The 69,885-nt window shown below is 36.3% G+C and overlaps 6 protein-coding genes and 2 pseudogenes across 29 annotated transcripts in view; 5 read left to right on the forward strand and 3 right to left on the reverse strand.

Moving 5' to 3' along the window:
• Nucleotides 1-9,348: 9,348 nt before the first annotated feature.
• Nucleotides 9,349-11,775, reverse strand: LOC148691621 (uncharacterized; annotated as a pseudogene).
• A 277-nt stretch (nucleotides 11,776-12,052) lies between these two features.
• Nucleotides 12,053-16,343, reverse strand: LOC148691622 (uncharacterized). Its single transcript, XM_088683363.1, has 6 exons — nucleotides 16,317-16,343; nucleotides 15,977-16,118; nucleotides 15,252-15,478; nucleotides 14,529-14,786; nucleotides 14,229-14,396; nucleotides 12,053-12,073 (listed from the first exon to the last, which is right to left on the reverse strand). Exons 1-6 carry the CDS (start codon nucleotides 16,341-16,343, stop codon nucleotides 12,053-12,055), a joined length of 843 nt encoding a protein of 280 aa, XP_088539489.1.
• A 361-nt stretch (nucleotides 16,344-16,704) lies between these two features.
• LOC148691623 (uncharacterized) lies at nucleotides 16,705-17,705 on the forward strand (annotated as a pseudogene).
• Nucleotides 17,706-25,427: 7,722 nt separating this feature from the next.
• LOC148691624 (uncharacterized) lies at nucleotides 25,428-32,418 on the forward strand. Of its 6 annotated transcripts, none has more exons than XR_015954872.1 (16): nucleotides 25,437-25,620; nucleotides 26,367-26,468; nucleotides 26,630-26,701; nucleotides 27,409-27,562; nucleotides 27,932-27,981; nucleotides 28,282-28,383; nucleotides 28,696-28,784; nucleotides 28,885-28,973; nucleotides 29,124-29,257; nucleotides 29,423-29,472; nucleotides 29,634-29,690; nucleotides 29,842-29,893; nucleotides 30,030-30,069; nucleotides 30,157-30,231; nucleotides 30,385-30,816; nucleotides 31,161-32,418. XR_015954872.1 is itself a non-coding variant. In XM_088682827.1 (16 exons), exons 13-16 carry the CDS (start codon nucleotides 30,066-30,068, stop codon nucleotides 30,761-30,763), a joined length of 297 nt encoding a protein of 98 aa, XP_088538953.1. In that variant the 5' UTR covers nucleotides 25,437-25,620; nucleotides 26,367-26,468; nucleotides 26,630-26,701; nucleotides 27,409-27,562; nucleotides 27,932-27,981; nucleotides 28,282-28,383; nucleotides 28,696-28,784; nucleotides 28,885-28,973; nucleotides 29,104-29,257; nucleotides 29,423-29,472; nucleotides 29,634-29,690; nucleotides 29,842-29,893; nucleotides 30,030-30,065; the 3' UTR covers nucleotides 30,764-30,788. The 6 variants fall into 6 exon arrangements, 4 of the variants coding, with proteins under 4 accessions (XP_088538951.1, XP_088538950.1, XP_088538953.1 ...); XM_088682827.1 differs by lacking the exon at nucleotides 31,161-32,418 and having other exon boundaries at nucleotides 29,104-29,257; nucleotides 30,385-30,517; nucleotides 30,679-30,788; XM_088682826.1 differs by lacking the exon at nucleotides 31,161-32,418 and having other exon boundaries at nucleotides 30,385-30,517; nucleotides 30,679-30,788.
• Nucleotides 32,419-40,338: 7,920 nt separating this feature from the next.
• Nucleotides 40,339-45,265, forward strand: LOC137720196 (uncharacterized). 17 transcript variants are annotated; one of them, XM_088682811.1, is made up of 14 exons: nucleotides 40,339-40,362; nucleotides 40,864-40,965; nucleotides 41,127-41,198; nucleotides 41,906-42,059; nucleotides 42,794-42,887; nucleotides 43,205-43,294; nucleotides 43,412-43,527; nucleotides 43,701-43,834; nucleotides 44,000-44,049; nucleotides 44,211-44,267; nucleotides 44,436-44,487; nucleotides 44,624-44,663; nucleotides 44,751-44,825; nucleotides 45,014-45,265. In XM_088682811.1, the coding sequence occupies exons 1-7, from the start codon at nucleotides 40,354-40,356 to the stop codon at nucleotides 43,491-43,493; spliced, it is 603 nt and encodes a 200-aa protein (XP_088538937.1). In that variant the 5' UTR covers nucleotides 40,339-40,353; the 3' UTR covers nucleotides 43,494-43,527; nucleotides 43,701-43,834; nucleotides 44,000-44,049; nucleotides 44,211-44,267; nucleotides 44,436-44,487; nucleotides 44,624-44,663; nucleotides 44,751-44,825; nucleotides 45,014-45,265. The 17 variants fall into 17 exon arrangements, with proteins under 17 accessions (XP_088538937.1, XP_088538941.1, XP_088538944.1 ...); XM_088682815.1 differs by lacking the exon at nucleotides 40,339-40,362 and adding an exon at nucleotides 40,426-40,452 and having other exon boundaries at nucleotides 42,768-42,892; XM_088682818.1 differs by lacking the exon at nucleotides 40,339-40,362 and adding an exon at nucleotides 40,426-40,452 and having other exon boundaries at nucleotides 42,768-42,887.
• A 1,285-nt stretch (nucleotides 45,266-46,550) lies between these two features.
• LOC148691625 (receptor-like protein EIX1) lies at nucleotides 46,551-50,740 on the reverse strand. 2 transcript variants are annotated; one of them, XM_088682802.1, is made up of 2 exons: nucleotides 49,955-50,739; nucleotides 46,551-49,831 (listed from the first exon to the last, which is right to left on the reverse strand). In XM_088682802.1, the coding sequence occupies exon 2, from the start codon at nucleotides 49,729-49,731 to the stop codon at nucleotides 46,825-46,827; it is 2,907 nt and encodes a 968-aa protein (XP_088538928.1). In that variant the 5' UTR covers nucleotides 49,732-49,831; nucleotides 49,955-50,739; the 3' UTR covers nucleotides 46,551-46,824. The 2 variants fall into 2 exon arrangements, with proteins under 2 accessions (XP_088538928.1, XP_088538926.1); XM_088682800.1 differs by having other exon boundaries at nucleotides 46,551-50,740.
• A 13,408-nt stretch (nucleotides 50,741-64,148) lies between these two features.
• On the forward strand, nucleotides 64,149-65,235 carry LOC148691626 (uncharacterized). The gene is made up of 6 exons (XM_088682346.1): nucleotides 64,149-64,331; nucleotides 64,405-64,491; nucleotides 64,599-64,638; nucleotides 64,730-64,783; nucleotides 64,864-64,920; nucleotides 65,006-65,235. Exons 1-6 carry the CDS (start codon nucleotides 64,189-64,191, stop codon nucleotides 65,063-65,065), a joined length of 441 nt encoding a protein of 146 aa, XP_088538472.1. The 5' UTR covers nucleotides 64,149-64,188; the 3' UTR covers nucleotides 65,066-65,235.
• A 1,375-nt stretch (nucleotides 65,236-66,610) lies between these two features.
• LOC148691627 (uncharacterized) overlaps nucleotides 66,611-69,885 on the forward strand; it is a 5,165-nt gene continuing 1,890 nt past the window's right edge. The window contains exons 1-7 of one of the 2 annotated variants that reach the window (XM_088682822.1): nucleotides 66,611-66,800; nucleotides 67,493-67,594; nucleotides 67,753-67,824; nucleotides 68,530-68,682; nucleotides 69,064-69,254; nucleotides 69,572-69,661; nucleotides 69,779-69,832. In XM_088682822.1, coding sequence (XP_088538948.1) covers nucleotides 69,226-69,254; nucleotides 69,572-69,661; nucleotides 69,779-69,832 — 173 coding nt within the window. In that variant the 5' untranslated portion in view covers nucleotides 66,611-66,800; nucleotides 67,493-67,594; nucleotides 67,753-67,824; nucleotides 68,530-68,682; nucleotides 69,064-69,225. Of the gene's footprint in view, nucleotides 66,801-67,492; nucleotides 67,595-67,752; nucleotides 67,825-68,529; nucleotides 68,683-69,063; nucleotides 69,260-69,571; nucleotides 69,662-69,778; nucleotides 69,833-69,885 lie in introns of both variants that reach the window. The other variant, XM_088682823.1, reaches the window with a different exon arrangement.

The raw sequence follows: 69,885 nt of genomic DNA on the forward strand, positions 1-69,885 counted from the left end.
TTAGTTAAGTTATTCCCACCATGCTTAGTTCGTGTAGGGGTTCAAGAATAACCTCACGATGATACGATGTTGGCTATCCTCGTTGCCTACACTTACCTCATCATATGTTTATGGACTCCTCCTGAGTGTAAGCATGCACTTTGTACTCCCCCATGATAGGGTGAAGCCGGTGTACAAGTCACAAACGATTGGAGCCCACCACGGTGGAAGGCCACGAAGAGATATTCAAAGCATCTCTCGCTTATCAACTTAATAATGGTTTGTTGAGGGTTTTAGGTCTCATCACATAAATATTCATTTTAATCTAATTAAAACAATTTTGGTCCTATTACAACTATTGGTCCATTTGATTGATTTAGTTGTATATAATACTCCCACTAAGCTTTTAAAACGGTTTTTAAAGCAAGAGTATATGATACTACTAACATAAGGTTTGCATTCATTGATGGACTATATAGTTGCCTTAGGGCCTTAGGATGACTATGAACCTTTGATTCGATTCAACACGAGCCTAGTGTTGAATCTCGGTTTAGGGATGGTGATTGATTTTAGTTACGCGTTTAATCACATTAAGGCGTGTTGTCTTATTGGGCGTTGGACCCAACTACTCCAATTTCATGCATATCGAATAAAACAAGAAAGGAGTACTTCAAAGTAAATAAGAGCTTATGCTCTTTTACAACAATTGATCAAATCAAATTACTTTAAAGTAAAGAAGAGCTTATGCTCTTTTACAACAATTGATCATATCAAATTACAACCAAAATTTAATCTACACATTCCCATGGTTCAAACAAATTTGAAACGGCCTTTCACTTAGCTCAATTATAGTAGGCTTAGGTTCATAATCACCCTTTCTTTAATTAATTAACGCTTTAACTAATTAAACTTGAATGCAACATTTTCATTTGGTTTTTGTATCCATAGAATTGATTTAAATGGAGCTAAATGAAATGAAAAACCAATTCTCATTTAAAGAGACAAAACAATTTTGTTCTCTACCTAATTTGGGCCAAAATGCTATGACCTCAACTTTTGGGCCATTTTGCAAAACTTAAACTTTTGGGGTCACTTTGTAAAAAACACAAAAGTCCACTACTTCATGTAATTACAACTAGAACCCAAAAAATTTCCACAAAAGCTAAAACTTCATTAAAGGAGCAAAACAATTTGTCCTTTTAGTGATTTTGGACCTTTACGTAAAAACGTAAACTTTTGGGTCAAAGTACAAATACACAAAAGTATCAAAACTTTATGTAATTGCATGAAAGCCCCACAAAGACCCTAATTGAGTAGGGTGGCCGGCCATTTGAAACAAAGTATTAAAAAAATTTCAAAGTTTTGTAAGTGGGGTGTGTGAAATGGAATAAATCATTACACACCAACCCACTAAAATTTCTTTAATTTTTCAAAATAAATATCTAATATATTTAAACATAAGAAATATTTCAAAACAAAAACTTTATGAAATAAATCAAAACTTTGAATCAAAACACCAAACCTTTTGTTCTTGGCAAGAACATATCAAGAACAATGAAGAACATTCATGAAAACCCATAAGAGCTCCATGAACATTCTTCATCCAAAAACATACCAAAACCACTCAAACTTAAGGGAAATAACATACAACCATACTAGGGTACATAGGGGTTCCAAAAGTCACTTTAAAACACTTTTAACAAGTCAAACAAGAACCCAAAAAGCCACCCTTTGGATTTGGCCGAATTTCCCCAAAAACATGGCACCAAATTTTAGCTCCAAAATTCATGCTCATATGAACTACATCTACAACATTTGAGATGGCAAATTTTCTAACAAAATTTACATTCAAAGAAGCAAGAATAAAGCTTGTAACAATTACAACATTCAAATCACAAACTATGAACTACAAAACCCAAAAGGATTCACCAACTAGTAGACTTAGGCTCTTGATACCACTTGAAGGAAGATTTGTGAAAAACATGTTCATTTAAGCAACATCAATAGCATGCAATTAACAATTAAAGGCGGAATCATGCTTGTATGCACTTAAAACAAAACATTTACCCATGAAATTCAAAGCCTAGTAGATAGGTGAACCAAGACTCAACTCAAAACAAAGTGAGTTGAGAAATCAATACCTTTGTAGATTCCTCTTTGCATAAGCAAAGGCTAATCACCCAAAGAGAGGGCCTTCATTCCTTGCATCTTAGATCCATGGATTTGGATGGATGAAAAGGTTTCTCCAAGTTCCCAATATTGAGAACCTCTAAGTCTCCACACCAAGGTAAGATTGAAGAAGAAATGAGTGACCTTGAGGAAGTAAGATTGCTAGATGTTTTCCTCAAGGATGGCCGAAATTTTTAGAGAGAAAAGAGAGCTTGTGTTCTCATCCTTTCCCCAAAATTTACCCTTAATGAATTTCGGCTATTAAGTCATACTTATTCCTTAATTCATTTGAGTGGCAAACTTGTAAATAAGTCCAAAACCACTCTTTCTCTAAAATGGCCGGCCTTAGGGATTTATTGGGCTATTTGGGCCTTTGTGAATCATTATTCATTAAGTTGTCATACAACTTAAGTCAATGGACTTGACGTTCGAAGCCCATTGGGCCTTAAGGTCCAAAACTATCCCGAGGTCTTTTAACGAACTTATTCGTTTGATTAATAATCATATTAATTAATCCTTGCCATAAATAATTAAACCATTTAATTATTCTTACTCATCTCCGTTGAATCTTCAATCTCTACCTTACACGGTGTACGATCCATTAGGTTCCTTTTAGCGAGGCAGTGGGCGATTCAAACTCTTTCAAATCGATTGTGAATTGAAACTTACTTTCAATTCTCCCGTTAGTGATAATACACTTTTAGGGCTTCCACAAACCATGGTTGACGCCTAGCAGCATGTCATGGTTACCCAAGCTAATCAGAAGAGGTGGAGAACCTATTCAGTCTTAGGATTACAAATGCAATACGGTCTTTCTCTAATACAATACACTCGACCACATTGTTTGGTTTGATAGTTTATTCATGTCTACTATCCAATGTGAGTCTTGTGCTTATATGATTACCTTGAACGTGATTTGGAACACATTCCTAAATCTCATTCATACTTTGGCCAAAGATTCAAAATCATATCATAGAGTATTCTCCCTCAAACAGTTTGAAGGTTAGAGATCCCTTGTTGCGCATTCACTTGCCTCCATGGCTAAGTGGCTTAACCTCAACGATGCCATGGACACCCTCATGATGGAGTGACTTTGACATAATCAAAGATTAATGACCTAACCACAAGACAACTGTGATGCCTCAGGTCAAAAGACTAATTTGCATTATCCCAACCATGAGTTCTCATGTGACATGAATATGAGAACTCTTCGTTGATCGTGTTCAGTGAACTCATTCTCTATTGAGCACCTACGTACTTGTCTTGATGTCACACACACCAATGACTCGAGACTAGTCACTCTCCCTGAGAGAAGACATAGCACGTACTGATCTTAACGGACTGTCAATGCCCAATTGACAATCCTATGATCAGGAACGTTTAGGATGTGTCAACGAAAGAATGGTCTCATGAATCTAACTTCTTTAGATCGCATTCTTCCAATCACATATTCCTTGGACTTATCGTTTAAGCATATAACATTTATATGAGACGGCTCAAACAATAATGTTTGCCCTTAATATTAAACTAGATTAGTTTAACATGTGAAATGTCCATAAAGTATCATCATATGATTGGTTTTAGGGCACATTTCCAACAACCTCCACTACTTGTGAATATAAGTTCATAACTATTACGTGAAACTCACTTATATTCTAGCGTCAAATTCATGCATGAAAATTAAGTGTGCACTCTCAATAAACATACATAAATAGGTTATCAATCAAATAGTTAAACAAATTGAATTCACAACTTATGAAACGTAATTAGAAGTAATCAAATCATATTGCAAGCGTAAACATATATTTCGAATCCCCCCTAGCCAAGGGGGGTTTAGTTCCTCATACATACAAGACAAAGAGAATTGAAATTAAACATTGCAATCGAGGAAAAGCAACACCTAAAAATTCCAACAACTCAAACTTGAATTGTATGAACGTTTAGGCACTCTTCTCCTCCTCTTCGTTGTGGCACAAGGTCTAAGGATATGTTGATTGTTGGATAGTGTTTTAGAGGGATGGGAAGTGATGGAAATGGAAGTGAAGATGCAGGAAATGGAAGTGGGACTCACGGCTAGGGAAGAATGGATGTGTTTGTGGTGTGTTGTGTATGAAAATGAGATGTGAATTGAATGATGCAAATAAATGAAGTGTGTGTGGTTTATATAGGGAGAGAATAGGTGAGAATGTGGCTGCAATGCATGTGAAAAACAGCTAGGAAAGTATGGAATGCATGTGAAATGTAAAGGGAAAAGCTGGAAATTCTAGGAACCCACGGCACAAAGGGATTTGGCTGCTGGAATGGGTTGTTTTGCACGGCTCAATGTTGGAGAATGAATGTGTGGCTGCATGGTTGAATGATTAAAGTGCATGTGGGGTGTAATGCATGTGGTTTGTTTGATTTCTTGGTGAGAGGATGCACGGCACAAGGGATAGAAAAGGGGTGAATGGTGTGTGTAATTGCATGTGAAAGCTGGAAATGCATAAGTGAGCTGGAAAGCAAAGGGATGCACGGCATGGATGTGTTTTGGGTGCATGTGTGTGTATGTGTGGCTTAATGTTGAAGTGAATGAATATGTGGCTGCATGTGGGTTGGAAATGATGAAGGAAATGCATGAGTGACAACTAGATATGTTGATGAATGCATGTGTTTGGTGGGAACAAAGGGGGAAACAAGGCACAAGGGTGCTTGAGTGAATGATTGAATGTGCATGTGGATTAATGAATGAATGGTGGTGTAATGATGAAGTGTGATGGCTGAAAATGGCAAGGGAAGGCACGGCACAATGTTGTTTTGGTTCTTGAAATGCATGTGAGTGCAATATGAAAAGAATGACTAATTAATGTATGTAGGGTGCAGCTAGGTTGGAAAGGTGTGGATTGTGGCTGCAATTTAGGGAAAGGAAATAGGTTTAATGCATAAATAAAAGGGCAAAGTGGCTACAATGATGAAGACAAGCTGGAATTGATGTGGAAGGCACGGCAAAGGATGGTTTCTTGATGGTTTTGGGTTTGTGATGCATTGTTTGATTGGGCTAGAGGTTTTGCATGGCTCAAAGGTTTGTTTGATTGGGCTAGGCCCTTTGTTTTATGTCCCAAAGAGCATACAAGGCCTTCAAATTCGTCCATCCTCTTGGCTCCATGGATAAGCTATCCAATCCATGCCCAAAAATGCTCCAAATAGCCTCAAAATGCACTTTCTTGCTCCCTAAGCCCTTAGAACCTGAAAACACACAAAAGAAGCATAAAGGACTAAAATAACTAGAGAAACATAACGTAAATGCACGAGAACAAGCCATTTAAGTCGCATGAATATGCTCCTATCAAACTCCCCCACACTTAGCTTTTGCTAGTCCTCGAGCAAAACAGAAAAACAAAACAAAACCTAAACCTTCCAACAATGGTCTCAGGGATTTCCAATGCACATGACAAGTTAAAAATCATTATTCCCACAGAATTTACCATCTTTACACTTAAGTACATTCTTAATCATAGTCACCACATACTATTTCACAATTAAGCATTTAAAACCATGTTTTGAATGTAGTAACATGCCTTAGAGAATTTGCTCAATTCCTCACAAGATATGCACTCGATTTTCACTCAGATTTTCTAACTACACACCCTAATCTAGTCATATGTGAGAAGATTGATGTAAACATGAAAACGAACACTCACATATATGTATCACAAAGAACGCAATTTCTGGAGTTAATAAGCATGTTTAGATATGATCTCATGAATGGAATGCTACTACTTAGACGCGAGAACCAGTGACACCATATGCTCATACCAAGTTCAAACTCCACAATTGAAATGCACAACACTCAAGATAGAAGTCAAGGGTTGTAATGGGGCTTGGGGCGTGTGGATAACAAAGAAGGGATATGGAAAACAAAGGTTCATAAAGAAATAGTGAGCAAAGCACTTGAATCAACTTAGAATTCACTTTTGAATGAAAACTCAACTTTTGAACAAAAAGGGAGACTTTAGACAATTTAGGGCCAGAATTGGTGTTTTGAACCCTTTCTTCAATCACTCATTCTTTCATTTTTTTCAAGCTCTTTTTTCTTTCTTTCTTTCTTTTCTTTTCTGTTTTTCTTTTCTTTTGAATCTCAAAACATACTTAAGAACAAGCATTCCTTCCCCCACACTCATTTTCTTGCATAATGTAACTCAAAAGGAATTCATTTAAGTCATGCTCACTATCTTTTAAGAATAAGGGTGTGGATTGTCCTAAACTAGGCTAGGTGAGGATAATGTGGGTTAACAAGGAATAAAGGCTTAACAAGGCTCAACGGGGTTAACTTAAACATATAATGAAGTAGGATACACGGCAATTTGGCTTTGGTGGTGGTCACTACACAACTTCTTCTTGAATATGTGTTATGCAAATCAATAACATGCTTTGAATGAAATGGGCATGAGTTCTAGCATTTGGAACTATATGATGAAACGCCTTCTAAGTAGTAACCAAGCAAAGAATAATGAGATCATGCAACGACTTTAGAAACAATAATGCACAGATTTTAACTCTCCAAATAACGTTTAGGCTCAAGTCTCACAAGGTTGTAGCGTTTGTTTGAGTTCCTTCCTTCAGGCATGTTACAAAAACTAATCTTTCTTTTATGATTGCATGTGAAGTCATACATTATAACCATAACCAAGCATGTACCCAGAGTAAATCAAACTTTTCTCCATGTTTATAACTCTTTTTAACAGTCATGCAATTACAAACCAAATCCTCATCATTGTGTTGGAAGGTACCTACGACACAAAAACGACTCAAAACACTCTTTTTAGGCTTTTCAAAACATGTTTTTTTTCAAATTTTTATGTGATTTTCGGAGTTATAAAACAAAACACACTAAAACATTTTAAACACACTTAAAAACAGCAAGAAACAACATTTGAAGTTATGGTGGATAAAACCCTCCGAATTTGCATCAAAACACTTTAGTTACCCCCCCCCCCCACACTTCAATCAAACATTGTCATTAATGTTTTAAGCTTAAAACACACCAAACAAAAGTAAAAGCATAAAAAGCAACTAAACATACTCAACATGGCAGAATGTATCTAACAAAGAGAAGAGTTTAGGGATGCAAATCTGGTTATGGAGTGTAAATTCCATCTTCTCCTTGGTGATTGCAGTGAGGCTTGATCTTGAGTTTTTCCACAGGCTACTCTTGAACTGAGCTGGAGATTCTTTTGGTTTCCTCCGATCGTTGATTTTCCTTTGTGCTATTCTTGAACTGGGCAGCAGGATTCTTTTGGTCTCCCCCGAAGGTCTGAGCTTACTCATTTATCTGTTTCTTTGTTTAATCTCTCCAATTCGTATTGAAGAGGGTTAGAGGATAGCTCAGCATATGCTTGTCTCCTCATGCTTCAATGTATCATTTTCCTTTGCCTTACTTGCTCCCATTTGCAGAAGTGGTCCCTTCTCTGGAAGTGTATCAACCGTTGAAGATGACTACTCGAGAGCAACGCTAGGTAAGCAACCAGGGAATAGAGTCCAGGTAGACTCCAAGTGCCGGCTGATTGCTTCTTTCACTTTGCCATGCAAGTAATATCAAGGACAAAGGAAAAGACAAGGAAAGAGCATGATATGAGATACCTTTGCTTTCGCCCTAGATGATATGAGATACCTTTGCTTTCAAAGAGGCAGCGAATGAATCAGCACATATATTTGTTGCGCTTGTCTCCACATGCTTCGATCCACCGTTTCATCTTGCCTCATCCGTACTCCAGGCATCTGGTATCTTCTTTGGGGGATACATCAATGGTAGAATAGGTGCTCTCAAGGGAAGAAGAAGACTGAGCATGTTTGAGAGGGTTGGTTGCAGCTTACATTTTCGGCCGAGAAGGAAAGTTATGCGTTTGTGGGTGTATGCCTTGCCATGAATGTTGATGTATATAGGAATTGTAATGGCAAGTGGCAGTGCGGATGCGGCAATGTCCTCCACGCGTCTTCAGCTTTGTCAGAGAGCTTTTGACAAAATGGCACGCGTTTTCTGAAAAGCCGGGAGCTTTTGACAAAGTTGTACACACTTTCTGAAAAGCCGGGAGCTTTCGGCTTTGTCACCCACGTTTGTCGGCAAAAGTGTGCAGCTGCTTTCTCGCCTTTCACGCGTCTTCTGAAAAGTCGGGAGCTTTTGACAAAGTGGCACACGCTTTCTGAAAAGCCGGGAGCTTTCGTCTGAAGAGCTGACGATCTTTACGCCGGAAAATCCGTCTTTGAAGAGTGGTGTCTCTTCATTTCTGAATCGGTGAACGCCTCTCCTTTAATAGAGGTGATCGATCACCTCTAGCATGCACACTTTGAAGATTGCCCAGAAATCGTCTCCGGCCCGTCGAGATTTTACTCCATCCAACCTTCTCTTTTAACTTCTTGAAAAATTGCCAGCTCATCTAACCCATCAAACATTTGCTTAGATTTGAGTCTAAGCAGTGATCCGGTCGCGCCTTGTCAGGGTAAGGTATGGTGCCCGTCTTTCTTATCTTCTCATGGTCCTCTTACAGGTGAAGACTCTATGATGACGGATGCAACAACAGCTACGATAGTAGCTCGGAACCTCCTCACTCCCAAAGATAGTCAGCTGCTTTCAGGACGGTCCGATGAGTTGGCCGTTCAAGAGTCCTTAGCTCTCAGCGTTCAGTGCGCTGGCTCTGTGTCCAACATGGGCCAATGCCTTCTTGCTCGCTCCCGTCAGGTTGAATCAATGATGGCGGAGGTGGAGAGTCTTAAGTAAGAGATCAAACAGCTTAAGTACGAGAATCAAAGTTTGCACGTGCTTGCCAACAATTATTCGACAGGTATGAAGAGGAAGCTTGATGAGCTTGATGACCGTCAAAGGCTTGCGGCTTTCTTCCAGAGGCACCTCTTTCCTGCATCATCTAACGTTCCACCAAGGCTTGGGGCCTTGAATGATCTATCTTCGGTGCCTCCCGCTCCTATGCCTCTTGCTCCAATGCCTCCTGCTCCGATGCCTCCCGCTCCGATGCCTCCCGCTCCGAGAGTGCTGCCACGTAGTGGGGCTTCACGTACACAACCTTTGTGAAGGCTCCATCTTTCTGCCATTTTTTTTTTATTGCTTGTAATCTCTCGGAAAACAATGAACAATCTTTATTCACTGTATTGGGTTGCCTCCCAAGTAGCGCTTTCTTTTACGTCTTGCAGCCGGACGAAACCTTCTTAGGCTCAATTGGAACCCATGGCATGGAATAGATCAGGTACCTGCACCAAAGAATCAAGAATATCAATAGAGAAACATGAATGATTATCATTAGGAAATTTCGTAGTTTCAGAAATATTGAAATCAATCACTTCCCCATCGAATTCCATCGTTAAAGTGCCTTTAAACACATCTATCTTTGTTCGGGCCGTCTTCATGAATGGCCTCCCAAGAAGAATCGGCAAGGGTGGAGCATGGGTGGTTTCCTCCATTTCAAGGACATAGAAATCCGCCGGGAAGATAAAATTATTCACCTGTACTAAGACATCTTCCAATACGCCCTTTGGATAGGCATTAGATCTATCGACCAACTGAATAATCACACCATCATTTTTCAATTCACCAAGGTTCATTGAAGCATAAATAGAGTATGGCATGACGTTAATTGAAGCACCTAGATCTAACATGAATTGTTCAAACTTAGTATTACCAATAACACACGGAATTGTAAAACTACCCGGATCTTTGCATTTAGGGGGTAATTTCCTTTGTAACACAGCAGAGACATTTTCACTTACCTGAACCACCTCTTTGTTCGAGATCCTTTTCCTTGTTGTACAAAGTTCTTTTAAAAACTTAGCATACCTCGGAACTTGCTTAATCGCATCAAGGAGCGGGATATTGACTTGAACTTTCCAAAAGGTCTCTAGAATGTCCTTCTCGGCTTCTTCCTTCTTTGATTGCCTAAACCTGCCAGGAAAGGGCACGTTTAGTGGAATAGAACTAGAAAAAGTCGAATTGGGACTTACCTTGGTGGTTTGGGATGGTTTAAGAGGTCTAGATGAATTTGGCAAGGTTTGGTCATCCTTGGTCGTGGGCTTTGCTCCCTGTGCTTCTTCTTGCAACAACTTGTCCTCCTCATCTTGACTTGATTTTGGTGGTTGTGAGGTGGTTCCAACTTCCTTGCCACTTCTTAAGGTGATTGCATTGGCGGTTTCAAAGCCACCCTTTGGATTGACAATTGTTGAGCTTGGAAGCTTGCCTTGATCTCGGAATTGTCCCACAAACTCCGCAATCTGCCCTATTTGCTTCTCTAATTGGTCCACCCTTTGGTCTTGGTTTTGCATCGCCTTGTTTTGATTTTCTTGTCCCTGAGACAGACTAGTAAGTAACTTAAGAACTGTAGCATTATCTAAAGACGTACCTTGATGGTTTTGGCTGGATTGTGGTTGGTTTTGGTCTTGGTTGTGGGTTCTGGTGTAAAACCCCGGGGGTTGTTGTCTAAAGCCTCCTTGTTGTTGAGGTTGTTGAGGCTCCCTCCACTTGAAGTTTGGATGGTCTCTCCAACCCGGATTGTATGTGTTGGAATATGGATCATTCCTTGGTTGATTGTGGCTTGGAAATCCAATGGCATTTGCACTCTCCCATCCCCCATTCTCAATCAATTGTGGGCACGTGTCTGTAGGGTGTCCTTGCATGGAACATACGCTCCAAGAAGCTACGGTTTTGACTTTTGGACCTTCCACCACCTGAGAAAGCAACGTAGTAAGGTTAGCCATTTGATTTTGAAGTTCGGTTATGGCACTTACCTCATTGACTTGGTGTTGCCGTGGGGGGTCTCTTTGTCCAACACCTTCGTATTGTTGTGCATTATGTGCTCGGTTGGCAATTAGAACTTTTGCAGCCCACGGAGTTTTATCCACCAACGCACCTCCCGCCGAGGCATCAAGCATTTGGCGTTCCATTGGAAGGAGTCATTCGTAGAAGTATTGAATGAGCAGCTCCTCCTTCATTTGATGCTATGGACAAGAAGCAACAAGTGATTTAAAACATTCATAATAAGACGGAAACGATTCACCTTGATTTTGTTGGATACCACTAATCCGTTTCCTCAAGAGAATGATTCTTGAAGTTGGGAAAAACTTCTCCAAGAAAGCTCTTTTCATACTATCCCAAGATGTAACCGTTCCGGGTGCTAATTCGAAAAGTCAATCCTTCGCTTTTTCCAAAAGTGAGAATGGAAAAGCCTTCATCATCAGAATGTTCCCGTCGACATTTATGGGTGTCATGCTCGAACAAACAACCTCGAACTCCTTGAGATGCTTGTTGGGATCTTCCATGGAAAGTCCATGGTATTTCGGAATGTGGTGCAACAAGCTTGACTTCAACTCGAATTCATCGGTCTTGCCTTGGGCAGCCACGGGGTATTGAATGCATAATGGTGCGGCATTGGCCAATCCCGAAGCGAAAAACTCCTTGATTGTTCGGTTGTCTGCTGCCATGTCTTCTTCACCCACTGTTGTCTTGGGTTCTTCTTCAGATTCAGAAACGGACTCGGAGCTTTCACTTGATTCGCTAGGTTCTGAGTTCTTTCTCTTTTGTCTCAATTCTCGCTCGAAATCGGCGTTAAAGCTCAAGATATGTTCAAGAATCGGATGAGAACTCCGAGTCATAAACTAGTACCTAAAACAAGAAACAAAACAAGAATAAGAATCTGGAATAAAATAAAAACAAAAGAAAATAAAACAATCCAAGAGATTAGCAAAGTTGCTAATCCCTGGCAACGGCGCCAAAATTTGATGCGTGATTTATACGCACACAAATTAAACCCTATTTTCGTCAATTGTAGTAAGTATGTAAGTAGGGATCGTTCTGGACCGGGGATTAGGAGGGATTGTTAACCACTTGGATTTGACTTCAAAAACGTAAAAACAAGTTTAAAACACTATACTAAACTCGAAGAATGCAGAACTAAAAGTAAGAAAGATTAAGACTAAAACTTAAACAAAATATGGGGGGGGGGATTTAGGTTTGGACGAGATTAAACTAAAATGGATAGATTGCAAAGAAAACAAATTGTAAATACGAAATTGACGGAAATGAATGGATGGGAAGCTAGCTAAGGGGTTCATCTCCACACATGTTATACTTGCATGCAAAACGATTTCTAATTGCTTTTCAATAAACCATGAATTCTCAACACCCCGGGTTAATTAGGTCCGCTTAAATTAACTGTCAAGTTTTCCTTAAGTTAATGAATTGGATGATTGCATACGACAATCCAAAGCATTCCTCACAAGTTCCCTATATGAATTGCATAATAGAGATACAAGCAAGAATCATTAAGCAACATGAAAACTATAAGTGTTGACGAGGCATTCGTTACTATGATTGCATGAAACTTATGCCAAGAATATGTTTAACGCGATTGTTTATAAGCAACCTCCACTATTTGTGAATATAAGTTCATAACTATTACGTGAAACTCACTTATATTCTAGCGTCAAATTCATGCATGAAAATTAAGCGTGCACTCTCAATAAACATACATAAATAGGTTATCAATCAAATAGTTAAACAAATTGAATTCACAACTGATGAAACGTAATTAGAAGTAATCAAATCATATTGCAAGCGTAAACATATATTTCGAATCCCCCCTAGCCAAGGGGGGTTTAGTTCCTCATACGTACAAGACAAAGAGAATTGAAATTAAACATTGCAATCGAGGAAAAGCAACACCTAAAAATTCCAACAACTCAAATTTGAATTGTATGAACGTTTAGGCACTCTTCTCCTCCTCTTCGTTGTGGCACAAGGTCTAAGGATATGTTGATTGTTGGATAGTATTTTAGAGGGATGGGAAGTGATGGAAATGGAAGTGAAGATGCAGGAAATGGAAGTGGGACTCACGGCTAGGGAAGAATGGATGTGTTTGTGGTGTGTTGTGTATGAAAATGAGATGTGAATTGAATGATGCAAATGAATGAAGTGTGTGTGGTTTATATAGGGAGAGAATGGTGAGAATGTGGCTGCAATGCATGTGAAAAACAGCTAGGAAAGTATGGAATGCATGTGAAATGTAAAGGGAAAAGCTGGAAATGCTAGGAACCCACGGCACAAAGGGATTTGGTTGCTGGAATGGGTTGTTTTGCACGGCTCAATGTTGGAGAATGAATGTGTGGCTGCATGGTTGAATGATTAAAGTGCATGTGGGGTGTAATGCATGTGGCTTGTTTGATTTCTTGGTGAGAGGATGCACGGCACAAGGGATAGAAAAGGGGTGAATGGTGTGTGTAATTGCATGTGAAAGCTGGAAATGCATAAGTGAGCTGGAAAGCAAAGGGATGCACGGCATGGATGTGTTTTGGGTGCATGTGTGTGTATGTGTGGCTTAATGTTGAAGTGAATGAATATGTGGCTGCATGTGGGTTGGAAATGATGAAGGAAATGCATGAGTGACAACTAGATATGTTGATGAATGCATGTGTTTGGTGGGAACAAAGGGGGAAACAAGGCACAAGGGTGCTTGAGTGAATGATTGAATGTGCATGTGGATTAATGAATGAATGGTGGTGTAATGATGAAGTGTGCTGGCTGAAAATGGCAAGGGAAGGCACGGCACAATGTTGTTTTGGTTCTTGAAATGCATGTGAGTGCAATATGAAAAGAATGACTAATTAATGTATGTAGGGTGCAGCTAGGTTGGAAAGGTGTGGATTGTGGCTGCAATTTAGGGAAAGGAAATAGGTTTAATGCATAAATAAAAGGGCAAAGTGGCTGCAATGATGAAGACAAGCTGGAATTGATGTGGAAGGCACGGCAAAGGATGGTTTCTTGATGGTTTTGGGTTTGTGATGCATTGTTTGATTGGGCTAGAGGTTTTGCATGGCTCAAAGGTTTGTTTGATTGGGCTAGGCCCTTTGTTTTATGTCCCAAAGAGCATACAAGGCCTTCAAATTCGTCCATCCTCTTGGCTCCATGGATAAGCTATCCAATCCATGCCCAAAAATGCTCCAAATAGCCTCAAAATGCACTTTCTTGCTCCCTAAGCCCTTAGAACCTGAAAACACACAAAAGAAGCATAAAGGACTAAAATAACTAGAGAAACATAACGTAAATGCACGAGAACAAGCCATTTAAGTCGCATGAATATGCTCCTATCAAAGAGGCTAGGCCGAGTCAAGAAAAGTGATTTCGCTGCAATAGCTGATAACGGAACTGGATCAGGCGCACCTGATGACTGCCCAAAACTCACCATGTATCCCCGAAGTTTTAAGACTTCCAGTGATCCCTGAAAACAATACCTCCCGATAAGAATTCATAGTCGAAAACATTACTTATCTATTAGATGATGTCAATGTTGGAGTTGAGTAGTTTGGATAAATCATGACACGCTTATGAATATAAGACAAGTATAACTTACCTCAAACGTATCCTTCCCTACAGAATCGTAGACAACTTCAACCCCATTGTTGGATGTTATTTCTTTCACACGAGTGACAAAGTCCTCTTCCTTATATATTATGACGTGGTGGCATCCATCCTCCTTGGCCTGAGCTGCCTTTTCTTTAGTTGATACAGTCCCAATGACAGTCGCACCAAGGGCATTAGCCCACTGGCATAAAAGGGATCCAACTCCACCAGCTGCTGCATGAACAAGGACTGTGTGTCCAGGTTCGACCTGTATAACAAAGGTCGAGTCAGATCTAATAACAAAAGCAACAAAGGTTTCAATTTTTCAAAACATTCATGCCATTAGGAAAAACGATGGCCATCATTAGGCATGCAATTGTAGAATGAAGATATGTTGAGATTAACAAAGCACTTCACTTTTCACACTTAGCTGTGATGCTTTTCTTATTTCCGCAGACTGTACATCATAACGGAAACAAGAAGCGTACCACAAATGAAAAAGTGAAAGAGAAGGAATGGCAGTTTTCCTTGTATCAGATATTTAAAGGTACACTCAATTTCATTTACTGATTTACATTTGCTGGCACTGACCAGTATTATTAGTAACAAATATTCACCTTGACAGGAACAGTGTGTGTATGAAACAAAGAGCTCCACAAAAACATTCTGCAATTCCACATTTATTTTCAAGAGAGATTAAAAAAAGCAGATGCGGGTACATGTGTAAAACTACCTTGAAACAGCGGCGTAGTAGAAACTGAGCTGTTGTACCCTTAAGCATGAGGGAGGCTGCAACTTTAGGATCAATGGAAGGAGGAACAGGCACAGCTCTGTTTGCAGGAAGGATCTGCTCTTCTGCATATGAGCCCATTTGCTGACCAGCATAGGCTACAAGATCTCCAACTTGCCTGCCGGTTAGACCTGGTCCCACAGCTGTCACGATTCCACAAGCCTCGACACCTGAAATCAGTTTTGGTTTATACATAAATAGGGTAACTAGTAACTACATCCAGTGCCCGATAAAGTTTGAGATGTATATATACACAATAAAAATATCGGTGGGAACTGTTATCTGATTTCATGCTCTGCATTCTTGTTTTTAAGTTCATCCCAATCATTCCCAACCATTTGTCGAAATTTATACTCACCGGAGAGGTTACCCAAAATTTTTAATAAAATTTGGATACAAGATAATCTTGGTTGAAATGCATCTCCATAATCTCAAAAATGAATTTTATTCAACTATTGGCGGTAACTGTTATCTGATTTCATGCTCTGCACTCTTGTTTTAATTCATCCAAATCATTCCTCGAAATTTATACTCACAGGAGAGGTTTACAGTTTACACAAAAACTGTCAAGAAACCCAAAATTTTTAATAGAACGTTGAAATGTATCTCCATAATCTCAAAAAATGAATTTTTATTCAATAAGTGAACTTGTTGAAATGAAGCAAAACCTGGGGTGTAGGGAAGCGTAGCAGCCTTATAAAGGCCCTTGCGGTAGTACACATCAATGAAATTAATCCCAATGGCCTCATTCTTGACACGAATCTCGCCATCCTTTGGCTCCCCTACTTCCACATCTTCCCATTTCAACACCTAACATGATCACATTGCAAAAGTAAGAAAAACGATTGGGAATTATTGGCATAAACTAATAACCAAAGCAAAACTTTAACGAAATGGATATCGAATGATCAGCATCAAAGGAGTATAAATCGTTTTCAGGTCCAATTGCCGGCTTATGTGAACGATTATATAAGAAAAGCACTTGATATGGCACTATAAACTCTCTACCAGACAATATAAATTGAAGCTTATCATCTATCAACAAGCATGCTCACTTCCAAATAAATTATCATAGCACAGATTAGAAGCAATTCTCAAATTCAACGAGTCAAAATGACAAACAATAAAAACAACTCAGAGGCTTCTTAATTAAATTGGGCTGATTCTGTTTTTCTCATACAAATCAAAGCACAACCCAGAATTCCAATTCGTAAACAATATATGTAGAGAGAGAGAGAGAGAGAGAGAGAGAGAGAGAGAGAGAGAGACCTCAGGGCCACCATGCTACTATCAGAGCTTAGGGTATACACAAAAATAATTTACGCTTTGCTACCATGCTGGTGCAATGGCAAGATCTTGCACAGTTTAAGTGTTATCTTATCAAATCATTATGTCCATGGGATATTTACGAAGGCTGGAATCACTGCACTTGTGCAATAATCACCTGTACGGAGAATTGCCACATTCCCTGCAGAACTGTACCTGGTTGTCAGTTGTTGACCTTAGTGAAAATGGGTTTTCCGGAAGCATACCAATATGGATAGGGAAAAGCCTTTCATGGTTGCATGTTCTTAACCTTCGTTCAAATAAGTTTGAAGAAGATATTCCTAATGAAGTTTGTTATTTGAAAAGTCTCCAGATATTGGACCTTGCACATAACAAACTCTCAGGAATGATACCGAGATGCTTCCACAATTTGAGCGCCTTGGCTATTTTATCAGAATCATTTGGTAACGAAAGGGATAGAAATGGAATATACCAAGATTCTGGGATTCGTAAAAGGCATGGACCTTTCATGCAACTTTATGTATGGAGAGATCCCTGAAGAACTTACTGCCCTCCTCGCATTGCAGTCACTCAATTTATCGAATAATCGCTTCACCGGAAGAATTCCTTCAAAGATTGGTAATATGGCACAGTTAGAATCTCTCGATTTTTCCATGAACCAACTTGATGGTGAAATTCCTCCAAGCATGACGAATTTGACATTTCTGAGTCACTTAAACTTGGCCTACAACAATTTGACGGCCAAGTTTAAGTGACTCAGAATTGTCAACAAGAATTGCAGCACGAATGGGGTGATACCGCCAGGAACAGTTGAGCAAGACGGAGGAGGTGGATACCGTTTACTAGAAGATGGGTGGTTCTACGTGAGCTTAGGAGTTGGATTCTTCACGGGGTTTTGGATTGTGCTTGGTTCTTTGCTGGTAAACATGCCATGGAGCGTCCTTCTTTCACAGTTGCTGAATAGGATAGTGCTTAAAATGTATCATGTAATTGTTGAATATGTTTAGCTTTGTTTTGTACTTTGCGTAAGTTTGTTGGCATTTTCCTTGTTGTGACCAGTATGGTTGTGTTGTATGATTTTGTCAAATTTCGTCCTCTTGTTTCATTGTATTTTTCTTTCAGGTTTGGCTTTAGAGGGGTTAGGTTTCATGTCCCCCCTCCCTTATATCATTTTTGTTTTCGTTTCTAGAGGGGTAAGGTTCATATCCCCCCTTCTTACTCAATATTGTTTTTCTCCTTTTCTTGGCATTACGAGAGGTAAGGCTTATGTTCTCCCCTGACCAAGCGTAACTTATTTTTTTCGTTATCAATAAAATATCGCTCGTATCGTCGAGGTTTTCTTAAAAAAAAATAGAAAAAAATATCCCATATAAAATTAAAAGACTTGTTTTCTGAACAAGTAACTCTTAATTTAGCAAAAGTAAATTGAATAACAAGAGAAATGTGTGAAAATGGTTTAGGGATAATTAATTATTAGCAAACTCACATTATTCATATTGTTTCGTGGTTGTATTTTTAATTATTTTTAATTTACAATTTTATTCTTTTGTTCTCTCTCTTCTCTCTCCCCTTCTTCGTAGTACTTCTCTCTCTCTCTCTCTCTCTCTCTCTCTCTCTCTCTCTCTTCTTCGTACTAATTCACGTGACACTTCTCGCTCTTTTACGAGAAAATCCAATTGCTATGCAGCTTTGAAATGCTCATGAAGCAACCAAAATGGTGACGACGGAGTTAGCATGTTCCTATGTTATTTAGAGGCACTCTTTGTCACAAAGCATTCGTATTGATGCCAATATACGAAAAGTTTACAAACTTGAAACATGATACATTATGAAGCAACTTTGTTCCTAGAATAAATAAAATCGACTTGACATGTATCGATCTATAGTTGCTTGACATCCTAAGCATAATGGTTAAGAACAGGGGTCTGTTTAAATCTTTGAAAAGAACTTAATAAGGGCATATATTGCATGTACAAAAGACCCGGAAACAAAGTTTTACGCCATGAAAGAAGAAAAAAGAAATGCCAGAAGTATAGGGACGATACATCGTCTCTGCGTGTGGATGAATGCATCGTGTGTGCTACAACAACAGTGAAGGAAGAATAGAAAGTTCCGCAGAATCCAACTCCAGTACTCTACATGAGTCTCCAGCATTAGTGAAACCTCATCTCATTTAGTTTGCTGCCCCTAATGCTGTGGTTGAGCCTACATGTTTTACATAGGCTAACAAATATCCTGAATGGCAACAGGCAATGGCAGAAGAGTTTAATGCTCTTTTGCATACTGGCACATGGTCCTTGGTTCCATTTCTTCTATCCATGAATGTTCTTCCAAATAAATGGTATATCGGATCAAACGGCATTTTGATGGTTCCATACAGCGATATAATCCTCGACTAGTCGTAAATGGCTTTCACTAGAAAGAAGGTATAGATTACAACAAGTCGTTCAGACCGGTTGTCACTCATGCAACAATCAGACTCATTTTCTCCATTGCACTTCACTACAATTGGCCTTTCCGACAACTTGATGTTCATAATGCTTTCTTACATGGTTCTTTGGCAGAAGAAGTTTATACGTGACAACCTTCAGGTTTTGTGGATCCTCAGTTTCCATCACATGTTTGTAGACTGCAAAAATCATTATATGGTTTGAAACAAGCACCTCGTGCTTGGTTTCAATATTTCTCCCAACATCTTGAAGAACTTGGGTTTCAGGCCTCAGTAGCAGATTCTTCGCTGTTCACTTTCTTTAATGGATCCACAGTTATCTACTTGTTGATATATGTCGACTACATCCTAGTTACGAGCAATAATCAATCACATATATCTCGGTTCATTCAACAGCTTGGTCAAAAGTTTTCTATAGAGGATCTAGGTCCTTTGCATTATTTTTTGGGATGGAAATTACACGGACATCCACTGCCATGTATCTGTCTCAATCCAAGTACATCATGGACCTTCTAAAGAAGACCAAAATGTTTGATGAAAATCCTCTCACCACTCCCGCTGCAACTGGTTGTAAGTTGAGTATATATGACGAAGAACCTTTGTCAGATGGCACTAATTTTTGAAGTATAGTCGGTGCTCTCCAATATCTTCTTTTCACGAGACCTGATATTGTTTTCGCTGTCAATCAGGTCTGCCAATATATGCATTCCTATCTCAAAGTCACAGTTTGGATAACTCAAGGACTCTTCACCAGATAGAGAACCAACGCATTCTTTTCTCTTCTTAGACTCTATCAGTTTATATTTGTAATTTGAATTCATTTGTAATCCGTTATACGTTTATACTGTAACAGACTTTCCTTGTAATCTCTATATAATGAAGTCAAAACAGCACTCATCATCAATTGAGTTAAGCTTATGCAATCAGTCTTCACAAACCCAGCTTAAATTCTTTCAATAGAGTATTGGAATCTTAATTAAGCGAATTATTAGAAATGGCGCGTTGAATTCACTTGTAAGGGAACCGGATCTAGCTCGCCTGATGACTACCCAAAACTCAACATGTGCCCACGAGTCTTCAACATTGCCAGCGATCCTTGAAAACGATATCTATTGGTAAGAATTCGTAGTCCAAAATAAATGTTATGTATAAGATAATGTCGAATGCCCTTAACCAACTGAGTTAGAAGTCATTTGCATCGATTTTGGAGTTGGTCAAGCATATATATGCAACAACATTTGAGTAAATCATGACACACTTATGGAGATTATAAGAAAAGTAAAACTTATACCTCAAACGTATCCTTCCCTACGCCATCATAGACAACATCAACGCCATTGTCGAAAGTTATTTCTTTCACACGAGCGACAAAGTCCTCTTCCTTATAGATTATGACATGGCGGCATCCATCCTCCTTGGTTTGAGCTGGCTTCTCTTGAGTTGATATGGTTCCTGTGACAGTGGCACCAATGGCATTAGTTCACAGGCATAAATGGGATCCAACTCCATCGGTAGCGTGAACAAGGACCATCTGTCCAGGTTCGACCTGTATAATTAACAACACTCGAGTCATATCTAATAACTTCAAGTAACAATTGCTTTTGAAAAGGGATGGCCAGTACGCGTGTTACAAATGCAATTGTAGAATGTAGCAATGTTATGATAATACGACTATTGACCCTTTAATTATAATTTGCTGTTAAGAATAATTTTAAAATTGTTCTTGCCACATTCATTTTCAAGGAAGATTAAAACGAGCAAATGCAGCTGCACAAGTATAAAACTACCTTGGAACAACGGTGTAGTAGACACTAGACACTGAGCTATGTCGGTCAAATTGCGTATATTTCAACTATGATCATGATCATGAAGTATAGGTTAGCGCAAATAGTTTGTATACTGTGATTTAGGTGTGTTTGATGACGATGAAAGTCAGAGCTTTTCACAGCCTTGCACTCTAGATCCGAAGATGCTTTTGTACAAGACCACGCAACCAACCTTGTTATGTATTTTCTTCTCATTTACTTGTCCATTTTTATTTTTTTTGGGAGTTTGAATGTTGGGATTTTCTATTTTCCCTTTTGATTCTATTTTTAAAAAATTTGACCTTTCTCTGCCACTTCGATGAAAAGTGAAAGGCTTTTGAAAATGTTGGGATTTTCTGTTCATTGAGTATGCTGCCGATTTTGCTTCTGCTTGGTTTGTATACTTTCATTTTGATATACGCATGTTGCCTATGAGGGTATTCGAGAGATTTTTCAGTGTGATTGTCACACGGAGTGGTACACCACGTGTCATTATATAAATGATAGAATATATGTGTTAAAAAGTCAATAACTTAAAATATAAAATTTCTCACCACTTACATAAAAACACGTGATGTACCACTTGTGTTCCCGTTGCAACTAAAAATTTGTCGAGGGTATTCCTCCTCTTCTCGACTCTTTAGCTTCACGGGTGGCACTCTTCGTCTTTCTACTTCTCCAGTTTTCTTTCTCAGAAAACTAATACAACACTTCTCTCGAGTTCGAATCCCAAAACCAAAATTCATCCAATATATATATCCCAAGACGCAAAAGGACCAATTGGCGATTAAATAAAATACTTTCGAATAAGATGATAGACTAATTGAATAAATTTTCAATGTGATTGTTACACGAAGTGGTATAATACGTGTTTTTATATAAATGATGGGATATGTGTATTAAAAAGTTAATAACTTAAAAAATAAAAAATTTCACCACTTACATAAAAACACGTGGTGTACCATCCGTATTCCCATCACAACTAAAAATTTCACCATGAACTCAACCACTTGCACAACCTCGGCCAGTCCACCAATGACTCTAATTTACTCAGAGTTTTAATTGGCTAACGACTTAATTAATTAATTTATTAAAGGGTAATTAAAGAAAATCTAGTTGTGAACTCCTTGTAGTTTGTATTGACCAGTATTGACGGATAAGAAGGGTAGTATGGTCAAAAAGGTGGCGCTGAAGTGAGGCAGTTAGCATATTTGGAAGTTAGTTAGAACTAGAAAAATTGCCTGCGCTTCGCTACGGGTTTTGGAACTATTATCCACAACAGGCATGAATAATTTGCATGGAAAGGTGCACTACAAAGTATTAGTTAGCTCATGCAATACATACAAATTTTCAAGCTATTATCCACAACAGGCATGAATAAAGTGCACAAAAAAATATTAGTCAGCTCATGCATAACATACAAATTTTCAAGCTTTGAATTGCCTTGTTCGCGAGTCAGTATTCTGTTCCGTTTACAACCATTGAACTTATTATGTGAATCCAAAGTGGAAAAGCCAGGAAGACATTCACAAACCCAAATCAAACTCACCAAATCTGACATTAAAGAATAAATTATATAAAGTGACATATTGAAAGAAACTCAAAAGAGATTAGAAAGAAAAAGAGATTGCACCGGAGGAAGTGGGAAAGCGAGGAGAGACGCAGGTGTGTAGACGTCAATGGAGAAAGCCACTGCCAAGAAACCCAAGCTTAAAGAAGCCCTCTTTGATGCGACGGAGCAACATGCTAGGCAATACAGAAAACAAATGGAACAAAACTTTAACCAAACAAAAGGAATAAGCAATTATTAAAATATTAGATACATTAGATGAAACAATTTAATAAAACTTCAGGAATTATTTGTTAAGACACATGAAATTCCCTATTTAAGATTCTAGATAGAATGGAAAAAACGTAATTGAACTAACGATTAAGAATTGAAGTTACTTTTGTTAACATAATAACATTTATTTGCAGGGGATTGATATCGTTTATATTTTATTGCATCAATGTATATAGGGCTTGTCACTTTATAATGAGTTACACTACAGTCTCCTTCGATTTTACATGTATATATTTTGGTGAGGGATACAAATGAGGATAACTTGGTACGAAAACACAATACGACATCTTTTAACATAAAAAATTAAAAGCGAAAACAAAAATGGCAAAGATAAAAATCAAAATCCAATTAAATAATTGAAGAAAACAATAGAAATATCCATCAAGAATTAAAAAAAAAATAAATTAAAAAAGGGGAATTATACCAAATCCTTGGACGAAGGCACAAATATAGCCCCGAAATCCTAGAAGAAGTAGATGACTCCTTTTACCCCAAAAGCTCAGAAGTGAAGAAAGAAGACGACGACCCAGTTATTCGTTGGTAGTGATTTGCATCTGACCCATTTAGAAGACGATATGTGCGTCTCAATTGCTTCCCACCAATTCGACTCTTCAACTTCAAATTATTTAAGCATTTTTAAGCAAATCCAGAATGACACATCTTTCTCTAACAATAAAACGCAATTGCATTGTCTCTCTTTCTAGAAAATGTAAAAAGTTTCAAATTCATGCACACAGAGAGAGTACTTTAATTTTTTTTTACATAACATGAGATGTGGATAATATCATTTATCCAAAAAAATATGTACAATTTTCTTTGTTAAGTTCTTCGATTTAAAAATCTCAATTTCACAAACATGGCAGAATTTTAATGATCTACAATATACAGAAAAACAGTATTATCCAGCATAGAATAGAGCAGAAGAAACTATAAAAAAATATCTAGCATTACATCTTAGGTATATTTATGAAACACAGATTTGATGTGTGTGTAAGTAAATCTTTTAGGGTTGTCAATTGGCTAAAAAATATATTGGAAAATAATCAAAAGAAAACACTTTTAGTAGGTTATAAATATTTACCAAGGTCTGTTCAGCAATAAAACTCAGTTCATGTGGAATTGGGGGAAAGAAAAGGTTCAAAACTCTAATCATCCAAATAGAACCTATTATGTTAAAATGGTTCTTGAATAAGGTCAGCAGTGGTATTTGCAAAGAAACAACGATGTTAACTCTCAATATCTAACTGGGCAATTTTCAAACTTTTTGTAATAATTTTTCAATTCTAACAGGTAATTCTCCACTTAATTGTTTAATCTTTTAATTGCTACAAGCCTACAAGTATATTGTCTTTCGAACATTCTAATTTTCCTTATGACCATAGCCCTTAATTATTGTTAAAAAAAGTATTGAAGAGTCATATTTTTTCTATGACTCCGGCTGTAATGAAGATTTTCCACAGTGGTCAGGATGGTAAAGGTTTATAGGTATCTAACTTTATTCATATGTGTGTTCTTTCTCATTTACTTTTTTACTCATATGAACTTAAACTTTAAACTAAACCAATTTTAGGGTTTTACAACATTTCAAGCACACTCCTACAGTCGGGAATTCTCCCTATGTCTCTCCTCCTTTCTCTTCAATGTTTGATTGGTATTTTACTGTTATTAAGTTTTCCATTTTGGTTTTTGCCTCAATCACAGAGAGAGAGAGGGAGGGAGGGAGGGAGGGAGGGAGGGAGGGAGGGAGGGAGAGAGAGAGGGAGAGAGAGAGAGATAGAGAGAGAGAGAGAGAGAAATGTCTTGCAAACAATCAATTGGTGCGCAATTTGTGAGGGAATTTGCTCCATTCTTTCTTTTGGTTATTTTACGTTTTTGGTAATTAAACCTTTTGTTTTACTTTGTCTTTTTTATTTTGTTATGTTCCTCTAATCCAGGAATTCGACCTATTAATATTTTTGTAAATTTTAGTTATGTTTATAAGTGTTGGAAAGTGGATGCTACTTGCTATTGTTCATGGACTTTAGGTAGGAACTTGCATTTAAAATCTCATGTTGTTTGACAATTGCATGAATAACATTTAAATCATTACTTTACGCAAAGTGAAAACGAAAAACATTACAACTTTTTAGAACGTGCATGGTAAAGAAAAAGTTCATCATTATACAATACATTTAAAATATATCTTGACAATTATAATGGAAGAAAAACTATCATAATACACCTTTAGGGATGTGTAGCGTCTGTGATGCAAAAATGCTTAACGTGCGTGCGGAGATGCTAGTTCTTTATAAATTACTTTAGTTTAAAGTAAGATTTGAAATTGGCACTGTTTAAATTAACAGTGTTTGAAACCGAATTTTATTCTATTTAAGACCACGCCACTACTTTTCAGAGTGGCCTATGTGTTTGGGTATGAATTTCAGTTTAATTACGATCATGCCACTGTCGGCTTCTGGTTTGGTATTGATGTGCTTTGGAAAAAAAAACTATTTCTGCTGTGCTGAGAGAATAAACTCGTTTTTGTTACTTCACATTTTCAGTTTTTTTTTTCCAAAACTGTGAAAATAAGCTATTTTTAAGTGTTCATCAAACATATTTTTGAACTCAATTTTTTTTATACTCACTTTTTATAAAAGGAGATCAGTACCAAACAAGTAGGTTTGGATATTTCAGCTTTTTTACGAAGCTGCTATTGGTTCGAATGACGGGAATGCCCGTTTAGGGTTAACATTGCACGGATGGGGGTAAAAGTTGGGTGGGCATTGTTGTCAGTTTGGGTTTGGGACAAGTTAGGATTGTATTCGGTGGGATCGACCGCTCAGTGTGGGATTTGGTGAGGGGAAGGCATGCGGCTTACAGAGAGGAGGAGAGATAGAGGGGGAGGGAGAGAGCGTTCTCAGCACGCTAGCAGTTTTCGTTCAGATCCAGGTTTGTTTTTTTTCCCTTAAAATTTAGATTTTTTTTCGCCATTTTATGTTTCGTTCAGATCCGGGTCCGTTTGGTTGCCGAGAAATTCACTTGAAATTTTTCGTTTTGTTGGGTTTCAATTTGTTATTTGGGGTCGCGTCTGGGATGAATTGCTTGCCGGCATTTGAATTCGGCTTCTGGGATTGCGAAATTCTTCGATTCGAAGTATTGCTTGTCGGCATTTCATAGATCACATTATGCATTATGTTAGTGAATCGTGCTGAGAACATGTCAATCATATTTAGGTTCTGTGCAAGGAAGGGGACATATGAATCCTGCTCTTGATGATTCAATATGTCATCAAACATTACTTAGGCTTATAATTTCATACAGAAATCGAAAACCCATTTGGTGAGCCCTTGAGTCAGGGGCTACGCTAGACCGTTTGGAATGAGAGTGGTCAAAGCCAATCATGTTTTTGTATTATTTTCAAGTTGAAAAATTAGGTTTTGCTTCATAAGAAGTTCAAATTACACTCTATTGGGTCTGAGACTTGGAAACTCAATATCTTTGTGATGTTAGATTAACATAGTTAAACTATATTTTCCTTTGATGGACATATCTAAATTTCTGTATTTGCACTGTAAGGATGTCTTATCTGGTGAAGTGTTCAATATCCTTCTGCTAACTGATTTAATAGGTTGAATTTGTATCCAAGGTTTTCTTCCAATATGGTCTGAACTATTTTGTTTAATTAACGAAAACAGGTCACTTCTCTCTATGGAGGTCCCTTAGAGTTTACGTTGATCTTGCAAAGCACAGAAGACCCTGCTTATCGGGCTGTATCTATGCTACTATCAGAGCTTAAGGTATACGCAACAATAATCATGGTTTCTTTAATATAAGAAGAAAATCCAGGACAAGTCATATATAATATACGCTTGGAAGCACAAGTTTAATGCATAACATTTTTTAGGTTACATGTGTTACCAGAATGATCTGTTTTACGTTTAACTTCATTTCCTTGCAGGACGAGGTTGATGTTAAGATTGTTGTGGCTGGTATTTCAACAACCTGCAGTCAGAAAATTCACAACCAGTTGGTATGTACCTTATTAAAATAATTTACGCCTTGCTACCATGCTGGTGCAATAGCAAGGTCTTGCACAGTTTAAATGTTATCTTATCAAATCATTATGTACCTATAATTGTTCTGTATGATGAGTTTCTTTTCTTTATGGAATACAGGAAGATAAATTTATTACTAAGTCTTAATGGTGTAGGGTATATGTAAATGAATTCAATTAGAACTCACATTTTTGTTTTCTGTTTTGTAGCTGCCTTGATCATTAGTTGGTGATATTTGAGAGATTGGGTCATCTGGTTGTTTGGATTTAAGTGGGATTGAGGTTATATTTGCCGCTTTTTGTGATTTGGGTGTGGGTTATGGTTAAGTTATTGCTATTTGTTCTGGGTATTTGCTGAAATTTGTGTTCAATGAGTGTGAGTTCTGTAATTGGTTTGTGTTCGTTCATATAACCTTCTGTTCTTGGAATGTGATTTAGTTGTGGCTCTTTCATTTGATTCTTAATTCTTTATGATTCAGCATTAAGTTGATATTGATGATGAATTTTTCCTCGCGAATAATGCTTTCATGTTTAAATCTTAATAACTATACTTGCTTCTCTTGGGTGTATGTTTTGCCGGTCATGAAAAACTGTCGGCCAGTCTTTTTGCACCACTCTTTCGCACTCTGTTCCGTGGCTATCATGTTTGTCTCTGACCTTATAAATTTTGCCTTCATTCACAGCAAAAAACCTTGCGGCGAGCAAACAGGCACAACCAATTCTGCCAGAATTGCTGGAGAATTCCACAACCAAGGTCATCGAGTACGGCCGGAAGCATGTTGAGGGTCTAGACGGCGATAGCACCGATGTTGGCAAGAGCGGCGACCCCTTTTCAAGGTACGGTCTTCACTGATTTGAAGTTTTAGTTTGTTTGTGATTTTTTTTCTTTTCGATTTGTAATTTATCCTTTTGTCCCTGACAATTTTTTATCCAAAATTTTTTTCGCGCTTGATTTTCCTGTGAATTTATATGGGTTTAGATTTTTATTGTTAATTTACTGATGTTGGGGATCATTTTGGCTTCTAGATTGGTTTGAACATTTTTCTGTCTTTGTTTTTTCCTTTGTGTAGTTTTAGTCAGATTGAAGTGTAATTTGCAATTTGAGATTTAATTGAAGTGTTTAGGATTATCCACTTATATATATATATATATATAATCAATGTTGAAATTTTAAACTAAATCACTATGCTGCAATCAAACCCACAGATTGTTGGGTCCAAAAGAAGAAGGAGTGAACAACATGAAATTGGCTTTGGGTAAGCTTTCACTCTCTTCTGTGTATGATCTCTTTGAGAAGTGATTTTGGTTTGTGCTTTCAAAAAAGATGATGGCAATTTCATATTTGGACAGAGAAAACAATAGGCATGTATAATGAAGTGGAATTTTTCATGGTATTACCAACATGCATGTTATAAAGAATTCTTCATTTAATTTTTGGGTTGTGTGTTTTGTGCTGTTTCATTTGTGACTTGTGTGTTTTGTTGTATCTGATTCGAGTATACATCATTGAAGAATGTTAATGAATCCAAACATGGGTTTTGGGGTGTTCTTGCTAGAAAAGCCAAAGACATTCTCGACGATGATGATAATGGAGTTCAGGATTTTGATTCACCCCGAACAACAAGGACGGATATGCTGTCTATGCCCAAGGGGGTAAGGTGAGATATAGTTTTCGTCATGTCTTTATAGTAGCTTGGCATTTTCCAAGGACTTTTAATTGCTGCTGCATTGTTGAATACATTAAGAATGATCCGGTAAACCGGAGAGGGAGTCATCAGCTTATGGATCTGTTAACACATCCAATGTGTTGTAATCTTTTTGCTACTTAAACATGTTAAGACATCAACTCTAAAAAAAATTTTGGTCTGCTACTTTACTTATGGTGCTGTTGGTTTACTCCAACGATAATACCTAGCTAGGATAGCCTTTTCTTTATGTCTTAATTATTGATATTGCTATCATCATGGCAGGCTATGTGTGTTGGAAACTGTGCAGGCAAAGACATAAGAGTGATGGATTTTGGAATGAAATGCAGAGGATATCATTTTATGCTGCTTAAGTAAAAGTTTCCTCTTCTGATATTGTAGAAAATTAATATAAGTTGTATATTCATGATAACTGACTGATTAAGATTACTTACAAGGGGTCTATATGCACAGGAGAGCTCAGCATGAGGGTACTGTTGGTTTACCTTGCCTGGAAGTGTTGCAGTGCGGTTTTGGAATTCCTATTGTTAAATGATAACATTGTAATCCAAGTGTAATTAGTTTAGGTTTTTTTTTTTTTTTTTTTTTTTTCTGTGAAATGTTATTTACAATGTCAGAATGTTTCTTTGAATTCAGTTGCTGAGGTTTCTTTTTATAATTTCCCCTTTTAAGACATTTGCATTTTTGTCCAGATTGTGTGAGCCATTGCTTCAGCCAAAACAGGTGCTCTCTCCATTTTTCATCTCTTCCATACTCAAACCCTAGCTGCTCCACCTCTCTCTCCCACACATAAGCAAACTCCATCTGAAAGCCGAAGAATCCAAAGGTAAATCCCTTCGAACTCTTCGATTATCAACCAGATTTCAGACTGTTTTTGGGATATACACTGCTATTTCATATAGTGTTAGTTCAATAGCTTAATCCTAAGACCTAGCTCATGAGACATCAGAATTTCGATTGACTTAGCTTTTGTCCAATGCCTTTTTTGTAGGAACAACAGGGATTGTAGACTACACAAACTTAGAAGATATGAAGTACGCGGTAAGTCCTTTTACTTTCTCACTCCAGAGTCCAGACATTCATATTTTCTGTAACCTTCTATGGAGCATGGGTACTAGGTTGCTGAATATTGCTTTTTCAATATGTCGATGTGTCTGAAGCATCTATAAGAATCTCAAACTTCATAAATAATTTCCATGCAGATCAAAAAGCTTGATGGCTCTGAGTTTTGAAATGCTTTTGACCGCCAATCTGTTCGCGTATGAATCTTACAAGTTGAAAATTTATTTTATCTTTTGCTCTGTTGGGTTTTTTTCCAATAACTCAAAAGGGCCGAAAGGTATTCCCTTTTCATATTCTTCTTTCCCAATTTCTTTAGGGTTAATTTCAATTTTCTTATGCTATTTGCAGTGGTGCTGTTTAGGGTTTAACTATTTGATTTCACAGATTCATTTCAGACACGGTAAATAGTTACATTTTAAATTCGTATTTCATAACTTGGTTGCTTGATTCTAATGTCGATTCGTTACAACATAAGTGAACTTTTTCTTTCCATAATTTAATCTGATGCAACTCTGTTTTTGTTCTCTCATGTCTAGGTTGGTGAAGGACACGGGGAGAAGAGCACTTTGGAAATGGGTACGAAAGGAAATAAACTTGCTGAACTGCATTGGCATCTATTGTTCCGGTTTTTCTTTGACAAGTTAACTTGCTCTCTCTTTGCAGTAAGGTGCACAAATATGGGAAAAGCACGACAGGGGAAAGCTGGGATATTGTTGTGGATGAGGAGACCTATTACGAGTGAGTCTGGACTTGGTTCTGGTTCTGTCTGCATATAGTATGTTGAAGCAGTCAAAAGGATTTCAGGGGAACCAAATATAAATAATTTAGATTACATCTTCTGGTATTGCTCTTCCTGTAAAAGTAATTTTGATCTTTCACTTTTTGATGAAGGGCTGAGCTGTGAATTAAACCTCGAGAAAGGCCACCTGGCGTCTACCCTGCCCTTGATTTTGGATTGTCGTCGCTTTCAGTTGGTGAACCACCAGATGAATTTTCTCCAATATCGTGCGGCTCAAAAAAATTTGTATGTGTTTACGCATATTTTTGTGCTCTGAATAATGCTAATCAAATTCCATTGCTCCTAAGCTAAGTCTGAATTTGTAGCATATAAGGGAAGGTTAACAGATACTTGACAATTATCCAAAGCTGGATACTAAGGTCTTTAAGCTTAATATCTTTTTGTAGGTGTAGCATCTGCTTGGAAAAAGGTTTCAAGTTTAATGTCTGTATGTGTTATTACTCTTCACTGATTGTCAAGAACCAGGATTAAAGAAAAGCATCCTTTAAAGTTTAAACTGGAAGGGGGCAGGTTATAGATTACAGGTGAAATGAAACTAGAAATATAGTCTTATGATTTGTGTCTAAAAACATAATAAATTGCATCCACCAGGGGGAAGGGGCCGAAAGGCATGTTAATAATAAGATTGTTATTTATGTGGTTATGAGTTTCTAGTCTCTTTGATTAAACATTTTCTTTCTCACTCAGGGGTTCACCATGAACCACCTCTTTTTGGATCAGCTATTATACTTGAATATGATTATCAAGTATAAACATTTTCTTCGGTCATCAAATTATGTAGCAGTAGCCAAATATAAACATTTGAAATAACATTGCTTAAAAGAGCAGCTTTAATCCGAACTCAATTCTTTTCGGGGGCATATTGTAGGTTGATTCACATTCTGGGGTGTAATATAGTTGGTGTGTTGGGGCTGATCGTGGAGATTCTGATTACTCGAGAAGGTCCATTTCTTGAAATAGCTTGCATCCTTATTGCTGGTTTGACAATCATTCTGTGGCTAATTGTGGTCGTCTCAGAATGCACGGGCTAAATCCTTATGACCTAATACTTCTGCCGTCCACGATATTGGATTATTGCCATGAATGCACATTTGCCTTCAGAAGGCAATTTGATGTTCCTTTCTATGCTACTTTGTTATTGCCAGTTTGCCACTATCTTGGGCTAAGATCTAACTTTTTCACTTCCCTTGAGTTAAGATCTAACTTTTTCACTCTAACGGAATGTTCCGTGCAGACTGGGGGTTATTACATAGCATTTTTACTCACTTAAAGAGATCTGTTTTACTTTCTGATCAGTTTGAGTGAATAATTCCTTGTGAACTTGGAAATCTCTCAAGTCTTAAGTGTTGTGCACCTCGGTTGATATGAATTTTGAGATATTAGAAGAGCAAATGATTGTTAGAGTTGTGGATTAAATCATTTACTTGTTTGATAAGCCTAGCTAGCTACGAAGGGTCGTTAGTCTTAGCCATGACTTGTACGAAGGACTGTTCCCAGTTCCTGGTGTTGCTGGTGAAATGGTATGGAATTTGTTTATGGTATGGAACTTGATGATGTTGAAATGGTATGGATTTTGTTTATGGTTTTACCAATTACACAAACTGAGTCGTTTTTCCTCTTATCGGTTGGAGTTTTATGAGTTGTATCTGGTGTGCCTTGCCATGAATAGTGAAGGATCATTGACTCTGTCATTCCACATGTAAATAGTTTTGAATTCAGAGTTTAGTCTTTCAATTTCAAGATGGTATATGATCTTTGAATATTATCATTCTAATTTTCTGAAGGTAAATAGAAAAATTGCATGCAAATCGAACAATGTTTCATAATCTTTTGTATGGTGGTACTATTGTTGATCCAAAGCCACAAGAACTTTGTTGGTCTAATCTTTTTTGCATGTAATTAGAAGTCTGATCTTTTGTGTGTATACAATCAACAGTATCATTTAAATGCTTTTAAAACCCGCAGCATCGCGTGGGCAATTTTTGCTAGTTATAATCAAATGTATGAAATTGAAATGTTATAGAAATGTTGTACGAGGTTACAATTGGAGAGATTTTTCAATGTGACCGGAACATGGGATGGTACATCACGTGTCATTATACAAATGATAGAATATGTGTTAAAAATTAATAATTTAAAAAATAAATTTTTCACCACTTATATAAAAACACGTAGTGTACAACTCGTTTTTTGGATCACAATGAAACATTTTTCGTTACAATTGTACCAAAATTTAAAGAAGTAAATTGTAATTTACCCTTTTTACTTTCACTTGCACATTTACGTGTTTGACGCCCAGTTTAGGTGGGCGTATTATATCCCAGTAAAAATATCACATCCATCAAAAAAATTAATTTTTCATGTATATTAATACAATGTATTTGAAGGATCGACTATTCCCAATTCCAAGTGGGTTCTTGAATTAACTTGTGTCTCTATATAGATGTGGACTAGCTAGTCCTAAATAGCCCATCTTATCATCTATGAAACTTCTGTCCAATATTCCAAGAGTCCGTCCGACGACTGCTACTCTCATTAATGTGCACCAATTTGAAAATGCGGTCTCATGCCGTAGAGGATGGTTTATAAAAGGCGAGGTGCAAGATCTCGAGGACCCTGCCAATCGGCTTGCATCGTGGGTTGCAGAAGAAGATTCAGATTGTTGCAGTTGGACAGGAGTTGTCTGTGATCACATGACCGGCCACATCCACGAGCTGCACCTTAATAATTCCGAACCTTATTTGGAGTCTTCCTTCGGTGGTAAGATAAATCCTTCTTTGCTCAGTTTAAAGCATCTCAACTTCTTGGACTTGAGTCAAAATAATTTCAGTGGAACACAAATTCCTAGTTTCTTTGGTTCTATGACAAGTTTAACACACCTTAATCTTGGATACTCACAGTTTGATGGAGTAATTCCACATAAACTGGGAAATCTCTCCAGTCTACGTTATCTCAATCTCAGTAGTTTCTATTATCCCAATCTGAAGGTAGAGAACCTTCAGTGGATTTCTGGTCTTTCTCTGCTGAAACACTTGGACTTGTGTTCTGTAAATCTTAACAAAGCATCTGATTGGTTGCAAGTTACAAACATGCTCCCTTCTTTGGTAGAGTTAGATATGTCCGATTGTCAACTTCATCAAATCACCCCCGTACCCACCACAAATTTTACTTCCCTGGTCGTCCTTTATCTTTCTAGAAACAATTTTAATTCTTTGATGCTGAGGTGGGTTTTCAGTATTAAAAATCTAGTTTCTCTTCGTCGCAATTATTGTGGTTTCCAAGGTCCAATTCCTAGCATTTCACAGAATATCACATCTTCGAGGGAAATTGATTTGTCACACAATTCTATTAGTCTTGATCCGATTCCCAATTCTATTCGGAATATGACTGGTCTTAAAGTCCTTAATCTTGTGGGGAACAACTTCAATTCTACCATACCTGAATGGTTGTATAGCTTGAACAATCTCGAGTCCTTGCTTCTTTCTCACAATTTCTTACGCGGTGAAATATCGAGTTCCATTGGAAACATGACATCCCTTGTCAATCTTCGCTTGGATGGTAATCGGTTGGAAGGGAAAATGCCAAATTCTTTGGGGCATCTGTTTAAGTTGAAAGTTCTTGATCTGTCAGAGAACCATTTCATGGTTCGAAAACCATCCGAAATCTTTTAAAGTTTGTCTAGATGTGGTCCAGATGGAATAAAGTCATTGTCGTTGAGGTATGCTAATATATCAGGTCCCATTCCAATGTCACTAGGAAATCTATCAATCTTGGAAAAATTGGACATATCTAGAAATCAGTTTAATGGAACTTTCACTGAAGTTATTGGTCAACTCAAAATGCTAACGGATTTGGATATATCTATTCGTTAGAAGGTGCAGTGTCAGAAGTTTCTTTTAGCAACCTTACAAAGTTGAAGCATTTCATTGCAAAAGGAAACTCATTTACTCTGAAAACTAGTCGAGATTGGGTTCCTCCTTTTCAACTTGAAATTTTGCAGCTGGATTCCTGGCATTTGGGCCCTGAATGGCCGATGTGGTTGCGAACACAAACGCAATTAAAAGAACTAAGCTTGTCTGGTACAGGAATTTCAAGTAGTATTACAACTTGGTTTTGGAACTTAACTTCCCAAGTAGACTATTTGAATCTCTCTCACAATCAGTTGTATGGGCAGATTCAAAATATATTCAGTGGTTGATCTTAGTTCTAACCATTTCACTGGTGCATTGCCTATTGTTCCCACCTCATTATTTTGGCTAGATCTTTCCAATTCATCATTTTCTGGATCTGTTTTCCACTTCTTCTGTGATAGGCCGGATGAAACAAAGCAACTTTATGTTGTTCATCTCGGGAACAATTTTCTCACTGGAAAAGTACCCGATTGTTGGATGAGTTGGCAATCCTTGAGATTCCTAAATTTAGAAAAAAAACAACCTAACTAGGAATTTCCCAATGTCCATGGGATACTTACGAAGGCTGGAATCACTGCACTTGCACAATAATCACCTGTACGGAGAATTGCCACATTCCCTGCAGAACTGTACCTTCTTGTCAGTTGTTGACCTTAGTGAAAATGGGTTTTCCGGAAGCCCTTAACCAACTGAGTTAGAAGTCACTTGCATCGATTTTGGAGTTGGTCAAGCATATATATGCAGCAACATTTGAGTAAATCATGACACACTTATGGAGATTATAAGAAAAGTAAAATTTATACCTCAAACGTATCCTTCCCTACGCCATCATAGACAACATCAATGCCATTGTCGAAAGTTATTTCTTTCACACGAGCGACAAAGTCCTCTTCCTTATAGATTATGACATGGCAGCATCCATCCTCCTTGGCTTGAGCTGGATTCTCTTGAGTTGATACGGTTCCTATGACAGTGGCACCAATGGCATTAGTTCACAGGCATAAATGGGATCCAACTCCACCGGCAGAGTGAACAAGGACCATCTGTCCAGGTTCGACCTGTATAATTAACAACACTCGAGTCATATCTAATTACTTCAAGTAACAATTGCTTTTGAAAAGGGATGGCCAGTACGTGTGTTACAAATGCAATTGTAGAATGTAGCAATGTTATGATAATCCGACTATTGACCCTTTAATTATAATTTGCTATTAAGAATAATTTTAAAATTGTTCTTGCCACATTTATTTTCAAGGAAGATTAAAACGAGCAAATGCAGCTGCACAAGTATAAAACTACCTTGAAACAACGGCGTAGTAGACACTAGACACTGAGCTATGTCGGTCAAATTGTGTATATTTCAACTATGATCATGATCATGAAGTATAGGTTAGCGCAAATAGTTTGTATACTGTGATTTAGGTGTGTATGATGACGTTGAAAGTCAGAGTTTTTCATAGCCTTGCACTTTAGATCCGAAGACGCTTTTGTACAAGACCACGTAACCAACCTTGTTATGTATTTTTTTCTCACTTACTTGTCCATTTTTAATTTTTTGGGAGTTTGAATGTTGGGATTTTCTATTTTCCCTTTTGATTCTATTTTTAAAAATTTTGACCTTTCTCTGCCACTTCGATGAAAAGTGAAAAGCTTTTGAAAATGTTGGGATTTTCTGTTCATTGGGTATGCTGCCGATTTTGCTCCTACTTGGTTTGTATACTTTCATTTTGATATACGTGTTGCCTATGAGGGTATTCGAGAGATTTTTCAGTATGATTGTCACACGAAGAGGTACATCACGTGTCGTTATATAAATGATAGAATATATGTGTTAAAAAGTCAATAACTTAAAATATAAAATTTCTCACCACTTACATAAAAACACGTGATGTACCACTTGTGTTCCCGTCGCAACTAAAATTTTGTCGAGGGTATTCCTCCTCTTCTCGACTCTTCAGCTTCACGGGTGGCACTCTTCGTCTTTCTACTTCTCCGGTTTTCTTTCTCAGAAAACTAAAACAACACTTCTCTCGAGTTCGAATCCCAAAACCAAAATTCATCCAGTATATATATCCCAAGACGCAAAAGGACCAATTGGCGATTAAATAAAATACTTTCGAATAAGATGATAGACTAAATGAATAAATTTTCAGTGTGATTGTTACACGGAGTGGTATAATACGTGTTTTTATATAAATGATGGGATATGTATATTAAAAAGTTAATAACTTAAAAAATAAAAATTTTCACCACTTACATAAAAACACGTGGTGTACCATCCGTATTCTCATCACAACTAAAAATTTCACTATGAACTCAACCACCTGCACAACCCTGGCCAGTCCACCAATGACTCTAATTTACTCAGAGTTTTAATTTGCTAACGACTTAATTAATTTATTTATTAAAGGGTAATTAAAGAAAATCTAGTTGTGAACTCCTTGTAGTTTGTATTGACCAGTATTGACGGATAAGAAGGGTAGTATGGTCAAAAAGGTGGCGCTGAAGTGAGGCAGTTAGTATATTTGGAAGTTAGTTAGAACTAGAAAAATTGTCCGCGCTTCGCTACGAGTTTTGGAACTATTATTCACAACAGGCATGAATAATTTGCATAGAAAGGTGCACTACAAAGTATTAGTCAACTCATGCAATACATACAAATTTTCAAGCTATTATCCACAACAGGCATGAATAAAGTGCACAAAAAAATATTAGTCAGCTCATGCATAACATACAAATTTTCAAGCTTTGAATTGCCTTGTTCGCAAGTCAGTATTCTGTTCTGTTTACAACCATTGAACTTATTATGTGAATCCAAAGTGGAAAGGCCAGGAAGACATTCACAAACCCAAATCAAACTCACCAAATCTGACATTAAAGAATAAATTATATAAAGTGACATATTGAAAGAAACTCAAAAGAGATTAGAAAGAAAAAGAGATTGCACCGGAGGAAGTGGGAAAGCGAGGAGAGACGCAGGTGTAGAGGTCAATGGAGAAAGCCACTGCCAAGAAACCCAAGCTTAAAGAAGCCCTCTTTGATGCGACGGAGCAACATGCTAGGCAATACAGAAAACAAATGGAACAAAACTTTAACCAAACAAAAGGAATAAGCAATTATTAAAATATTAGATACATTAGATGAAACAATTTAATAAAACTCCAGGAATTATTTGTTAAGACACATGAAATTCCCTATTTAAGATTCTAGATAGAATGGAAAAAAACGTAATTGAACTAACGATTAAGAATTGAAGTTACTTTTGTTAACATAATAACATTTATTTGCAGGGGATTGATATCGTTTATATTTTATTGCATCAATGTATATAGGGCTTGTCACTTTATAATGAGTTACACTACAGTCTCCTTCGATTTTACATGTATATATTTTGGTGAGAGATACAAATGAGGATAACTTGGTACGAAAACACAATACGACATCTTTTAACATAAAAAATTAAAAGCGAAAACAAAAATGGCAAAGATAAAAATCAAAATCCAATTAAATAATCGAAGAAAACAATAGAAATATCCATCAAGAATTTAAAAAAAATAAATTAAAAAAGGGGAATTATACCAAATCCTTGGACGAAGGCACAAATATAGCCCCGAAATCCTAGAAGAAGTAGATGACTCCTTTTACCCCAAAAGCTCATAAGTGAAGAAAGAAGACGACGACCTAGTTATTCGTTGGTAGTGATTTGCATCTGACCCATTTAGAAGACGATATGTGCGTCTCAATTGCTTCCCACCAATCCGACTCTTCAACTTCAAATTATTTAAGCATTTTTAAGCAAATCCAGAATGACACATCTTTCTCTAACAATAAAACGCAATTGCATTGTCTCTCTTGCTAGAAAATGTAAAAAGTTTCAAATTCATGCACACAGAGGGAATACTTTAATTTTTTTTTACATAACATGAGATGTGGATAATATTATTTATCCAAAAAAATATGTACAATTTTCTTTGTTAAGTTCTTCGATTTAAAAATCTCAATTTCACAAACATGGCAGAATTTTAATGATCTACAATATACAGAAAAATAGTATTATCCAGCATAGAATAGAGCAGAAGAAACTATAAAAAAATATATAGCATTACATCTTAGGTATATTTATGAAACACAGATTTGATGTGTGTGTAAGTAAATCTTTTAGGGTTGTCAATTGGCTAAAAAATATATTGGAAAATAATCAAAAGAAAACACTTTTAGTAGGTTATAAATATTTACCAAGGTCTGTTCAGCAATAAAACTCAGTTCATGTGGAATTGGGGGAAAGAAAAGGTTCAAAACTCTAATCATCCAAATAGAACCTATTATGTTAAAATGGTTCTTGAATAAGGTCAGCAGTGGTATTTGCAAAGAAACAACGATGTTAACTCTCAGTATCTAACTAGGCAATTTTCAAACTTTTTGTAATAATTTTTCAATTTTAACAGGTAATTCTCCACTTAATTGTTTAATCTTTTAATTGCTACAAGCCTACAAGTATATTGTCTTTTGAACATTCTAATTTTCCTTATGACCATAGCCCTTAATTATTGTTAAAAAAAGTATTGAAGAGTCATATTTTTTCTATGACTCCGGCTGTAATGAAGATTTTCCACAGTGGTCAGGATGGTAAAGGTTTATAGGTATCTAACTTTATTCATATGTGTGTTCTTTCTCATTTACTTTTCTACTCATATGAACTTAAACTTTAAACTAAACCAATTTTAGGGTTTTACAACATTTCAAGCACACTCCTACAGTCGGGAATTCTCCCTATGTCTCTCCTCCTTTCTCTTCAATGTTTGATTGGTATTTTACTGTTATTAGGTTTTCCATTTTGGTTTTTGCCTCAATCACAGAGAGAGAGAGAGAGGGAGGGAGGGAGGGAGGGAGGGAGGGAGAGAGAGAGAGAGAGAGAGAGAGAGAGAGAGAGAGAAATGTCTTGCAAACAATCAATTGGTGTGCAATTTGAGAGGGAATTTGCTCCATTCTTTCTTCTGGTTATTTTACGTTTTTGGTAATTAAACCTTTTGTTTTACTTTGTCTTTTTTATTTTGTTATGTTCCTCTAATCCAGGAATTCGACCTATTAATATTTTTTGTAAATTTTAATTATGTTTATAAGTGTTGGAAAGTGGATGCTATGCTATTGTTCATGGACTTTAGGTAGGAACTTGCATTTAAAATCTCATGTTGTTTGACAATTGCATAAATAACATTTAAATCATTACTTTACGCAAAGTGAAAACGAAAAACATTACAACTTTTTAGAACGTGCATGGTAAAGAAAAAGTTCATTGTTATACAATACATTTAAAATATATCTTGACAATTACAATGGAAGAAAAACTATCATAATACACCTTTAGGGATGTATAGCGTCTGTGATGCAAAAATGCTTAATGTGCGTGCGGAGAGGCTAGTTCTTTATAAATTACTTTAGTCTAAAGTAAGATTTGAAATTGGCACTGTTTAAATGAACAGTGTTTGAATCCGAATTTTATTCTATTTAAGACCACGCCACTACTTTTCAGAGTGGCCTATGTGTTTGGGTCTGAATTTCAGTTTAATTACGATCATGCCATTGTCGGCTTCTGGTTTGGTATTGATGTGCTTTGGAAAAAAAAACTATTTCTGCTGTGCTGAGAGAATAAACTCGTTTTTGCTACTTCACGTTTTTCAGTTTTTTTTTTATCCAAAACTGTGAAAATAAGCTGTTTTTAAGTGTTCATCAAACATATTTTTGAATTCAATTCTTCTTTATACTCACTTTTCATAAAAGGAGTTCAGTACCAAACCAGTAGGTTTGGATATTTCAGCTTTTTTACGAAGCTGCCATTGTTTCGAATGACGGGAATGCCCGTTTAGGGTTAACATTGCACGGATGGGGGTAAAAGTTGGGTGGGCATTGTTGTCAGTTTGGGTTTGGGACAAGTTAGGGTTGTATTCGGTGGGATCGACCGCTCAGTGTGGGATTTGGTGAGGGGAAGGCATGCGGCTTACAGAGAGGAGGAGAGATAGAGGGGGAGGGTTTCAATTTGTTATTTGGGGTCGCTTCTGGGATCAATTGCTTGCCGGCATTTGAATTCGGCTTCTGGGATTGCGAAATTCTTCGATTCGAAGTATTGCTTGTCGGCATTTCATAGATCACATTATGCATTATGTTAGTGAATCGTGCTGAGAACATGTCAGTCATATTTAGGTTCTGTGCAAGGAAGGGGACATATGAATCCTGCTCTTGATGATTCAATATGTCATCAAACATTACTTAGGCTTATAATTTCATACAGAAATCGAAAACCCATTTGGTGAGCCCTTGAGTCAGGGGCTACGCTAGACCATTTGGAATGAGAGTGGTCAAAGCCAATCATGTTTTTGTATTATTTTCAAGTTGAAAAATTAGGTTTTGCTTCATAAGAAGTTCAAATTACACTCTATTGGGTCTGAGACTTGGAAACTCAATATCTTTGTGATGTTAGATTAACATAGTTAAACTATATTTTCCTTTGATGGACATATCTAAATTTCTGTATTTGCACTGTAAGGATGTCTTATCTGGTGAAGTGTTCAATATCCTTCTGCTAACTGATTTAATAGGTTGAATTTGTATCCAAGGTTTTCTTCCAATATGGTCTGAACTATTTTGTTTAATTAATGAAAACAGGTCACTTCTCTCTATGGGGGTCCCTTAGAGTTTACGTTTATCGTGCAAAGCACAGAAGACCCTGCTTATCGGGCTGTATCTATGCTACTATCAGAGCTTAAGGTATACGCAACAATAATCATGGTTTCTTTAATATAAGAAGAACATCCAGGACAAGTCATATATAATATACGCTTGGAAGCACAAGTTTAATGCATAACATGTTTTAGGTTACATGTGTTCCCAGAATGATCTGTTTTACGTTTAACTTCATTTCCTTGCAGGACGAGGTTGATGTTAAGATTGTTGTGGCTGGTATTTCAACAACCTGCAGTCAGAAAATTCACAACCAATTGGTATGTACCTGATTAAAATAATTTACGCTTTGCTACCATGCTGGTGCAATAGCAAGGTCTTGCACAGTTTAAGTGTTATCTTATCAAATCATTATGTGCCTATAATTGTTCTATATGACGAGTTTCTTTTCTTTATGGAATACAGGAATATAAATTTATTACTAAGTCTTAATGGTGTAGGGTATATGTAAATGAATTCAATTAGAACTCACATTTTTGTTTTCTGTTTTGTAGCTGCCTTGATCATTAGTTGGTGATATTTGAGAGATTGGGTCATCTGGTTGTTTGGATTTAAGTGGGATTGAGGTTATATTTGCCGCTTTTTGTGATTTGGGTCTGGGTTATGGTTAAGTTATTGCTATTTATTCTGGGTATTTGCTGAAATTTGTGTTCAATTAGTGTGAGTTCTGTAATTGGTTTGTGTTCGTTCATATAACCTTCTGTTCTTAGAATGTGATTTAGTTGTGGCTCTTTCATTTGATTCTTAATTCTTTATGATTCAGCGTTAAGTTGATATTGATGATGAATTTTTCCTCGCGATTAATGCTTTCATGTTTAAATCTTAATAACTATACTTGCTTCTCTTGGGTGTATGTTTTGCCGGTCATGAAAAACTTTCGGCCAGTCTTTTTGCACCACTCTTTCGCACTCTTTTCCGTGGCTATCATGTTTCTCTCTGACCTTATAAATTTTTCCTTCATTCACAGCAAAAAACCTTGCGGCGAGCAAACAGGCATAACCAATTCTGCCAGAATTGCTGGAGAATTCCACAACCAAGGTCATTGAGTAGGGCCGGAAGCATGTTGAGGGTCGAGACGGCGATAGCACTGATGTTGGCAAGAGCGGTGATCCCTTTTCAAGGTACGGTCTTCACTGATTTGAAGTTTTAGTTTGTTTGTGATTTTTATTCTTTTGGATTTGTAATTTATCCTTTTGTACCTGACAATTTGTGATCCAAAAATTTTTTCGCGCGTTTTGATTTTCCTGTGAATGTATATGGGTTTAGATTTTTATTGTTAATTTACTGATGTTGGGGGATCATTTTCGCTTCTAGATTGGTTTGAACATTTTTCTGTCTTTGTTTTTTCCTTTGTGTAGTTTAGTCAGATTGAAAGTGTTCTATGAAATTTGAGATTTAATTGAAGTGTTTAGGATTATCTACATATATATATAATCAATGTTGAAATTTTAAACTAAATCACTATGCTGCAATCGAACCCACAGATTGTTGGGTCCAAAAGAAGAAGAAGGAGTGAACAACATGAAATTGGCTTTGGGTAAGCTTCCACTCTCTTCTGTGTATGATCCCTTTGAGAAGTGATTTTGGTTTGTGCTTTCAAAAAAGATGATGGCAATTTCATATTTGGACAGAGAAAACAATAGGCATGTATAATGAAGTGGAATTTTTCGTGGTAATATCAACATGCATGTTATAAAGAATTCTTCATTTAATTTTTGGGTTGTGTGTTTTGTGCTGTTTCATTTGTGACTTGTGTGTTTTGTTGTATCTGATTCCGGTATCTGATTTGAGTATACGTCATTGAAGAATGTTAATGAATCCAAACATAGGTTTTGGGGTGTTCTTGCTAGAAAAGCCAAAGACATTCTCGACGATGATGATAATGGAGTTCAGGATTATGATTCACCCCGAACAAGAAGGACGGATATGCTGTCTATGCCAACAAGGGGGTAAGGTGAGATATAGTTTTCGTCATGTCTTTATAGTAGCTTGGCATTTTCCAAGGACTTTTAGTTGCTGCTGCATTGTTGAATACATTAAGAATGATCCGGTAAACCAGAGAGGGAGTCATCAGCTTATGGATCTGTTAACACATCCAATGTGTTGTAATCTTTTCGCTACTTAAACATGTTAAGGCATCAACTGTAAAAAAAACTTTGGTCTGCTACTTTACTTATGGTGCTGTTGGTTTACTCCAACGATAATACCTAGCTAGGATAGCCTTTTCTTTATGTCTTAATTATTGATAGTGCTATCATCATGGCAGGCTATGTTGGAGCAAAAACTGTGCAGGCAAAGACATAAGAGTGATGGATTTTGGAATGAAATGCAGAGGATATCATTTTGTGCTGCTTAAGTTAAAGTTTCCTCTTCTGTTATATTTGTGTGTTGGATATTGTAGAAAATTAATATAAGTTGTATATTCATGATAACTGGCTGATTAAGATTACTTACAAGGGGTCTATAGGCACAGGAGAGCTCAGCATGAGGGTGCTGTTGGTTTACCTTGCCTGGAAGTGTTGCAGTGCAGGGTTGTTCAAGAAAAAAGGTTTTAAAGGATCCTTTGCAGATGCAGGATCTTCTGCTAAGGTATGGGAATTCCTATTGTTAAATGATAACATTGTAATCCGAGTGTAATTAGTTTAGGGATTTTTTTTTTCTCTGTGAAATGTTATTTACAATGTCAGAATGTTTCTTTGAATTCAGTTGCTAAGGTTTCTTTTTATAATTTCCCCTTTTAAGACATTTGCATTTTTGTCCAGATTGTGTGAACCGTTGCTTCAGCCAAAACAGGTGCTCTCTCCATTTTTCATCTCTTCCATACTCAAACCCTAGCCGCTCCACCTCTCTCTCCCACACATAAGCAAACTCCATCTGAAAGCCGAAGAATCCAAAGGTAAATCCCTTTGAACTCTTCGATTATCAACCAGATCTCAGACTGTTTTTGGGATATACACTACTATTTCATATAGTGTTAGTTCAATAGTTTAATCCTAAGACCTAGCTCATGAGACATCGGAATTTCGATTGACTTAGCTTTTGTCCTATGCTTTTTTTGTAGGAACAACAGGGATTGTAGACTACACAAACTTAGAAGATATGAAGTACGCGGTAAGTCCTTTTACTTTCTCACTCCAGAGTCCAGACATTCATATTTTCTATAACCTTCTATGGAGCATGGGTACTAGGTTGTTGAATATTGCTTTTTCAATATGTCGATGTGTCTGAAGCGTCTTCAAGAATCTCAAACTTCATAAATAATTTCCATGCAGATCAAAAAGCTTGATGGCTCTGAGTTTTGAAATGCTTTTGACCGCCAATCTGTTCGCGTATGAATCTTACAAGTTGAAAATTTATTTTCTTTCCTCCTGTATTTTTATCTTTTGCTCTGTTGGGTTTTTTTCCAATAACTCAAAGGGCCGAAAGGTATTCCCTTTCCATATTCTTCTCTCCCAATTTCTTAAGGGTTAATTTCAATTTTCTTATGCTATTTGCAGTGGTGCTATTTAGGGTTTAACTATTTGATTTCACAGATTCATTTCAGACACGGTAAATAGTTACATTTTAAATTCGTATTTCATAACTTGGTTGCTTGATTCTAATGTCGATTCGTTACAACAGAAGTGAACTTTTTCTTTCAATAATTTAATCTGATGCAACTCTGTTTTTGTTCTCTCATGTCTAGGTTGGTCAAGGACATGGGGAGAAGAGCACTTTGGAAATGGGTATGAAAGGAAATAAACTTGCTGAACTGCATTGGCATCTATTGTTCTGGTTTTTCTTTGACAAGTTAACTTGCTCTCTCTTTGCAGTAAGGTGCACAAATATGGAAAAAGCACGACAGGGGAAAGCTGGGATAGTGTTGTGGATGAGGAGACCTATTACGAGTGAGTCTGGACTTGGTTCTGGTTCTGTCTACATATAGTATGTTGAAGCTCCATTTCTTGAAATAGCTTGCATATTGTAGGTTGATTCACATTCATTCTGTTTACTCGAGAAGGTCCATTTCTTGAAATAGCTTGCATCCTTATTGCTGGTCTGACAATCATTCTGTGGCTAATTGTGGTTGTCTCAGAATGCACGGACTAATTGTGGTTGCATCCTAGCTAGCTACGAAGGGTCTTTAGTCTTAGCCACGACTTGTATGAAGGACTGTTCCCAGTTCCTGGTGGGGTTGTGAATATGACTCTACAGATGGCCTACAGATGGACTGGCTACTTACAATCCTTCTTATCATCTTTGAGTAAGAAAAATCAAAGCATTAATTATTCTGCATGAGTTTTCATGCATTCACCATCGTGTGAATACATCAAAGTTTTTGGCCAAATTTTCCACATAAAATTTAATCCTCTCAACTTCCTAACATTATCAAACATTAATTTAATCCTCTGAACAAATTAAAGAAAGATAGTTTTAAAGTTGAATCTGATCTGGAGATAAAGTTGACACGGCAACTTGATGATGTTGCTGGTGATGTATCTGGAATTTGTTTATGGTTTTGCCAACTATACAAACTAAGTCGTTTTTGCTCTTATCTGTGGTAAGATAAATCCTTCTTTGTTCGGTTTAAAGCATCTCAACTTCTTGGACTTGAGTAACAATGATTTCAATGGAACACAAATTCATAGTTTCTTTGGTTCTATGACAAGTTTAACACACCTTAATCTTGCATTCTCATCATTTGATGGAGTAATTCCTCATAAACTGGGAAATCTCTCCAGTCTATGCTATCTCAATCTCAGTAATTACAATCTGAAGGTTGAAAACCTTCGGTGGATTTCTGGTCTTTCTCTGCTGAAACACTTGGACTTGAGTTCTGTAAGTCTTAGCAAAGCATCTGTCTGGTTGCAAGTTACAAACATACACCCTTCTTTTCCACAAATTCTAGGAAAAGTTGCTTCATGTTTCAAGTTTGTAAACTTTGCGTATATTGGCATCAATACGAATGCTTTGTGACAGAGAGTGCCTCTAAATAACATAGGAAAATGCTAACTCTATCGTCACCATTTTGCTTGCTCCACAATCATTTCAAAGCTGCATAGCAATTGGGTTTTCTCGTAAAATAGCAAGAGGTGTCATGTGAATTAGTACAAAGAAGAGAGAGAGAGAGAGATAAGTACTACAAAGAAGAAGGGGAGACAGAAGAGAGAACAAAAGAAAGATCCAGAGGTAAAATTGTAAATGAAAAATAATTAAAAATACAACCACGAAATAATGTGAATAATGTGAGTTTGCTGATAATTAATTAATGGGGTGTGTTATCCACACATCCTATTTTACTTCTCACACACCTCTTGAGAATTTTTGTCCGTTGATCGTCTTCAATTCATCCGATCCGATGGCCGAAAATTAAAAAGGTGTGTGAGAAGTAAAATGGGATGTGTGGATATCACACCCCTTAATTAATAGGTAACTAATCCCTAAACCATTTTCACACATTTCTCTTGTCATTCAATTTACTTTTGCTGAATTAAGAGTTACTTGTTCAGAAAACAAGTCTTTTAATTTTATATGGGATAATTTTTTCTATATTTTATTTTTTAAGAAAACCTCGACGGTACGAGCGATATTTTATTGATAACGAAAAAAATAAGTTACACTTAATCAGGAGAGAACATAAACCTTACCTCTCATAATGCCAAGAAAAGGAGAAAAACAATATTGAGTAAGAAAGGGGGACATAAACCTTACCCCTCTAGAAATGAAAAACAAAAATGATACAAGGGAGGGGAGACATGAAACCTAACCTCTCTAAAGCCAAACCTGAAAGAAAAATACAATGAAACAAGAGGACGAAATTTGACAAAATCATACAACACAACCATACTGGCATATTCGTCACAGCAAGGAAAATGCCAACAAACTTACGCAGAGTACAAAACAAAGCTAAACATATTCAACAATTACATGATACATTTTAAGCACTATCCTATTCAACAACTGTGAAAGAAGAACGCTCCATGGCATGTTTACCAGCAAAGAACCAAGCACAATCCAAAACCCCGTGAAGAATCCAACTCCTAAGCTCACGTAGAACCACCCATCTTCTAATAAACGGTATCCACCTCCTCCGTCTTGCTCAACTGTTGCCGGCGGTATCACCCCATTCGTGCTGCAATTCTTGTTGAGGGGAGCTCCGCATAGTTCGTTGCCGACGAAGCTCGACTGATCGAGGCTCTGCAGTTGAGTGCTTTCCGGAATTCGTCCCGTCAAATTGTTGTAGGCCAAGTTTAAGTGACTCAGAAATGTCAAATTCGTCATGCTTGGGGGAATTTCACCATCAAGTTGGTTCATGGAAAAATCGAGAGATTCTAACTGTGCCATATTACCAATCTTTGAAGGAATTCTTCCAGTGAAGCGATTATTCGATAAATTGAGTGACTGCAATGCGAGGAGGCCGGTAAGTTCTTCAGGGATATCTCCATACATAAAGTTGCATGAAAGGTCAATGCCTTTTACGAATCCCAGAATCTTGCTATATTCCATTTGTATCCCTTTCGTTACCAAGATTGCATTCTCTAGAACTGTATGAACCTCATCAGAAATAATAAACCAAGGTGTTGTTGGAGAAAATGATTCTAACACATTAGCCATGGCGCTCAAATTGTGGAAGCATCTCGGTATCATTCCTGAGAGTTTGTTATGTGCAAGGTCCAATATCTGGAGACTTTTCAAATAACAAACTTCATTAGGAATATCTCCTTCAAACTTATTTGAACGAAGGTTAAGAACATGCAACCCTGAAAGGCTTTTCCCTATCCATATTGGTATGCTTCCGGAAAACCCATTTTCACTAAGGTCAACAACTGACAACGAGGTACAGTTCTGCAGGGAATGTGGCAATTCTCCGTACAGGTGATTATTGCGCAAGTGCAGTGATTCCAGCTCTCGTAAGTATCCCATGGACATTGGGACATTCCCAGTTAGGTTGTTGTTTTCTAAATGTAGGAAGCTCAAGTATTTCCAACTCATCCAACAATCGGGTACTTTTCCAGTGAGAAAATTGTACCCGAGATGAAGAACATAGAGTCGCTTTGTTTCATCCGGCCTATCACAGAAGAAGTGGAAAACAGATCCAGAAAATGATGAATTGGAAAGATCTAGCCAATTGAATGAGGTGGGAACAGTAGGCAATGCACCAGTGAAATGGTTATAACTAAGATCAACCACTGAATATTTAGCACCAAATATATTTTGAATCTGCCCATACAACTGATTGTGAGAGAGATTCAAATACTCTACTTGGGAAGTTAAGTTCCAAAACCAAGTTGGAATAGTACTTGAAATTTGTGTACCGGACAAGCTTAGTTCTTTTAATTGCGTTTGTGTCCGCAACCACATCGGCCATTCAGGCCCCAAATGCCAGGAATCTAGCTGCAAAATTTCAAGTTGAAAAGGAGGAACCCAATCTCGACTAGTTTTCAGAGTAAATGAGTTTCCTTTTGCACTGAAATGCTTCAACTTTGTAAGGTTGCTAAAAGAAACTTCCGACACTGCACCTTCTAACGAATTATAAGATATATCCAATTCCGTTAGCATTTTGAGTTGACCAATAACTTCAGTGAAACTTCCATTAAACTGATTTCCAGATATGTCCAATTTTTCCAAGCTTGATAGATTTCCTAGTGACATTGGAATGGGACCTGATATATTAGTATACCTCAACGACAACAATTTTATTCCATCTGGACCACATCTAGACAAACTTTCAAAGATTTCGGATGGTCTTCGAACCGTGAAATGGTTCTCTGACAGATCAAGAACTTTCAACTTACAAAGATGCCCCAAAGAATTTGGTATTTTCCCTTCCAACCGATTACCATCCAAGTGAAGATTGACAAGGGATGTCATGTTTCCAATGGAACTCGATATTTCACCGCGTAATTCATTGTAAGAAAGAAGTAACGACTCGAGATTGTTCAAGCTATACAACCATTCAGGTATGGTAGAATTGAAGTTGTTCTCCTCAAGATTAAGGACTTTAAGACCGGTCATATTTTGAATAGAATTGGGAATCGGATCAAGACTAATAGAATTGGATGACAAATCAATTTCCCTCAAAGATGTGATATTCTGTGAAATGCTAGGAATTGGACCTTGGAAACCACAAAAACTGAGACGAAGAGAAACTAGATTTTTAAGACTGAAAACCTGCCTCAGCATCAAAGAATTAAAACTGTTTCCAGAAAGATCAAGGACGACCAGGGAAGTAAAATTTGTGGTGGGTAGGGGGGTGATTTGATGAAGTTGACAATAGGACATATCTAACTCTACCAAAGAAGGGAGCATGTTTGTAACTTGCAACCAGTCAGATGCTTTGCTAAGATTTACAAAACTCAAGTCCAAGTGTTTCAGCAGAGAAAGACCAGAAATCCACTGAAGGCTCTCTACCTTCCGATTGGAATAATAGAAACTACTGACATTGAGATAGCGTAGACTGGAGAGATTTCCCAGTTTATGAGGAATTACTCCACCAAACCTTGAGTATCCAAGATTAAGGTGTGTTAAACTTGTCATAGAACCAAAGAAACTGGGAATTCGTGTTCCATTGAAATTATTGTTACTCAGGTCCAAGTAGTTGAGATGCTTTAAACTGAGCAAAGAAGGATTTATCTTACCACCGAAACAAAAGTTGAATTCCCAATCAGGGACGGAACTATTAAGGTGTAGCTCGTGGACGTGGCCGGTTATGTGATCACAGACAACTCCTGTCCAACTGCAACAGTCTGAATCTTCTTCTGCAACCCACGACGCAAGCCGATTGGCAGGGTCCTCGAGATCTTGCTTGAACATCAGAAGTGCCTGTCTTTCGCTTTCTTTGCAAAGCGGAGGCCGACTGGGATTTCCATTGCATAAACCAATACCGAAAGTAATGGTTGCAATGGCTAGAAACCTGATTAGCAGTAAAACAACTCTCATGGTTCTCTCCATAAAGTTCAAGTGTATGAAGCAGGTGATGTGTATGAGCAATGAAGGATCCAGAGTAGTGTTACCTATATATAGTAGGGAGCCTCACCTTTTCTAAACCATCCTCTACGGCATGAGACCGCATTTTCAAATCGGTGCACATCAAAATTTTCATAGATGATAAGATGGATTAAACTAAGCGGCTATTTAGGACTAGCTAGTCCACATCTATAGAGACACAAGTTAATTTAAGACCCCACTTAGAATTGGGAATCGTCGCTCCTTCAAATACATTGTATTAATATAGATGAAAAATTAATTTTTTTGATGGATGTGATATTTTTACTAGGATATAATACGCCCACCTAAGCTAGCCGTCAAACCGGTAAATGTGCAAGTGAAAGTAAAAAGGGTAAATTACAATTTACTTCTTTAAATTTTGGTACAATTGTAACGAAAATTTTTTCATCCCATGTTCTATCATTTATATAGTGACACGTGATGTACCATCCCATGTTCCGGTCACATTGAAAAATCTCTCTAATTGTAACCTCGTACAACATTTCTATAACATTTCAATTTCATACATTTGGTTATAACTAGCAACAATTGCCCACGCGATGTTGCGGGTTTTAAAAGCATTTAAATGATACTGTTGCTTGTATACACACAGAAGATCAGACTTCTATTTACATGCAAAAAAGAATAGACCAACGAAGTTCTTGTGGCTTTGGATCAACAATCGTACCACCATGCAATTTTTCTATTTACCTTCAGAAAATTAGAATGATAACACTTAAAAGATCATATGCCAGCTTGAAATTGAAAGACTAAACTCTGAATTCAAAACTATTTACATGTGGAATAATTTGAAATGCCTCAAAACATTATCATGATCCAATTGTATATGAAAGACTATCAGCTACTGCTAAGAAGTAGAGAGTAAATGATCCTTCACTATTCATTGTATATGAAAGACAACCCATAAAACTCCAACAGATAAGAGCAAAAACGACTCAGTTTGTGTAGTTGGTAAAACCATAAACAAAATCCATACCATTTCACGGCCAATCCAGATACATCACGGCACATAACAAACTCTTAGGAATGATACCGAGATGCTTCCACAATTTGAGCGCATTGGCTAATTTTTCAGAATCATTTTCTCCAACAACAGGGCTTGGGTATATTATTTCTGATGAGGATAGGTTTATTATTTCTGAGAATGCAATCTTGGTAACGAAAGGGATAGAAATGGAATATACCAAGGTTTATTATTTCAAAGCTATGCAGCTTTGAAATGCTCGTGGAGCAAGCAAAATGGTGATGACGGAGTTATCATGTTCCTATGTTATTTAGAGGCACTCTTTGTCACAAAGCATTCATATTGATGCCAATATATGCAAAGTTTACAAACTTGAAACATGATACATGATGAAGCAACTTTGTTCCTAGAATAAATAAAATCGACTTGACATGTATCGATCTGTAGTTGCTTGACATCCTAAGCATAATGGTTAAGAACAGGGGTCTGTTTAAATCTCTGAAAAGAACATAATAAGGGCATATATTGCATGTACAAAAAACCCGGAAACAAAGTTTTACGCCATGAAAGAAGAAAAAAGAAATCCCAGAAGTATAGGGACAGTACATCATTTCTGCGTGTGGATGAATGCATCATGTGTGCTACAACAACAGTGAAGGAAGAATAAAAAGTTCCTTAGAATCCAACTCCAATACTCTACATGAGTCTCCAGCATTAGCGAAACCTCATCTCATTTGGTTTGCTACCCCTAATGCTGTGGTTGAGCCTACATGTTTTACATAGGCTAACAAATATCTTGAATGGCGACAGGCAATGGTAGAAGAGTTTAATGCTCTTTTGCATACTGGCACATGGTCCTTGGTTCTATTTCTTCTATCCATGAATGTTCTTCCAAATAAATGGGTATATCGGATCAAACGGCATTCTGATGGTTCCATACAGCGATATAAGGCTCGACTAGTCGCAAATGGCTTTCACTAGCAAGAAGGTATAGATTACAGCGAATCGTTCAGACCGGTTGTCACTCATGCAACAATCAGACTCATTTTCTCCATTGCACTTCACTACAATTGGCCTATCCGACAACTTGATGTTCAGAATGCTTTCTTACATGGTTCTTTGGCAGAAGAAGCTTATATACGACAACCTTCAGGTTTTGTGGATCCTCAGTTTCCATCACATGTTTGTCGACTGCAAAAATCATTATATGGTTTGAAACAAGCACCTCGTGCCTGGTTTCAATGTTTCTCCCAACATCTTGAAGAACTTGGGTGTCAGGCCTCAGTAGCAGATTCTTCGCTGTTCACCTTTTTTAATGGATCCACAGTTATCTACTTGTTGATATATGTCGACTACATCCTTGTTACGGGCAATAATCGATCACATATATCTTGGTTCATTCAACAGCTTGGCCAAAAGTTTTCTACGAAGGATCTAGGTCCTTTGCATTATTTTTTGGGAATGGAAATTATACGGACATCCATTGCCATGTATCTTTCTCAATCCAAGTACATCATGGACCTTCTAAAGACGACCAAAATGTTTGATGAAAAGCCTCTCACCACTCCCGCTGCAACTGGCCGTAAGTTGAGTATATATGACGGAGAACCCTTGTCAGATGGCACTAATTTTTGAAGTATAGTCGGTGCTCTCCAATATCTTCATTTCACGAGACCTGATATTGTTTTCACCGTCAATCAGGTTTGCCAATATAAGCATTCCTATCTCAAAGTCATAGTTTGGATAACTCAAGGACTCTTCACCAGATAGAGAATCAACGCATTCCTATCTCTTCTTAGACTCTATCAGTTTATATTTGTAATTTGAATTCACTTGTAATCTACTATACGTTTATACTGTAACAGACTTTTCTTGTAATCTCTATATAATGAAGTCAAAACCTCACTCATCATCAATTGAGTTGAGCTTATGCAATCAGTCTTTACAAACCCAGCTTAAATTCTTTCAATAGAGTATTGGAATCTTAATCAAGCAAATTATTAGAAATGGCGTGTTGAATTCACTTGTAAGGCAACCGGATTTGGCTTGCCTGATGACTACCCAAAACTCTGAAGGAAGATTTGTGAAAAACAAGTTCATTTGAGCAACATCAACAACATGCAATTAACAATTAAAAGGCGGAATCATGTTTATATGCACTCAAAAACAAAACTTAACCCATGAACTTCAAAGCCTAGTAGATAGGTGAATCAAGACTCAACTCAAAACAAAGTGAGTTGAGAAATCAATACCTTTGTAGATTCCTCTTTGCATAAGCAAAGGCTAATCACCCAAAGAGAGGGCCTTCATTCCTTGCATCTTAGATCCATGGATTTGGATGGATGAAAAGGTTTCTCCAAGTTCCCAAAATTGAGAACCTCTAATGATTCATCACCAAGGCATAATGAAGAAGAAATGAGTGACCTTGGAGGAGTTTGATTGCTAGATGATCCCTCCAAGGTGGCCGAAATTTTAGAGAGAAAGGAGAGCTTGTGTTCTCATCCTTTCCCCAAAAAATAACCCTTAATGAATTTTAGGCTATAAAGTCCTTTATATAGTCCCTTCAAATAAGTGACCTAATGGACCAAAAGCCCTATTCTTCTAACATGGCCGGCCTATAGGTTTATTGGGCTTTCAAGCCCTTTGTTTATTCAAGTTGTCATACAACTTGAGTTAATGGGCTTGACATTCAAATCCCATTGGGCCTTGCGGCCCAAAACTAACCCGAGGTCTTTAACGAACTTATTCGTTTGATTAATTAACATATTAATTAATCCTAGCCTTAGATAAATAATTAAACCATTTAATTATTCTTACTCATCTCCGTTGTTTCTTCAAACTCTACCTTACTCGGTGAACAATCCATTAGGTTCCTTTTAGCGAGGCAGTGGGCGATTAAAACTCTTTCTAATCGATTGTGAATTGAAACTTACTTTCAATTCTCCCGTTAGTGATAATACACTTTTAGGGCTTCCACAAACCATGGTTGACGCCTAGCAGCATGTCATGGTTACCCAAGCTAATCAGAAGAGGTGGAGAACCTATTCAGTTTTAGGATTACAAATGCAATACGGTCTTTCTCTAATACAATACTCTTGACCACATTGTTTGGTTTGATAGTTTATTCATGTCTACTATCCAATGTGAGTCTTGTGCTTATATGATTACCTTGAATGTGATTTGGAACACATTCCTAAATCTCATTCATACTTTGGCCAAAGATTCTTAATCATATCATAGAGTATTCTCCCTCAAACAGTTTGAAGGTTAGAGATCCCTTGTTGCGCATTCACTTGCCTCCATGGCTAAGTGGCTTAACCCCAACTATGCCGTGGACACCCTCCTGATGGAGTGACTTTGACATAATAAAAAATTAAGGACCTAACCACGAGACAACTGTGATGCCTCAGGTCAAAAGACTAATTTGCATTATCCCAACCATGAGTTCTCATGTGACATGAATATGAGAACTCTTCATTGATCGTGTTCAGTGAACTCATTCTCTATTGAGCACCTACGTACTTGTCTTGATGTCACACACACCAATGACTCGAGACTAGTCACTTTCCCTGAGAGAAGACATAGCACGTACTGATCTTAACGGACTGTCAATGCCCAATTGACAATCCTATGATCAGGAACGTTTAGGATGTGTCAACGAAAGAATGGTCTCATGAATCTAACTTCTTTAGATCGCATTCTTCCAATCACATATTCCTTGGACTTATCGTTTAAGCATATAACATTTATATGAGACGGCTCAAACAATAATCTTTGCCCTTTACATTTAAACTACATTAGTTTGAAATGTCCGTAAAGTATCATCATATGATTGGTTTTAGGGCACATTTCCAACAAACTCACCATGTGCCCACGAGTCTTCAACCTTGCCAGCGATCCCTAAAAACGATATCTATTGGTAAGAATTCGTAGTCCAAAATAAATATTACGTATCAAATAATGTCGAATTCCCTTAATCAACTGAGTTAGAAGTCACTTGCGACAATTTTGGAGTTGGTCAAGCATATATATGCAGCAACATTTGAGTAAATCATGGCACACTTATGGAGATTATAAGAAAAGTGAAACTTATACCTCAAATGTATCCTCCCCTACACCATCATAGACAACATCAACGCCATTATCGAAAGTTATTTCTTTCACACGAGCGACAAGGTCCTCTTCCTTATAGATTATGACATGGCGGCATCCATCCTCCTTGGCTTGAGCTGGCTTCTCTTGAGTTGATACGGTTCCTATGACAGTGGCACCAATGGCATTAGTTCACAGGCATAAATGGGATCCAACTCCACCTGCAGCGTGAACAAGGACCATCTGTCTAGGTTCGACCTGTATAATTAACAACACTCGAGTCATATCTAATAACTTCAAGTAACAATTGCTTTTGAAAAGGGATGGCCAGTACGCGTGTTACAAATGCAATTGTAGAATGTAGCAATGTTATGATAATACGATTATTGACCCGTTAATTATAATTTGCTGTTAAGAATAATTTTAAAATTGAAACAACACATTTATTTTCAAGGAAGATTAAAACGAGCAAATGCAGCTGCACAAGTATAAAACTACCTTGAAACAACGGTGTAGTAGACATTAGACACTAAGTTGAGTCGGTCAAATTGCGTACATTTCAACTATGATCATGATTATGAAGTATAGGTTAGCACAAAGAGTTTGTATACTGTGATTTAGGTGTGTATGATGACGTTGAAAGTCAGAGCGTTTCACAGCCTTGCACTCCAGATCCGAAGACGCTTTTGGACAAGACCATGCAACCAACCTTGTTATGTATTTTCTTCTCATTTACTTGTCAGTTTTTTTTTTTTTTTTTTTTTTTTGGGAGATTGAATGTTGGGATTTTCTATTTTTCCTTTGGGGTGTACTATCCACACACCCCATTTTATTTCTCACACACCCTTCGATAATTTATGTCCATTGATCTTCTTCAATTTATCTGATCCGACGGCCGAAAATTAAAAAGATGTGTGAGAAGTAAAATGGGGTGTGTGTGAATATCACACCCCTTTCCCTTTTGATTCTATTTTTAAAAATTTTGACCCTTCTCTGCCACTTCGTTGAAAAGTGAAAAGCTTTGAAAATGTTGGGATTTTTTGTTCATTGAGTATGCTGCCGATTTTGCTCTTGCTTGGTTTGTATAATTTCATTTTGATATACGCGTGTTGCCTATGAGGGTATTCGGGAGATTTTTAAGTGTGATTGTCACATGGAGTGGTACACCACGTGTCGTTATATAAATGATAGAATATATATGTTAAAATGTCAATAACCTAAAATATAAAATTTTCCACCACTTACATAAAAACACGTGATGTACCACCTATGTTCCCATCACAACTAAAAATTTGTCAAGGGTATTCCTCCTCTTCTCAACTCTTCAGCTTCACGGGTGGCACTCTTCGTCTTTCTACTTCTCCAGTTTTCTTTCTTAGAAAACTATAACAACACTTCTCTCAAGTTCGAATCCCAAAACCAAAATTCATCTAATATATATATCCCAAGACGCAAAAGGACCAATTGGCGATTAAATAAAATACTTTCGAATAAGATGATAGACTAAATGAATAAATTTTCAGTATGATTGTTACACGGAGTGGTACAATACGTGTTTTTATATAAATGGTGGGATATGTGTATTAAAAAGTTAATAACTTAAAAAATAAAAATTTTCACCACTTACATAAAAACGCGTGGTGTACCACCCGTGTTCCCGTCACAACTAAAAATTTCACCATGAACTCAACCACCTGCACAACCCCGGCCAGTCCACCAATGACTCTAATTTACTCAGAGTTTTAATTTGCTAACGACTTAATTAATTAATTTATTAAAGGGTAATTAAAGAAAATCTAGTTGTGAAGTCCTTGTAGTTTGTATTGACCAGTATTGACGGATACGAAGGGTAGTATGGTACAAAAGGTGGTGCTGAAGTGCGGCAGTTAGTATATTTGCAAGTTGGTTAGAATTGGCGGTAAAATTAGTTAGAGCTGTTAGTACTAGTAGCTTAAGAGATAAGGCAGCCATTGAGCTATATAAGTGTGTAAGAATCTTGAAGTATTCATTCGAAGAAATATACAGAAACTCATAACCTCTGCTCTCTCTGCAATTCTCTTTCATTCTCTCTAAGTTTTCTGCTTTTCTTCAATTCTTTGTGCGCTGTAATCATGGTTTCAGAGCCGGCCGATCCTTGGTTTCAATTCCAATGTGCAAGTCTTCTTGATTGATTGAAGCTCGATGGTAGCTGCAAGTTCTCAGGGATTTCTGCTCAAGGGTTCAAGATTTTCATTCGTATCAGGTTCTTTGTTTGTGATTTCACAGTGCACACCATCTGTTTTGCGTTATGTTCTAGTTGGCGAATGTTTGTTATTTTTCTGAAGGATTGAAGGCCCATAGCCATTGTTAGAAAATTGAAGGGCCCATAGCCATTGTTTGAGAGCATAAGAGGCCAATAGCCATTGTTTGATCAAGATTTGTTGGTATTCATTCAGTTGTTTCATTGAAAAAGGCCGATAGCCAGTAGCGAAGAATCTATGATAGTGTATTTGGTGTTCAAGAACAAGTCTTGTTTGTCTGCAACATAAATTTCTGGATTGATATTCTATGTAATCTTGTTCAAATGGCGGAATCTATTGTTAGAATTGAAGGGGTACTTGGTATGCTTACAGTGAAGCTTCAAGATGATAATTTTGTAAAATGGATTTTTCAATTTCAATTTGTTCTTAAACTATAAACACAATATAAACTGAAGTTTACAAACTCAAATACTTCAAGGCCTCGCTCGATGTCTATGATTGAATTGGATTGAAAAATCGCTAGATTCAATGTATGTCAAAGAAAGAAATTTGGAAGGCAAAAGAAGTATTAATCATGAAGAACATTCCAATCGCCAAAGAAATGGTAGGATTGGAAGGGATAAGCTTACTTCATGACTACTCCTACTTCTACTTTCAACTTATGGCTCGTCTAGAAGTGTTTTTAGAATGACTGAAAGCGTTTTTGGTGAAATTGATTTTAGATTCCAAAAGCACTTGGAAGAATCACCAAATATGTGAGTTATCGAAAAACACAAATTATTATTATTTTTAGACAAAATTTAGAAGTTGACTTCTCTTTCTTCCTTTGACATTGAATCTTAGTGAGTTATCGAAAAACACAAATTATTATTATTTTTTTTACTATATATGTAAAAAACGAATATAAATACAAAAAAAAAAAAAAAAACAAATATGAAAACTTTAATGGAAAAACACAAATTAAATTAAAAAAGTTACGGTAAAAATTAAACATAAGAAAATTTAAAATAATGTTGGAATGAAAACAAAAAACTTGAAAGAAAAACATGAACGTGCTTAACCAACCCTCACAAACTGATACGCAGTAGTGGGCAATTTAAGAACACAAATTTAAAATAAATAAAAAAATCTTCTTTACCACATGTGTAAAAAACAAATTAAAAAAAAACACTGGAATTAAAAAAGTTACAGTATTGTTCAAAATAAAAGTTACAGTAAATATAAAAAAAGAAAATTAAAAAAATTAGAAAAGAGATCGAACGTGCATAATCGTCACAAACTACTGTAGTAGTGGCAGTTTTCTCCTCCTAAGATTCCACGATATGAGTTTGGTGGGAGGTTCAACACTAATCATCCACATAGCTCCAGTATTTAGAGATGAATAAGAACAGTTATCTCACTAATAACTTGCAGTTTCTTTTTCATTGGTTTATGTTCACTCTCACAGAAAAAAAAAAATTGTTTTCTCTTTAACTCCGAAAGGCTCTTCCGCCTTCATTAGTCAATTTTCCCAAACAGATTAACAAAATTGCCATGGAAAATCATGTATCCAGAAAAACAGTTGCATGTATCATCAAATCTCTCACCTTCTTTTTCTCTTTTTGGGTATGATCTGAAATTTGGATTTATTTGTGAGTTCTTTTTTTTAAAATTTTGAAAGGGAACTGCGGGATATGATAGAGATGTAAGCAAATTTCCAATCTTCATCTATCTACGTTTTGGTATGTAAATTTTTGATTTTGATACTCTATTATTTTTTATAGAGATTAGCTTAACAATTGTTTGCTGTTCTTTTAGCATAGGAATATGGTCAGTTAGGCAATGACTATGAGGAATATGAGGACGATGAGGATGGTGAAGAGTATGAAGAGGAAGAGTATGATTCCAAAGAGTTTCACCCCCACTACATTTGCATGTTGCAAATTTTTAATTTGATTGAAATCCTCCATCTCATCACTCTCTTTTTCAGTATCTAATTGGGCAATTTTCAAACTTTTTGTAATAAATTTTCAATTCTAACAGGTAATTCTCCACTTAATTGTTTAATCTTTTAATTGCTACAAGCCTACAAGTGTATTGTCTTTCGAACATTCTAATTTTCCTTATGACCATAGCCCTTAATTATTGTTAAAAAAGTATTGAAGAGTCGTATATCTTCTATGACTCTGGCTATAATGAAGATTTTCCACAATGGTCATGATGGTAAAGGTTTATAGATATCTAATTTTATTCATATGTGTATTCTTTCTCATTTGCTTTTCTACTCATATGAACTTAAACTTTAAACTAAACCAATTTTAGGGTTTTACAACATTTCAAGCACACTCCTACAGTGGAATTATCCCTATGTCTCCTCCTTTCTCTTCAATGTTTGATTGGTATTTTACTGTTATTAGGTTTTCCATTTTGGTTTTTGCCTCAATCAGAGAGAGAGGGAGAGAGAGAGGGAGAGAGAGAAATGTTCTTGCAAACAATCAATTGGTGTGCAATTTGTGAGGGAATTTGCTCCATTCTTTCTTTTGGTTATTTTACGTTTTTGGTAATTAAACTTTTTGTTTTACTTTGTCTTTTTTATTTTGTTATGTTCCTCTAATCCAGGAATTCGACCTATTAATATTTTTGTAAATTTTAATTATGTTTATAAGTGTTGGAAAGTGGATGCTACTTGCTATTGTTTATGGACTTTAGATAGGAACTTGTATTTAAAATCCCATGTTGTTTGACAATTACATGAATAACATTTAAATCATTACTTTACGCAAAGTGAAAACGAAAAACATGACAACTTTTTAGAACGTGCATGGTAAAGAAAAAGTTCATATTTACACAATACATTTAAAATATATCTTGACAATTACAATGGAAGAAAAACTATCATAATACACCTTTAGAGACGTGTAGTGTCCGTGATGCAAAAATGCTTAACGTGCGTGCGGAGAAGCTAGTTCTTTATAAATTACTTTAGTCTAAAGTAAGATTTGAAATTGGCACTGTTTAAATGAACAGTGTTTGAACCCGAATGTTATTCTATTTAAGACCACACCACTTCTTTTCAGAGTGGCCTATGTGTTAGGGTCTGAATTTCAGTTTAATTAGGATCATGCCACTGTTGGCTTCTGGTTTGGTATTGCTGTGCTTTGGAAAAAAAACTGCTTCTGCTGTGCTGAGAGAATAAACTCATTTTTGCTACTTCACGTTTTTAGTTTTTTTTATATCCAAAACTTTAAAAATAAACTGTTTTTAAGTATTTATCAAACATATTTTTGAACTCAATTTTTTTTATACTCACTTTTATCTTTAATATTAGAAAGCCAGCAATCAACTTTGGTGTCTCAAGGCTTCACCAAAAAATTCTAGACTAAAATAACCCTCAAACAAAAAAAAACAAAAACCGACACAATAAAATACATTAAAAAACTCATGGACATTTTTGTCAGAATACAAAAATATAAAATTTGTTTTATTAACAGAAAAAGAAAAAGAAACAGATAACTCCTCCATTTTAGGAGAGAGAACAACCAACGTGGGGAGAAAAATCTTCAGGATTAGCACGTTTAATTTTCAAACTGCATAGCAGTTTCCATACAACCCACGTCTATCTTCTATTCCCCCATTTTCTGATCAAACTTCTTCCTCACACAATTCCACGTACAACTCTATTCATTCTGTTTTCTAACTGCAGCCTACCACTCCATATTCTCTCCTTCTTTCACTACTATTTCTCTACAGGTTTCAGTTCTCACCCATTTGCATGCTAAGAATGTACACAAATCGGTAAGTCTCTCTCCCGCACATTTTCTTTAAATTCGGTTTGGTTTTCTATAAGACACCAAAGTTGATTGCTGGCTTTCTAATATTAAAGATAAGGTGTTTCACTTCATTGGTTTGTATATTAGCAATTTTTATATATTTGTAACCGTATGATAGGATTACAAATGGTAACGATTTCACTAAATCTCTCTGGCTTTAATTCTTTGTTGTTTTATCCTTTCTGTGTGAGATTCTATCTTATTATTTATAATCCCTGCATTCTTAATCATGTGCTTATAACAACCATTTATTGATTATTATTTTTCTTGCAGTTCCAAGCTTTTGATGAATTAAGGCCAAATCTCACGATCTCCCTCCTTATCCTGCTTTCTTTCAATTTCTTGGTATGCAATATTTCTTTGCCGGGATTTTTTATAATATTATTACTATTATTATATTTTCTTCTTCTATATATATAAATACAAAAGGCAAAAATTTTGAAATAACCATAATCCAAAACGATACCTGGATATGATTCAGATTTAAAAAAAAAAAAATTATTTCAATTTGTAGTCTTCTAGCAAAACAAAACTACCACGTAGATGGATAAAAAGGTAAAAACATGGGTATAGAGTTTTTTTCCTTTGGTAGAATGGCTATAGAGTATTTAGGCTTTTCATTTAAGTTCGTAATATGCTTTTCAATTGTTGAACTTGATGCCTGTTTCATTTGGAGAATAGTCATTCTGACTTTTCTCAGTCTAATTCCTTTTTACTATTCATATTCATTTTCCATTTTCATTACATGTACGTAAATGTGGATCGATTTTTAGTCATCAAAATTCATATGTTTTGCAGGTTCTTGATTGCGGTGAGAAGATTGAGCTGTTGGGGGTTAAAACTAATAATCTTCGCTCCCAGGTTAGTCCATAGTTTATGTGTATCAGAGTAATATTTGATTTCTTAATAGGTGGCTTCATTCAAATGGAGTTTGTTTTTAAATTGAGTTCTTACAATTGTGGCAACATAAAATTGACAAAGCAGTTTGCATGTGGAATGGGAAAGGGTAAGATATATATCAAGATATCTCTAATATTAGAAAGTCAGAAGCACAATTTGGTGTCTCAAAGCTTCACCAAAAAAATTGGACTGAAAAGCCTCTTAAACAAAAAAAAATAGAACTGACCAAATTTGATACATGAAAACACACAAGGGCAATTTTGTCAAAAAACATAAATCTAAAATTCATTATATTAGATCAAACAAAAAATAAAACAATAAAAATGGGGAAGACGTGTATTAAATCTCACTAGAAAAGGGAATAACCCCAATCCTCCTCCATTTTAGGAGAGAGATTATTATCCCATATAAATGTATAAAAATTTGTAAAAGTTTATTTTATTGGGAAAAAATGAAAAAAAAAAACAAATAAAAAAGGACGGATACTTCAAATATCTCTAATATTAGAAAGTCAGAAGCACAATTTGGTGTCTCAAAGCTTCACCAAAAAATATTGGACTAAAAAGCCTCTTAAACAAAAAAAATTAGAACTGACCAAATTTGATACATGAAAACACACAAGGGCAATTTTGTCAAAAAAACATAAATCTAAAATTCATTATATTAGATCAAACAAAAAATAAAACAATAAAAATCATTATATTAGATCAAACAAAAAATAAAACAATAAAAATGGGGAAGACGTGTATTAAATCTCACTAGAAAAGGGAATAACCCCAATCCTCCTCCATTTTAGGAGATAGATTATTATCCCATATAAATGTATAAAAATTTGTAAAAGTTTATTTTATTGGGAAAAAATGAAAAAAAAAACAAATAAAAAAGGACGGATACTTCAAATATCTCTAATCTCTAATATTAGAAAGTCAGAAATCAACTTTGGTGTCTCAAGGCTTCACCAAAAAAAAATTGGACTGAAAAGCCTCTTAAACAAAAAAAATTAGAACTGACCAAATTTGATACATGAAAACACACAAGGGCAATTTTGTCAAAAAACATAAATCTAAAATTCATTATATTAGATCAAACAAAAAATAAAACAATAAAAATGGGGAAGACGTGTATTAAATCTCACTAGAAAAGGGAATAACCCCAATCCTCCTCCATTTTAGGAGAGAGATTATTATCCCATATAAATGTATAAAAATTTGTAAAAGTTTATTTTATTGGGAAAAAATGAAAAAAAATAAAAAATAAAAAAGGACGGATACTTCAAATAAAAAATAAAACGTGAAACTGAAAAATTGCACCCAACATTCAGCAAAAAGCAGAGTTTCTAATCAAACTGAACTACCAATATATTATTTTATTGAAAAAAAATTGATAAAAATTCGGCAAAAAAAGAATTGATAAAAAAAATACAAAAGAGACACGAGAAATCCCTCAAATAAAAAATGGAACGTGGAAAATGAAAACTGCACCCACGTTGAGCAAAAAGCAGTTTGATAAATAACGTTTAAAATCAGTCATCAACCCTCACCTAACGTTTAAAAATTGAGAAAAAAAAAGTAGAAACAATATAAACAAATAAATAAACATGGTAGCCAGATAGCTAAAATCAACAACAAATTATTATACAATGATGAGTAACTGGACAATCAGATACCATCCAATCTTCATAAACAATATCACACACTGTAGTACCGTAAAAACTGGAAAATAATAATAAAAACAAATGATCAAACATATTGATCAATATTTATCTGGCAATAATGTCCATGAGTTACTCTACACACTCTACATTCAACCATTCCAATTTCACGATCCCTTGCGCTCTAACGTGGGATAAAACTGGTATTAAGCAACGCCCGAGTCATCATTCTTCTTTATTTCAATTTTTTCGCTTTTTTGCTTTGCCATTCTTCTCCCACTTCTTCTCCCCAGGCATAAAAAGGAAATTAATCTAGGTGTAAGTTTCTTTTTTTCACTTCTTTTTCCTGCATGGTTGTACTCATTTTACACATTTTCATGCAAGCATAATATGTAATTGTATGAATTCCCAGGTTTAGCTTCATATGGGTTCTTTTAACTTCTTCCTTTGGAATCTTCATTGTGCGTTTTTTAAAATATCGGTTAGATTATGAGTTTCAATTTTGATTATATTAATGTGCTATATGTGTGCTATGGTAATTTTAAAAATTATTTTAAAAATTATTTGTTTTCATTCTCAGGATATTTACAAGAATACCCACAAAAAATGAAGAAGGAACTACCTATTTATAAGATCCCAAACAGACGTGTCTCTATTTTTACACCTGGTTGGGAGATATCTGTCGGAGTAAAAACTACTGATCTAAGCCAACTGATTCTCAAAGAGTGGAAAAAGAAGAAGCATGAGCAGTATGTATCCTAAATTATATACTAAATTTGTTACAAGGAACTTAATTATTTTATATATACCTTCAATATATAGGTGGCGCATGAAAAAGGCTGTAGAAGAATTAAAACCTTCAACAACTCCTCAAATCATACGTATTTGGAATAAAGTCCAACAAATTAGGTACAACACCATTTCTTACCTGTTTATTTTTATTGGCATTCTCTATATCATTCTACAAATTAATTATCTCAAATTATAAAATAAAATAAAACAATTTATGGGTGTAGGAAAAAGATTAACAGAGGCCAAACAACTTTTCTAAATACGGTAAGTCTTCTCTTATTTTCATACAAAAGTATACTATAAATTCAAATTGCATTCAATTTTCAAATATAAATAAAATTGCATTTTTTGTTAGTTTTACAAGCATCACACCCGTCTCAAAGTGCAAAGGTTGAAGTACAAGATTAAGGTAATATTTCTTATTATTTAATTTTGTAAATATGGTTACAGTTTGTTACCTCAAACTTGACAAATATATTTATCTTTCAGTATTCTACAAGTAACTGGAGTAAAAATATTGCCATGAGAAAATTGTCAAACTTAAAGGTATTTAGGTTATGTTGCTTACAATCTTTATAGTTGGGATTGTGCATTACAGTTAGACTTCTTATTTTATCATTATTGCTTGCAGATTAACCATGAAAATCTAAAGCATCAAGTGCAAGCAAATGGGTGGCAATCATGGCTTTGATTTCACACGTAGACGCTATGTTTACATATGTACATGTTGTCCATATTTTGCTTTGCTTCATATATTAGGAGTTCATCCCTAGCTAGCCTATAACTTTGATTGAAAACTTATGAATCTAAAACATTTTGATTTAAGGACATTAAGTGTTGTCAATATGTATTTAGAAATGAAATTACATGTCATATTTTCAGATTTTTTTTATTTATAAATAATATATGTTTTCTCATTTTATCTTCATTGTTGTTTTAAAGAAAAAATAGTAAAAAATGTATGAGAGATTACTCACATATGTGCAAATTGGATGGAATATATGCTCCTAAATTCTTCAACAAACGTGGCAATATGACAATATGGCATACGATAACACCATTATCACTTTGGAATGATGGGATGATTGTACGGTAACACCATTATCTCATCAACCTTTCTTCAACTCAAGCAATTGGAACTACATAGCCTGACCCATGCTCTAATGTTGAACATCTCAATCCCAACCCAAAATGGCACACCCATAATTATGTACTCACTCCTCTAACCGCATCAACTATCCCATTCACACATCCATTGAATAAATGATCTGCCACCTGCTCGAATGACGCCAAATATTGCCCATAATACCTTTTTGTCCACCATAATAAAAAAATGTTGTTGTGCACCCTTTTAATACACCCACTAATCCACATGTTACAAAATATATTGATCAGTTCACATTTTCTATACAACATTAAATAATTAATCATATTTTTTAATTTTTTATATGAGAGTTTAAGGAACCTAACTCTTGATCTTCTGTACATCTGTACAATATATAAGGGTAAAATGGTACTGATGGATATAATAGAATTCTAACTACACTGAGTAACTTAATTACCAAAGTCATAATAATGATCAAGCATAGCTCATTTCGTGAAATCAAATTCTATCAGCCAAATGAAAAAAAAAAAAAAAAAATGGAATGGTTAGTGTGCAATTCATAAATTTCATATTTTGAGTACAATGGGCAGGTGCAAAAAGACTAAATTAGATGATTGAACATAATATTTTTTATTTTGACATTTAAATTGTTTTGTATTTTGCTACGAGTACTTACTGTTTTCATCTACTATTTTTTATTTATTTACATATACTTGCTATCGTTCATAGGCTTTAGGTAGGAACTTGCATCTAAAATCGTATGTTGTTTGATAAGTGCATGAATAACATTTAAATCATTACTTTACACAAAGTAAAAACGAAAAACATGATAACTTTTTAGGACGTGCATGATAAAAAAAAAAAAGTTCATCTTTACACAATATATTTAAAGTATATCTTGACAATTACAATGAGAAAAACTAACCCAATACACCTTTAGGGGCGCGTAGCGCCCGTGATGCAAAAATGCCTCTCGCACGCACGTTAGTGCGTGCAGAGAGGCTAGTATTTATAAAAGGAGTTCAGTACCAAACCAGTAGGTTTGGATATTTCAGCTTTTTTACGAAGCTGCCATTGGTTCGAATGACGGGAATGCCCGTTCAGGGTTAACATTGCACGGTTGGGGGTAAAAGTTGGGTGGGCATTGTTGTCAGTTTGGGTTTGGGACAAGTTAGGATTGTATTCGGTGGGATCAACCGCTCGGTGTGGGATTTGGTGAGGGGAAGGCATGCGGCTTACAGAGAGGAGGAGAGAGAGAGAGAGAGAGAGGGGGAGGGAGAGAGCGTTCTGCAGCACGCTAGCAGTTTTCGTTCAGATCTAGGTTTGTTTTTTTTTCCCTTAAAATTTAGATTTTTTTTCGCCATTTTATGTTTCGTTCAGATCCGGGTCCGTTTGGTTGCCGAGAAATTCACTTGAAATTTTTCTTTTTGTTGGGTTTCAATTTGTTATTTGGGGTCGCGTCTGGGATGAATTGCTTGCCGGCATTTGAGTTCGGCATTTCATAGATCATATTATGCATTATGTTAGTGAATCGTGCTGAGAACATGTCAATCATATTTAGATTCTGTGCAAGGAAGGGGACATATGAATCCTGCTCTTGATGATTCATACTTAGGCTTCTAATTTCATACAGAAATCGAAAACCCATTTGGTGAGCCCTTGATAATGAGAGTGGTCAAACGCTAGAACATTTGGAATGAGAGTGGTCAAAGCCAATCATGTTTTTGTATTATTTTCGAGTTGAAAAATTAGGTTTTGCTTCATAAGAAGTTCAAATCACACTCTATTGGCTCTGAGACTTGGAAACTCAATATCTTTGTGATGTTAGATTAACATAGTTAAACTATATTTTCTTTTGATGGACATATCTAAATTTCTATATTTGCACTGTAAGGATGTCTTATCTGGTGAAGTGTTCAAAATCCTTCTGCTAACTAATTTAATAGGTTGAATTTGTATCCAAGGTTTTCTTCCAATATGGTCTGAATTATTTTGTTTAATTAACGAAAACAGGTCACTTCTCTCTATGGTGGTCCCTTAGAGTTTACGTTTATCGTGCAAAGCACAGAAGACCCTGCTTATCGCGCTGTATCTATGCTACTATCAGAGCTTAAGGTATACGCAACAATAATCATGGTTTCTTTAATATAAGAACATCCAGGACAAGTCATATATAATATACGCTTGGAAGCACAAGTTTAATGCATAACATTTTTTAGGTTACATGTGTTCCCAGAATGATCTGTTTTACGTTTAACTTCATTTCCTTGCAGGACGAGGTTGATGTTAAGATTGTTGTGGCTGGTATTTCAACCACCTGCGGTCAGAAAATTCACAACCAATTGGTATGTACCTGATTAAAATAATTTACGCTTTGCTACCATGCTGGTGCAATAGCAAGGTCTTGCACAGTTTAAGTGTTATCTTATCAAATCATTATGTACCTATAATTGTTCTATATGACGAGTTTCTTTTCTTTATGGAATACAGGAATATAAATTTATTACTAAATCTTAATGGTGTAGGGTATATGTAAATGAATTCAATTAGAACTCACATTTTTGTTTTCTGTTTTGTAGCTGCCTTGATCATTAGTTGGTGATATTTGAGAGATTGGGTCATCTGGTTGTTTGGATTTAAGTGGGATTGAGGTTATATTTGCCGCTTTTGTGATTTGGGTCTGGGTTATGGTTAAGTTATTGCTATTTATTCTGGGTTTTTGCTGAAATTTGTGTTCAATGAGTGTGAGTTCTGTAATTGGTTTGCGTTCGTTCATATAACCTTCTGTTCTTGGAATGTGATTTAGTTGTGGCTCTTTCATTTGATTCTTAATTCTTTATGATTCAGCATTAAGTTGATATTGATGATGAATTTTTCCTTGCGATTAATGCTTTCATGTTTAAATCTTAATAACTATACTTGCTTCTCTTGGGTGTATGTTTTGCTGGTCATGAAAAACTGTCGGCCAGTCTTTTTGCGCCACTGTTTGGCACTCTTTCCGTGGCTATCATGTTTCTCTCTGACCTTATAAATTTTGCCTTCATTCACAGCAAAAAACCTTGGGCGAGCAAACAGGCATAACCAATTCTGCCAGAATTGCTGGAGAATTCCACAACCAAGGTCATCGAGTACGGCCGGAAGCATGTTGAGGGTCGAGACGGCGATAGCACCGATGTTGGCAAGAGCGGCGACCCCTTTTCAAGGTACGGTCTTCACTGATTTGAAGTTTTAGTTTGTTTGTGATTTTTTTTCTTTTGGATTTGTAATTTATCCTTTTGTACCTGACAATTTGTGATCCAAAATTTTTTTCGCGCGTTTTGATTTTCCTGTGAATTTATATGGGTTTAGATTTTTATTGTTAATTTACTGATGTTGGGGGATCATTTTGGCTTCTAGATTGGTTTGAACATTTTTATGTCTTTGTTTTTTCCTTTGTGTAGTTTTAGTCAGATTGAAGTGTTCTTTGTAATTTGAGATTTAATTGATGTGTTTAGGATTATCTACATATATATATATATATATATATATATATAATCAATGTTGAAATTTTAAACTAAATCACTATGCTGCAATCAAACCCACAGATTGTTGGGTCCAAAAAAAGGAGTGAACAACATGAAATTGGCTTTGGGTAAGCTTCCACTCTCTTCTGTGTATGATCTCTTTGAGAAGTGATTTTGGTTTGTGCTTTCAAAAAAGATGATGATAATGGAGTTCTGGATTATGATTCACCCCGAACAACAAGGATGGATATGCTGTCTATGCCAACAAGGGGGTAAGGTGAGATATAGTTTTCGTCATGTCTTTATAGTAGCTTGGCATTTTCCAAGGACTTTTAATTGCTGCTGCATTGTTGAATACATTAAGAATGATCCGGTAAACCAGAGAGGGAGTCATCAGCTTATGGATCTGTTAACACATCCAATGTGTTGTAATCTTTTCGCTACTTAAACATGTTAAGACATCAACTCTAAAAAAAACTTTGGTCTGCTACTTTACTTATGGTGCTGTTGGTTTACTCCAACGATAATACCTAGCTAGGATAGCCTTTTCTTTATGTCTTAATTATTGATAGTGCTGTCATCATGGCAGGCTATGTTGGAGCAAAAACTGTGCAGGCAAAGACATAAGAGTGATGGATTTTGGAATGAAATGCAGAGGATATCATTTTGTGCTGCTTAAGTAAAATTTTCCTCTTCTGTTATATTTGTGTGTTGGATATTGTAGAAAATTAATATAAGTTGTATATTCATGATAACTGACTGATTAAGATTACTTACAAGGGGTCTATATGCACAGGAGAACTCAAAAGGTTTTAAAGGATCCTTTGCAGATGCAGGATCTTCTGCTAAGGTATGGGAATTCCTATTGTTAAATGATAACATTGTAATCCGAGTGTAATTACT

The sequence above is a fragment of the Pyrus communis genome, chromosome 13, assembly GCF_041283825.1.
Source record: "Pyrus communis isolate YQ-2024b chromosome 13, ASM4128382v1, whole genome shotgun sequence".
NCBI lineage: Eukaryota > Viridiplantae > Streptophyta > Magnoliopsida > Rosales > Rosaceae > Pyrus > Pyrus communis.

What these genes read in the sequence shown, in the direction of transcription:
- LOC148691626 (XM_088682346.1), top strand. Translation starts at nt 64,189, where the DNA reads ATGAAGAAGGAACTACCTATTTATAAGATCCCAAACAGACGTGTCTCT. An exon ending in AAACAACTTTTCTAAATACG is followed by an intron (nt 64,639 to 64,729) that starts GTAAGTCTTCTC and finishes ATTTTTTGTTAG; the next exon opens with TTTTACAAGCATCACACCCG. An exon ending in GGTTGAAGTACAAGATTAAG is followed by an intron (nt 64,784 to 64,863) that starts GTAATATTTCTT and finishes TTTATCTTTCAG; the next exon opens with TATTCTACAAGTAACTGGAG.
- LOC148691625 (XM_088682800.1), bottom strand. Translation starts at nt 49,869, where the DNA reads ATGGAGAGAACCATGAGAGTTGTTTTACTGCTAATCAGGTTTCTAGCC.
- LOC148691624 (XM_088682825.1), top strand. An exon ending in GATGAGGAGACCTATTACGA is followed by an intron (nt 30,232 to 30,384) that starts GTGAGTCTGGAC and finishes TTTTTGATGAAG; the next exon opens with GGCTGAGCTGTGAATTAAAC. An exon ending in CGTGCGGCTCAAAAAAATTT is followed by an intron (nt 30,518 to 31,160) that starts GTATGTGTTTAC and finishes GGCATATTGTAG; the next exon opens with GTTGATTCACATTCTGGGGT.
- LOC148691622 (XM_088683363.1), bottom strand. Translation starts at nt 16,343, where the DNA reads ATGATAAGCTTCAATTTATATTGTCTG. An exon ending in TACGCTTCCCTACACCCCAG is followed by an intron (nt 15,479 to 15,976) that starts GTTTTGCTTCAT and finishes AACTGATTTCAG; the next exon opens with GTGTCGAGGCTTGTGGAATC. An exon ending in TAGGGAAGGATACGTTTGAG is followed by an intron (nt 14,397 to 14,528) that starts GTAAGTTATACT and finishes TATTGTTTTCAG; the next exon opens with GGATCACTGGAAGTCTTAAA.
- LOC137720196 (XM_088682804.1), top strand. An exon ending in TGCTACTATCAGAGCTTAAG is followed by an intron (nt 40,966 to 41,126) that starts GTATACGCAACA and finishes ATTTCCTTGCAG; the next exon opens with GACGAGGTTGATGTTAAGAT. An exon ending in TATCATTTTGTGCTGCTTAA is followed by an intron (nt 43,295 to 43,411) that starts GTTAAAGTTTCC and finishes CTATAGGCACAG; the next exon opens with GAGAGCTCAGCATGAGGGTG.